Genomic DNA, 62,104 nt, shown 5'->3' with positions numbered 1-62,104 from the left:
TAAAAATGAATTTAATATCCAACAGAAAAATGCCTCTATCAAATAGCATCGTCATATCAGGTGATCATAAAATCCTGATAGGTAAGAGCTGGCCAGGTGCTGCTTGAAGGGGGAGTCAAGTCAGGTCAGTGGGTGGTCCCTGAGCCCCAGGACAGATAGCTCTCAGACTGTCAAACTAATGTGGACACAAGCATCCCGTCCACAAGCATCCCGTCCATCTCTGAATGTCGTGTTCACAAACATCTCCTACAAAGAGTGGGCCAGCTGCCTTTATACTTTTAATTAAAAGCACACATCACCTCTGCATGAAGGTCAACTTTGGAGTGAAGTTTGCAGTAAGAGAGCTGTTGTGGGCAGTCAGCATTAAAACACTGTGACCGATGTTGCCGATATCCATTTACTTTTAAGGAACAAGTGGAAAATATGTTTTGGCTCAGTGAGCTGCATATTCAGTTCTGCTTGGTTTTCTTTTAAGAGACTAATACTGTTGATTAGGAGCATATCTAACAAAGGAAGGTGCCCTGGGATGCCTTGAGGTACAAAGTGTTCCCTCAGCTCTTAACTGTTCTCACATGCACAACCTACTCCTCACATCAACAGTGTGAAAGCAACAGTCATTCTACTACAGAGGTCTCAAAATGCAATCCTCCAGGTCTGGAGTCCTACAACTTTTAGATGTCCCTTGTCCCTTGAATTACATGGTGAAACTGCCTCACTAGCATGAAGTCAAGCTCTACAGAGCTCTGCTAATGAGTTCATATTGGAGCCAGGTGTGCTGAAACAGACAGACATTTAAAAGTTGCAGGACTCTGACCCTTGAGGAATGCAGTTTGAGACCACTGTTCTAATAAAAAAACATTGATGAAGACAAAGGCCTGATTTTGGACAGAAGGACACAACAATAACACTAACCATGAAAAGACTGATCAAAGTTTACATTAATATTATACAGACGAACTGCATCAGTGTGCAGTACTGAGCCAGCACCACCGAAGTCCAAAAGTATGTTCAGAGGGTGTTTTCAAAAATGTTGTAGATACTTTCTGCATTTGGAGTGTAAAGAGAGTGTGTAACTATTTAACCAGGAATGGAACATAAAAAAGTGTTGTATCACAAAAGAGTAACCCTCATTCAAAACGATTAACGACCAACCAAAAGTCAAGTTGCAGACACAAATTAAAAAAGAAATCTAAATCCTAATTCACATTACAGAGGAGTGAACGTTTGAAACAATTCCCATTTAAAATAAAGGTTTTTAATTCACCTTTTTTAATAAAACCTGATTACATGTCTTGGGTCAACACAAGGCTATTATAAAGCTGTTTATTGGAATGATGCAAAAGAGACAATATATTGGAAATGTTTTCACTAACACACATAATATATTTTATGAACCATGTTCATCCTGCCATAACAACAGGAAGTGTATTCCTATGGATGGTTTTGTGTAGCCTTAATGCCACTAAAAAAGTATTCCTTGTTAGAAATTTGAACATTTTTAAATTATGTATCCAGGTCACAAAAAGTGTGTGCATGAACTAAAATGAAGAAAGAAAGCAGTCGGGTTTGAAAAATAATTGCTGCAAACACTTTATATTTTCTTTAGGGAACAAACAGAAAATGTCATTGTTTGAAAGTTGAAGCATTGCTCATTAAAGCCCAGCTCCTTAATACAAACCATAAACACCACTTGTAGATTGAAAATGTTTCTCAGTGTATTTCATCAAAGAAATTCCAGTGCATGGTTCAGTCAGAAATTAAATTAACAGTCTAATTTTCTTCTTTCTTCCCTGTTCTGAGAAACATCCAGAATATGCATCTGGTCTTTTCTTGTTTGTGTTCTTAAAGGTGCTAAAATCCAAAATTAATGATTTAAGAGGCGTCACACCACAACTGTTTCCATTATAGCAGTGAAGAATTCGTAATGTTTGTTCAAGGGGAAGAAGATGAAATTAGGAAAGTTGTGAACAACAATGACCACCTAACTTGGGGTGTGGGCCTAAACTTGATGTTCTGCTTTTCACAGATAGAAAGAGCCAGATTTCCCAGATGGAGACCTCTTATTACTGGATTTATTAGAAAAGCATGTGTGAACCATGTTGATAATTAGCCAATCAAATCCACACACACACATCTTCAGTTCAGATAAATGGGTTGCCTTTATTTATTACGTATAACAGGAGAATATGTTGACAGAGAGCGATTTTGTTTTTGGTGGGAAGAAAAAAATACCTCTGGAGCTTCTTCAGGTGACGTAAAACGGGCGCGGTCCTGATGCTGCGACGTGTATGGACTCCTTCCTGCCAATCACGTGTTCAGAAGAAGCTCACTTGAGGTGATTACACAGAAGGAAAATTAATGTGCTATGCTGGAGATCTTCCAGCACACCTGTGTTTTCATGGGACCTAAATGTACTCCCTGTGAGCTCATCACCGTAGACAGAACTGCTCTTTAAATATACAAAACCATTGTTTCATTAATCCAAGATAATATCATCAGCCATATCTGTGAATGGTGATGAAGGCTGAAGGATGTACAGATTAGCCCAGTGTAGATTTTGTCACCCTATTTACAAATCACTTCTCTCATGTTTTAATTGAGTTAATGGTGACTCAATTGCTTCTTTTATTCAATAAAGATTCTGAAATATTAAAACTTTCCACCATGGTATGTTGTGAAAACATACAAATTTGATAATGACTTAGCTCCTGGATACCAACATTAGAACTTGGCTTCAGCCAGAGGATGGCCAGAGCACAATTACATGTCTACATGTCTTTGGATGTTTTCTAGGAACTTTGAGTCATGACGTGAAGAAAATTCTAAAATATCATATTCTATCATATCATATTTTAGTCACTCGGACTGAAGTACAAATGCAACACAGAAACTGTTTCCATAAAGACAGAGTCTCTTTAATATTTGCACTGTCAGAACCTGGTCCACAGAAGTCCTTGTTGCTCAGTGAGCTGTACTTTTCCACAGGTTTGATAAGAAAACCTCCAAAGACGGTTTGTTGATTTCTCTAATTTAACTTGTTCTCCACCTTCAAAAGGGAGCACAATTGTTCTACATGAATGAAAACTGCATGTTTGATATGCAAACAGAATAAAAATGCGTCATTAATTTAGTTTGAAAGCTCTGAAGAGCTTCAGAGCATTCCAGTTAATCAGTAATAAAATATGAAGTGACAAGAAACCTTTTAGGCAGCTTCAGTCTGAGTAAATGTTTGGTTTTTCACCTTTATTGTTAGCCACTTTTACACATGCTGATCTGGTGACTCCACAGAAAGTGTTTTTTATACAGGTGAAAGTTCGGCAGCAAGTCAAATAAGTGTAACAATTTATTGGAGAAAAAAAATGTGGAACCAGAATTGAAAAGATAACGTACTTGAGGCAAAATTTTATAGCAGACTGAGTCACTTGAGAACTCAAACTAAGAGAGGGCAGGCAACAAAGGTGAAAGGCACCATCTCTCTTGAAACTGACGAAACCATGTAGACAGAATACTGGAAGGAGTCATTGCTAACTAGACACAAGCGGGAAAATTTAGGATGTACATAAATGTTTTAATCTAGATGGTAAAAGGGAAGTAATCAATAAATTAGTTCATCCATCCATCCTTCCATAGCCGCTCCTCCTTGCAGACTCACTGGGAGTCTGGTAAGAGAATTATTTAGTTAATTAATTAATCAATTAATTTGTAATTGATTCAAGTGTAAAACTCACCTACCCATGTTTTATTTAAAGTCAGCATCACTTACTTGACATAACATAAATTAAAAAAACAGTATTTTTTTATATTTATTAAATATTTTTCTAAGAACTATTTCATTGTACATATGCATAAATTGTGAGTAAAATAGTTTTGAAAATGCCAAATGCTCAAACCACAAGCTAGAGGTTTCCAAATGAGCAAAACCCTGATTTGTTCCAGTAGGTTATATAACAAGATCTTGGTGAAAAATGTTCTTGTTTGAGCAAAATAATTTGGCACAACTAAAGATTTGGGGGCAGGAATGCAGCCTTGTGCAAAGCTTTGGCTTTAGAAAGCATCTGGATTGATTTCTCAGCAGGAATAAGTCATTGAGGATACATTTTAGAAGAGAACGCAGATCGATTACAATATGTTTGGACAAAATACATTCTCAGTACTCAGAGCAGCTCGTCTGGAAACCACCGTCACGTCACGCTCAAACGTTATGAGATCATATTCTGTTGCCATTCAGATGTTTAATATGAACTTGAACTGAAGCTCCTGACCCATATCTGCATGATTTCATGCATTGCACATGATCGGCTGATTAGATAATTGCATGGATAAGTCGAGCTGCAGGTGTTCCTAATAAAATCTCTGGTTTGTGTGAGAAAGATTATTAACCTTCCCATAATGGTGTTGTTTAGAGGACCCCTGAGGAGTAAATATCACCTGGAGGTGATTGAGGGTTAATACCTCTATAAGTAAACACAGGTTAAAGTCGTTGCTGTTGCTGGGGCTAAGCCAGCCTGTGAGGCCTTATCTCTGCTGCGGATCGTCACCCTGACCCACTAGCTCGGCCCGACATTTCAACATGTGCTCCATCACTGTCTCTGTGTTTGCTTTCCTGAGAAGAACGGCCGACCAGAGATGATGACATGGCTTATTTGTGTCCACAGTGGTGTGGCTTGGCTGACAAGCGGAGGTACGCTGATGGATTTTGAATACTGTGAATTTTTAACCGTCCTTAAGACCCACTTTGAAGAGCTGCTGTTTAAGACTTCAATTACCGTCAGTGAATTCTCGAGGATAAATGTTTTTTATGGTTAAAATCTGCACTCAAATAGTTGGATGTAAATCAGCTGCCAGGAGGAAAGGAGCACAAAGCCATTCAGGACAGATTAAAGCAATGTTTTCCTCAGTTTTAAACTCACCGACAAGGATTTGCCTTTCCATCCAAGTCGCATTTTCTAAAAAATGCCAGTTTCTTTGCCATTTTGTTGTAATTTAGCTGGATAAAACATCATGTTGCCACAAATCAGCTTTCACATGTGTGTGCCACTCAGACATTCCAGTATGTGTTAGCAATAATGAGATCTGAAGCAAACTCTGTAAAAGAATAATGCCCTCAAAGTATGACCGTGTGTTTTGCTTTGCGTTTTTATTCATAGTTGTTCAGCTTTAATCATGTGCACCACATGGCCACAGGAAAACCCCTGAGCTGTCTAGAACACTGCACAGGTTTCCAGATAATGTGGCAACAAGAAAGATACAGATGGGGTTCAAAACGAGGAACGGGGTAAAGTGGGATAGCCAGACATACTTTCAGGCACTAACTACATATTTTGCTGCATGAGAGCTATACAACTGAGGCAGTATCTGCCTCAGCTACCAAGAGAAATCAGCTAGAAGATTTACTCTGTCTAGCAGAACCAGTTAGTTCCACCATGCCATGTGATTTCTGACTCTTCAGTAAGTATTGTTTGAGGATAAGATGATATTCAGAATGCAGCAACAAATTCAGTTCTGCCTGAGTTACAATATTCTTAAATATTCTTCTAAAGGTTCTTTATGTAAGTTGCATTGTGCTTAAAAGGCTTAGAACTGCATTTTCCCATCCATTTAAGATGGTCCTTTGACTTGATTTTTCTTGTGTTGTTCACTTGTATTGTTCACAGGAAAAAAGTTTGTCGGACTGCAAAACTGAAAATGCTTTAAAAATTTCATGGTGTTATCTGTTAGAAGATGCTCATCCAACATTATTCTTCTAAGTCCAACCAATTACTCCAAATCTAATCTTTTTTTGCATATGATGTTTAAAATCACATCAACCTACTGTTTTATAATTATACTGGTACAGTTGTTGCATTGCCATTGGATTTAAATAAATCAACTCAGCTGAGACCTAAAGATGTTAGTTAAGTTGTTATTGGTTACTTTACTCCTTGAAGTCTTTCAGTTACATGTGAAATACACTCATCGGGAAAAAATGTTTTGATTTGGTTGTAATTTGGTCCACATGCAGACCAACAATGGGTAAGAGTCTTTCTTTATTTCTTAACTGTTCTGAAATAAAATCACCTGATTTTGCTCTGGGATTCTGTAGAGATGGGTTCATTCAAACAGTTCAAGAAGCAGCTGCCATTAAGGCATGACCTCAGGAAACATGTAGATAAATGCTATCTGACCACATGTTTCCTGGCAGCAAACTACAGAATAATAAAGTTATCCGTTTCACTGAATGTTTGGTAAGAATGATCATCCATGTCTCAACGCTGAGTTTAAGACTGAAATTTGTCTCCCACAGGGGACATTGGGCTTATTTCCTGTTTATGACCAATGTTTCCACTGTTATTACTGGTTTGGTTTTGTAATTTTATAGTTTATCACACAAAATTATCACATTGTTTAGCAAGATGAAAACAGATTGGTTTCTTAGTTTCAAACATAAAGAACATATTTTTTTTTAAAAAGTATATTTTTATTTGCTAAAAAAATAAACCAACAATCTACAGGGACAGCTTTTCTCTGCGGTATTTTTCAGCAATAGTGATGTTATAAGTAACCAATAAATGGAAGCAGGAACTACTTGGTGATTTTGCTTCAGTTTAAATCCTGAAAAACCTGATGAAGGATTTGGTTTATTTACTCAGTCGATCCGGGTCAAAGGTCTTTGGAAGACCAATCACCTCAAGTGTTAATGTCGCAAGAATCATGCACAAATCTGCGCACAAGTGGACAAGAAAGCAAAGGCTCAGTGACTAATGACAGCTCTGTGGGACTATTGGAAGTTCAGTCCTGCAGCTACCACTCCCAAATGGGACTGCTGGATTTCTATGCACACACAGCAAAGCTTATCATATCCAACATATACTGACTTCAGGCCTGGTACACAGCTTTTCATATCAACAAGGTGAATAATTTCTCTCATTTACATCACAGTTACTATGAGTCAAATGATAAGAAGTAGTTCATTTTCTCTTATCAGTACATCGCTCCTTCAGCGCTCATTAAAACCATAGAATTTATTTCTTCTAAACAAGGAATAATCAAAAACTCCCAGATACATGAACAATTTTAAGAACACAATGATTTTGTTGAATTCTTATTGAGATCCAGTAAAACAAAAATCAAACAAAGAACAGAACTAAATCTGTACTGAGAAAAACTATAGAAAGTACAAACCAAGAGGAAAATGAACAACACTTAAAACAAAATGCACTGAGGAAGGAACATGGGAAATAACTAAAAATCTCAACCCAAAGGAATAGCCTAATATGGAAATGAGAATAACAAGCCAGTGAATCATGACAACCTTTGTGCCGAGGTCTCACGCTCTTGTACTTTTGATGATATGTGCCTGTTTCATACACATTTTAAATAACTTTGTCATAGATGGGATTCTGAAAAACTTGATATGGTGAGAAATTAGAGCAGTCGTTTGAAACAGGTGTGATCAAGGACACGTGATGCATCCAGGAGAGTCGGGACTAAGTTCAGGATCCACTGATGCAGGGAAAATGGCAAATATGAACAAATGATCATATATATCACAAAGTCATACTGATAATGACAACAAACCTTGAGTCAATCTATTGAACTGTTGACCAAGACCACTTTAAAGGACTTCAGAAAATGCTTGATCAAGAACATTCCAAAAGGACCTGAATATTATAGCTACTTCTTCATAAAAGGATACATATGAATAACATTTAGAACATCTAATTCTGTTTCATTTTGAGAGCAATATCTTTAGGAGCATTTAATTGTTGCTGTGGTAATTCAAATTAAATCAAATGTCCAGCTCCCATTTTTTGATAACCTTGGTCTCTGAACTTTTAAAATCAAGGATTTCATCTTTGTAATTGTTTTTGAAGTTCTAAACTTTTCATTTTGCCTAAAAGACTTTTGCTACTTCATTCATAACTTACACTAGGGTTGTTAGGGTTCAAGTTTGAAATCATTTAACTTTTCCATCGTAATTTAAGAAGGGAGCTGCACCGCTTTTATATGCACCATTCAGTTTCATTGTCATAAACTGAATGGATTGTCACAGAGCAAATCCTTATTCATAAATATTTTTGCTTTAAGTTTCAAAAGAAAAGCCCTCCATATAAATTTAATTTTTCATACTGATCACATGAAGATAAAACCAGGGAGTGTGGATTTTAATTTGTGTTTTTCAAAACTAAGCACTTATATTTACCTGAAGGTCCGCTCAAATTACCCAGAATCTGCTGGAAACAGTTTGTTGTTTTCTTGCAGGCAGCCTCTGGAGGTGTTTAATGGTCTTATGATGACCTCCTGACCAGGCTAATTGTGTGCGGCAAAGGTTTGGTCTAAGACAAACATTACCCCCTGAGGAGTTTCCAGCTTTGACAAGCACAACTGGCCACATGTGCGGTATTTATTTCAATTTTCACTTATTGTTAATTCAGCCAAGAAATTTGAACAATTTGAAAAGCAACATTCCCAAGCTCCGATTTGGCAGAGACCTTGAAAGTGTGGAAATCAGCCTCCCTGAACATGTGGGATCAGACTCGCCAGAAGAGTGTTTTTGTAACAATTTCTTCACTTAGCAACGTCTCGGACTTGGCCAGTCCCTCTTGAAGCACACTCACAGATGCAGAAAGGGAAGCTTCTCGGTCCATCATCAATCATGCTGCTCTGCAAAAAACAATTATGAGCGAGCGTGCATGGTTCAAACATGAAACAACAGTGAGAAGAACAGATGGACTGACCACTGGCCCTGTGGATGTTATCAGATCCTTTCACAAGAAACTAAAACGGAAGATGACAAGTCAGGGATCAAGAAGAACTCGTTTAAAGATCAAACACAATTACTGATAATTATTGACTTTTTTCAGATTTCTCCAGTTCCATTACCTTCCTGTGCCATTAGTAATGCAAACATTCGTCTCTGAGGAATCACCAACATTTAAGCTAAATTAAACATGCAAAAGTGAACCTCGTTTGTAGGAAAAGAAAATACATCACCAGCAGTAAAATACTGTTTTCCCAAAGTTTGAGGCATTTTAAGTGCATCAGCTAACCAGAAATCTGTTAACTCCTGCAATAATCACTACTGGATCCTTCAGAATGTCTCTTTGTGGACATGTGCAGTACTTATTGAAAATATTCAGCATTGAAGAATACAAACTATGACATTTGGTTTAGACTGTGAATAATCCAGGGTAGGCTCTGTTTTTCTTAATGGGGATAAAACTTTGCAACTAAACCTGTCGCAGCCTGTGTTGCTCAAATGGGAAAAATATCTGAAGATAAACATCAAACTTGCAACTTGAACTGCAATAAATGGAATGTCAATCAGGACACCAAAGAGAACAATGCACACTTTCATTTGCATTTCAGAAATAAATCACATCATATTGACATTCTCTTTCTTTCTTTGGAAAATACACAGCAGGAAACTTTATTAGTGACTTATCTAGTGTGGTAAGAATGAGTATTTGTCTTACAGGTGAAAAAAAGAGATTTAAAAAAAGTAATGAATAAAGGTGTGGAACTCTGACATGAGAACGTTGTCACACCCAAAGATTAATGCATTCATGTCAGTATTAACTTGTGTTCAGTGAGTAGGCTAAATGCTGTTAGCAAAAACTATATTTTCTATTTTTCTTTTTTGCAGTCAAACATTGTAACAATATTTTCAGGCACACTTTGTGCGTGTGTACAGTACAAAAAGTCAGAAATGCTAGTAAATAGACTTTGACTGCAGCTACCTTTACTTTTTCATGAAAAGCATCCATATCATATTTCAAAGTCGAAGTTGGTGAGAAAAACATTTTCAAAACTGGAATTAGGAGTACATTGTGGTGCAATATTTCAAGCTGATGGTAGTCCTAATTCAGCTGCAGTAGGTCTCCACTTGTATGAGCAAATGAAGGCTACTGTGGTCTGTGTACAGGTTCTGATGAGAAACTTACATTACATTCGCTCATCATGGGCATGAATCCTTAACTATGCTTTGGACTGACTCATTTGTACCTTTTTTAGGGTGGAATGATACAACAAACAATTGAAATGTATTTCCAACAATTGAACAAGTTTGAGTTTACTCTGGATTTTGTCTTAATGGCTCAAACAAATGCTCCTCCATAAATGTTTGGGTAAATGTCCCTTAGCAAGCTGTTTACCACACAATTTTAGCGCCCATCAGCAAACCACTAGTATAACTCTGGCTGGATATTTGAACACACTTCTTGTTGGGATTGGTAACAATTCCAATTGGTTGATTTCCTAGCAATAATCCTCAGATGAAAAGAAACTGGAAAGATGCTCAGGAACAATCAATTCACCCAGAACAAGAAACTGTTTTAAAAATATCAAAATATTAACACTTTTGCGTTCATAATTAGTGGCTTGAAAGCTCTATTGGACCAGTGGTTCTGGTCCACTTTCTTTGTATAAAAATGCTCTTTCAATTCCATGATAATGGTTTTCCTGGAAGTGCTTATATTCTCCTTAGGTCTACATCTCTAAAAGATTTGCAGGATCTGTTTTTCTTCTTTATCTTGCTGGCATGTTGTTGAAAAGTCCAGCATTGATATTTGTTCACATCTTGTGACCTATGTGTCAGCTTACCAAAGAAAAACTGAAACAATATTTGTAACTACAGAAGAAATGTCATACAGGGTACAACAGCAGTAAACCATCTGTGTCTGCTATCTTATAAAATTTTATGGAGTGAAGCTTATATGCCCTTAAAACTTCAGGACATCATCATAACCTTTCTCACCTCCATTCTGCATGCAAAATTTAAAGGAAACTTAACTCTAACCAAAATCAAAGTCTTACACTATGTGAATATTTGTCACAGTCAACACATAATTATTGTCTCACTATGTGGATAAACTTTTCAAAGACAGATATTTACAATTTATTGTACATGTACTGAACACGTCTCCATTTAAGCATCAAAATGTGAACACACAACTTACAGTCTTTCCTCTATCTGTACGTTGTAACAGGGCAATCCTTCCAATAAGGCAATGGAGAATGTCTTTTAGAATAACGTAAAATGTCTCAAAGCAGTTTTTGAATTAAAAAATGTAGTGGCTGGTCAGCTACAAAAAAAAAAAAGTGTGTATGTATAGAGCTGTACATGATATGGCACCGATAAAAGCTTAGGATGATGAGACCTCCTCCACCAAATTGAAGTATTCTCTGGCATTACTAGGAGAATAAAAAATTTGTGTTTTCAGACTTTTGTGAGTAAAAGTATCACTGCTGGCTCACACAGCTTGTTCTTCCAAAGCCACAGTCCATGTTAGCTCTTAGCTCTTGTTACCAGAGCTTACGTTCCAAATGACTGGTGTAAATTGCTGTAAATCTGTGAACTGCAAATACTTTAAGATAGTTGAATTTCACATTTTGATAAAAAAAAATAATAATAATATTAATGCAACTGGATATTACACCATGGCAGAACAGCAAATTAACTATTGGTTACATTACATCTCTATAACAGATTAAATCTGAAATGTGGGGAAGCGAGGACAGAAAAGTTACAACAAATGCCACCAAATGTTTGTATCTTCAATTTAAAGTTACTTTTACAGACACAGGTTGAAAGACAACAGTGTTCTGGAATAAATAGTGTTGGTAATGACACAAAACATGCTGCTCATATTACCTATGCAGTGTCTGATTCTAGTTTCCATAGCTACACCACCACCTAAAACAATTCCCCCGCCCCACCCAGGCTCAAACACTCTGGTACTGTCGCACATAGGAGGTGGGAGGGTGGATGATTCAGAGCGGGAATCACTTCCCATCTAAGACTGTAATAAATCACAGACTACAAACTTTCTACATATCCCGAATCAGGTTGGGGCGTGTCCAGTTTGGATTCTTCTCTACTGGCTCTGGCACTTTTTGTTGATAAGTTACAAACTGCAACCCAGACTTGCACTTCTAAATGAAACCAAGCTGTCACCTTCCCTCCTCGATTATCCAGCATGAGGGAAATTTTTTGAAGGTTCTTCCATTTGTGTCCCTCAGGAGATGCTACCAGCCTTTTAGCATCTTGAAATCCTGGCCTGTAATTCACTGTTTGACAGTTTTTACTAATTTCGTACATATGGGAAGTACAAAGAAAACAAGATGTCATTGATGTTGCCTGCCTTTCATTAGAGATCTGTTCCAGCAGCAGAAGCAAACGGTTCTGCTCTAAAGAAAACCGTCTAAATTACGAACATCCGTCAAAGTGTCATTTACGCTGTTAATGTCAGCTAATGACGGGAGCTGTGTGCTAAGAAAAGCTCTCCTTGTCTGCTCAGCTAAGACTCTGCTGAGTAATGACAAGTTATGCAGCCGTGCTCCGGTGTGTGTGCTCAACGAGCTCAACGACGAATAAAACGCTCAACAATTAGGGGGACTGATTGCAGCCGCAGACCTTGCCAAGCAGTAATTTCCATTGTTAATAACCAAAAGAAAACATTTATGTCTGATGCTGAAAATTGTTTTGCTTTTAGCTGCAGTGGCTGTCAGCCCATGTGAGGCATTTCATCATAATTAGCTGGAAAAACATCATATTTACAGAGCAGAGGTACGCACAACTGCAGTGACATATTTTTTCAATTAGGTAACGTTTTATGACCCCCTTAGAAAAATAAAAATCCTTGTAGCAAACCCAAACACATTCCACGTCAAACTGCAAACATATAGGACCGAATTCCAACTGTTGACATATTAGTGCACATACAGCCAGTCACACAGAACAGCAGAACACTGAACCTCATCGTTTCTTAATGTTTTTGAGAAACTACAGACGTTGTGGTGTTTTTGTTTAATTAGTCTTAGTCCGAATCTTTTCCATCCAAGTGCTGGTTCCCAGAGTTTCAAAGATTTACAGTTAAGCCCAAAAGTATCCATGTGTTCATTAAACCATATGTTCTTCTATGATAAGAAGTGATACCAGTAGGTTATTGTAAAATGAGGATATTCATTCAAAGATTCTCAGAAGAAAGTATGGTGCCCAGCTGGTCCATGCAAGAATGATTTTACTTAGTCATTGGAAACATGGAAACTTGCAAGCATGGAAGGATCTGCAAGGACTATTACAAACTTTGGGCTTAACTGTGAGACACATAAATACTTCAGTCATACTACGTGAAGGTGGATGAGTTTGGGAGCGTGCGATCAAGAGAAAGAGATGAGCAATTCACAAGACAGAGTACAAAGAGGATGTAGGTGAAGGCAGTGGGAAGACGGGGTATCTGACTGAAAGGCAACTGCAAGAGTGAAAATATGGGTTTCCAAGTAAGATCAGCTGTTCTATGCTAATACTAGATTACAATGATGGTATCTCACTAAATTGTAACGAGTTTCTGAAAACCTCACTGAAACCAGGTGAGTCAATTTATGTTTTAGCTGATTTTTTTTTCTTTGAAGTTGACATCATTTATGTTAAGGCCCCATCTTAAAGACTGATTCTGGTTAATCTTTAAGTTTTAGTCTTGGATTCTGGTTCATGTGCTGAGGCCAGGTGAAGGTGGCCTCATTTTACCTTTGGAAGAATAACATTGAGATATGAATAGGCTGATAGAGACGTCCTCCTATCAATAAAATAGAAGATCTTTTCTTGCAAATTCAGGTGCAGTTTCACTTTTCATGCTGAACTGTGACTTTTCCATTTTCAGATGGCTCCAAACTCAATGTAGTTAACTGAACCAATTTTAATGTGGCAGCAAATGACAGCAGTGCTAAGAGGTCAAACTTGCACGTGACGGACAAATTACACTGATCTAATCTGCCACCTTTGAACTTTGTACAAATGGTTACAGGTTCAGGATGTCAGGGCCCAGTCAAGGTCCCCCACCTGTACACAAGGACAGGATATCCTGCAGTGCAGCCATCATCACATGAGCAACATGACAGATGGTTGGCTACAAACATTACACTTGTATGTTATTTTCCATGTATTGGTATTCTTTCTTATCTTAACCTCTTCAGAAACTTAATTTGAAGCCTGATAAGTAATTTTGCAACCTGAAGTGAAATGACTTCAATAACTTGTGCAAATTGCTTGTAAAGACTTTCATCCTTCTTTTTCATCTTACTTGAATAATCTGCTTCAATGGGAAAAATACAACTTCAATGTGACCGAACAGATATAGCTTCCCACCAAAAAGCAGCTTTGTACATGATAATGACTATCAGGATGTGTTGCGAGCAACTGTTTTTTATGACGATGAATACTTGGAAATAAAGATTACTGGAGGTGTTTTTTCCATATGGAAATAAATAAACAGTAAATTTTGTAAAGGCTTTTTAATGTCATGCATTTTTCCTGATCATTACCTTTGAATATGACCTTTCTCCTTAACCCATTTATAAATAATCAGTTTATTTTTACCTATATTAAGTTCCACAATTTTAATTAACAGAAATTCAGTCTTTAATCCTCCAAACTTATTTTTTTCCCTCCTGAAATCCACACCTTCATCAAACAAAATAAATAAAAATTGTGTTAAGCGAGAGGAAAGCACGCCACTGATGTGGTTCCACTTGAAGTTGCTTTTTATCCTTCTTCTGAGTCACTCAGAACATTCCTAATGCTAAGTCTTTTTGGCCTCAATTACTAGCAGCTGCCTACTCCCTGTATCTCCCACAGGATCTGCAGCTTTCTTATTTCTATGAAATCATTCCAACAGGGTAGCTTTTAAAATATGTCATTTCACATTTTCCCTGTCGTCTGGGGGCAGATTGCACTCAGATGTTGATAATGGGTAAAAGAGGAGGGGATGTTAATATGCTGCCCCCTGCTGTTTGAGTTTAAAATTATTCAGTAGATAAAACTTGTTAAACCACACAGAACTGGTATAACGCTGTCTAGTTGTTGATGCTGACATTTTCTGATAAAGGTGATCAGCTAAAATGAGACTTTAGTGGTTTTCCTCTTAAATTCCTATTTCTTCAGAACTTGATGGTAAAGAAAGTCGAAGATTGAAGGTGTGGGTGAAGCTTTGACGTTTTACTAAAGAAGTGCACAGTACAAACATTGAGTTTGGTCTCTGAAATTCTTCAATCTTTCCACTATGATAGCCTTCAATCTGTGGTAAAGGCTGCCCTCAGCTGTTGAATTTGCACTTTCTGGATTTGCCTCATAGTCATCTGTCTCTCATCTATCTGCAAAAAGAGTGTATTTTTAGAATAACTTAAAAAAAATCAGTCAATACTTTTGTATATATATTTAATAAATATAATACATATATTATGAATAAACATCTTCCTTTTTGCCTTGACGTGGCCCTGATCAAAGCCATTTTCTGGCTCTCCACATCAACAATTGAGTTTCTTTGCATCTCTTATGGAAGACTTGGCACTAGGATACAATCTTCAAAGAAAATGTTAGATTTTGTTAGTTTGATACTAGAACCTAAACATTGTTGCAAACCAAATTAAAGCTCTTTATGTTATTTCCAGAAGTCGAGGACTCTTTCAGCAATTACTCAGTGCCATACTTCAGAAATGACCTTAAGTATACTTTCCTTGGACCTCAATCATCTCTAGCATCTGTGGAAAGCTGGGAAAATGGCTAAAATAACAGAAATAATGGAAAGACGACAAATCAGCATGGGAAATAACTGGTTTGCTTGTCGAATTTGGAAAAAAAAAAATTAAGACAGCATAATGATGGACACCTCAAGAGATTAATTTTCCATTTTAACTTTCAGAAAGTACGTATAGGTTTAATGCCAGAGGCCCCAAGGTTTTTATAAAGTATAACATGAACATTTTTGACTTAGAAATAATATTTCTTGGATACCAGCAGCGTTGACGCTTTTCAAATTGCGCCTTTTTTCCATTTAACCGTAAATGTTAATGCACTGACAATAAATTATAGCAGTGAATGAAGCTTAAACGTCAAGGCTCTCAGCAGCTTGTATGTGTATATACAGTGCAACATAGCATCTGAGGAGAGATGTTGGTTACTGAAACCTCTCCATGTAGCCTTCAGGAACAAACAGAGTTAAAACACAGCTGTGGATGTTCACCCCTTCGATGGGCCACATCTCCACGATGGAGGATGCAGCATCCGTCTGCCTGAGGGGTCCAAACCCCGCGCCGTGTCCCCGCCTCATGCCGTGCACTTTATTTACTCTCTGGTCACATGTTCCCTGCTCAGACGGAGGCTCTGGCAGAAGCAGTTGGCTTCCCTCCGCGTCCTCTCTGTCCATGTGCAGATGTTGCAGATGTTTATTTGTATTTAGAGGGCCTTTGTTTTCCTCAGTTGCATCAGTAAGCTGCTCCTTGACCGGTAGGGTCACATGCCTTCGTGCCGGTCTCTTTCCAGCAGTCAGACAGCTGAGGCTTCATATGCTCAGTCTCTGAACTCATCAGTATACAAAACATCTACTTTTTTTATACGTGTACTCTATGTCTTTCTGTAATGAAGTTGAACCATTGCATGACTTTAAATGTTTTCTAAAGTGATACTAGTTAAACAGTAAATATGGTAAAATAGACATTGCTGAATGTCTGTGTTCTTTTCTAACATGTTCTTTGACTAAGTCTTTGGTTACCATAATATAAACCAGGACTTTTTATTATAAGCTTGACAGAACAACCTTTACAGTTATTTACTATTTAACTCTCATAACTTGATCAGAATGATAATATAGCTAGAAAATGTGTGGAAGTTTCAAAATATTGTATTTGCCCCAGTGTTGTGGAAATATCTCCTTCAAACATAACTTGATGTCCCTCATGGGTTTTCTGGACAGTCAACCCCTCTGAAATAAAGTCCAACTTTGTGTAAGAAAGAAGTGTTTGTAATAAATTTAGTTGTTTTTTTTTTTGTTTTTTTTTATGAAAGTTCAGTCATATTGATTCTTGTACTAATTTTTTTCCACAAATAGGTTTTGGTGAAACTTGAGCCAGTCTGAAATAACTTCAAATCCAGAATCAGTCAATTTTGTTAATAAACAAGATATGCTAATATTGTTGTTGGGGGACATTCCTATGCATCCCTCCTTCCCAAGTTTCAGGTTGTTAGACATGACTGTACTCAGTTTAGAGTAATCAAGATTAAATTTGTCATGGCATGTGAAGTTAAATAGACTCATTGGCAGGAAGGAGATAGGCACAATCATGCAAAGTAGGAACGTTTATAAACAAATCCAGAAATTAAAAACTTATTGACTACAAACGTTGGAACTAGGGCGGAGTCCAGAAGATGACACTAGCACTCAACGGCTTAAAATCGGAACATTGATTACTGGAGGAAGAAACAGGTCAGTATGCTTACTCAAATGTTTAAAAGCTGTGTGACTATCTGGAGCTGAAACCCTGGCAGCAAAGAAACTGAATAAACAACAGAAACATGGTAAAGATAACCAAACACTGATGAGATAGTTAAGATTAAGGCTCTGAATGCGTAATGAGAGAAACATAGACTTTAAGTACTGAAGAATGTAATTACTGAGTGTGAACAGGTGTTCTGATTGGAGATGAGAGACATGTTTGGAAAAGTAAAAATTGACTACATAAGGAGATGGCTAACTCTAGTTAAAAAAATAATGTATTCAACAAAATGTCAATGTTTCCCTCCCAGCTGAACAAAACTCACAAACCAGCTGAAATCTAATATCAGCAAGGTAGCCTGTAGAATAAATGATGGAAGTGTTGCTGTGGATTTTAGAGTAATGTCTTATACCTTGGTCAATAGTGCACATATGCAAGAGATTTCAGTCTCAAGTCTGAATCTTGTCACAAAATATGCATTTGGCCTTTAAACTAAAAAAAAAAAAGTGATTTGTCACTTATATGTATTTCTTGTAATTTTGATGATTATGCCTTACAGGTAATGAAAACCCCAAATTGTGTGTCATAGAACTTTTTAATATTGTCAAAGGTTTGTAGCATAATTCAAAAAACATTGAGTGGAAGGAAAAGGTGTGGTAGATGAAGGTGCACCAGCAGCATGAATAGCCACGGCCTTGAGAAGACTGTAAAGCAAGAGCCAAGAAATTTAGAAATGTTTCCAAATATTGAAAGTATTGAGCTGTACTTGTAAATATGTTATATTTCAATGCTTCTTACAAGTAGACATGTACAAGTTCATAGTCTAATACACAGAATATGGTATTTCAACTCAGTAAGTTTGTGGTTTCTCACCGATTCCAACCAAAAAATATCCAATATGTATAACTTCATACTTATAGATTCAGAAATAAATGTTACTGTCCTCTGATTGTTTGAGGATCATCAATAATAAGGAAAACATGCTGCTACAGTCTGTAAATGCTTGAAGACATGCACCAGTTTGTCATGCCACAGTAGTTAGCCTCTCTGCACAAAGCTCAGTTGTTGTTTTTTTTTCCTGTTTTCAGGCCTGATATTGGTGCCAATAATCTTGTTAATTAAAGACCCCAAATGAGGAACTTTTACATGCAAGATATGCTTTATTTTTAGGCACTGTTCAAAATCTTCTAAGGTGGTATATCGGGCTTTTCCTTTGAAACCTCAACACTACCTACTGGTTTGGAATGGTCCTTGTGGAATTTCTACGTTCTGTTAATGCCAGAGTTGTTTTTCCTTCTGTGATTCTTCGGAAGAAAATGTCTATTTTAAAACTTTATGATATTTATTGTGATGTTTTTGCATATGCTGGTTTTCTTTAAAAAATATTTTACAAAGAAGTTGAAATTTGTACTTTTGGAGTCCAAGAAAATTGCATGGGTTCTTTAGAACGTGCATTTGAAGATGGTGATGCCACAGTAACAGTGCTTTCTCTCACTCTGCTTTCTGTTTTCAGGAGCTTAAAAACTATTTTTATGAAAACTTTATAACTCAGAAAATCTCTCAGTGACTGTAGAATGTACTAGAGACATTTTTATACCTCATCAAAGACATGTTGGACGGTGACCCAAAAGATCATAAGCATTGTATCTAACAGGGAACATACACAAATACTGAGGTCTCCCTTCCCCCATACCTCTGTGGGGCACCATGTCACTTCCTCCTGGGAGCTGGAAATCGTTGAATCTGTATAAGTTATTCCACCTGCTCCTCTGCCTCTGGTGTGAAGACGGCTGCAGCACACCGACGGGAGTCAAAAGCCTGCTTGTTGTTTCAGCTTCCTCTCATCCAAAGCATTCCCGATGGAGCAGATCCTGTGAGAGACAGGAGGTGGGAGGGGTGGACGTGTCCTGGAGTGATCCACATGACATGGAAGATATAGTTAAGAAAAAGGTTGAGAGGAAAACGTTCAGGAAAACACATACAAACTTTGAAGTCTGCGATTTCCTGGGCTATTCACAATTAAGGAAATAAAAACATACTGCAGTTAGTGTTCTAACTAAATCTTCAGAATCCTAAAATCTGTCAGTGGTGTAGTATTAGGCAACTTTAGTCAAGTAGTCAGTAAAAATCAAAGACCATGTCTCTGAAGTCTGAGCCAAATCTTTCAGCATTCCAGACCAAGCTCATACCAATGTCAGAGCAGTAATTTTGTTATTCTAGATCCCAACATTTATATATTAAGCATTTTTCCAACTTGACCAAAAAAAATGTGTGAAATAGTTTTAAAAAATAATGCAGACGATTGTATCTGTCTTTTTCTAAAATAATATAACACTAAAGGATGCTGGATCGTTGAGTCGAAGTGCTGAAGTCAGTTCTTATGGTTGCTGTCGCATGACAAAAATTGTGTCATTTTCTTTGCAGCCTCATGTCTTACTACTGGTGGATTTTTTGACCTTCAGCATCTCAACTCTCTGCACCCACCAGCTGTCTCCTATCTCCCCATTAACTCACCTGCGTAGCACTATAGTAATAACTGTGACCAGTGTAAATACTCCTTGGTTTTTCCTCATTCAGAGTCAGATCATCCCATTACTCCTACCAGCCTGGTGGGAATATTTGTGACCTCATTTTGTACAATTTTGAATTCCACTTTTTGTAAGTAAAATTGTTTGTTTTCCTTTGCCTGTCTCTCCCCCGCATGTGGGTCTTGTTCTTCACCATTTCAGGACACCCAGAGAGTGCTGCAGTGTTCAAGGAGACATTTGGAAAACAGAAAAGCAAAAGTCCTTGGAAGTGTCTATCTCCCTGCAATCATATGTATATCACTTCAGTGTGTGGAAATCTGATTGCTTTAACAAAGTCAGTATGTGATTTTGGAAAAGAAAAAGCCTTTAAAAAGAAAAAAAGAAGCATGTTGTGACCTGGAGGTCATATGCTGAAGATGATATGTTCTTGACAAATTACTTGCTCCTCTGCTGAAGCTGAGGAAAAGTCCTATTCTTGAGACTGGATATAGAAAATATTGGTTTTATCTGTTGTGTGTGTATGTGTGTATTTGTCTTTTTAAATCCCTGTTTACGTCAAGGAGTCCAGGTAAACATTCACCTCAACCTGCATTAAGGATATCAGTTGGGAACTTGCCTCCACTGTATGAAAGCATTTATATTAGAAATATATGTCTTGGTGCCTCCATCTGAAACCAAACCCGACTCAGCATGTAGTGCCTCTCATATATTAAGCCCCCTCTCTCATCTCACTGATGTTGACTCAAAGCTACTGAGTTCTCATGTTTGGACAGTCACCAACGGATCACATTAAAGCTGCAAAAGGAAATCAGTCACCCAGCAGGCTTGCATGAGCTTCATTTCGTCTTACCCCCTCTCATCTGAATGGTTTCAATAATCCACGGTGGATCTAAGGGGGGCCTTTAACAAGCCAAACTCTGAATATCTAATAGCATCCACCGCATGAAGCAGCAACAGCCTCTCAGCTAAGTGTTACACATCAGATTCTCTGAACGCTCACTCTGCAGATTGCAAATTAAATTCAGCTGCTGCGTCTTTTTTCCCCCTTTTCCTTTGGATTCTTGGATTGCTCTCTTGAAAGCAAGACCCCTCAGATCAGATGATTGTGTTCTTCTGATGATGATGTCAGCTAATGTCATGATATTCTTACAACTGCACACAGAGTGCCAATTTGGGATGCTCTAAAAGCATAAGAACACGGACATTAAAATCAGGCTGAAGTGCTTGCCTGTCGGCTCGTTTCAGTGAGCTCTGGCATTGTCTTTCTTTTTTTTTTCTTTTCCAAAAATGAAAAACAGCCTGTCGTGTGTCACTGGATTTCAGACAGGTCCATTTGCCCCCTAAAATTAATGTTTTTATAGGAAAGATGACTGAATACAGAAATTTCTAGTGTCAGATAACCATGTTGTCTTTTTGTCATGCACTTCTCAGCATTGTTGTTATCATGACAGGTTCTTGCATTCTAATTTTAGAAATATTTCAGAGGTGAAGCAAAAACATCTGGTCATGTATAGCCTATTGGCTAAGCTCAAATCTTGTGCAAGGGAAAAGCCGAATAAATAAGGTTTAATAAGATAAATTGGAAAAAAGTAGTTTTGCAGATTTACTTTTCATCATAGAAGCAACAGAAGCCTCAAGTCTGGAAACATGAAGTTCAAAATATGACATTGGATGCAGAAAAAAACAAAACTGTTTCACCAATAGTTTGAAACTTTATAACCTAACCCTGCTTTAAACCGCTCTGTAAATTTATCCTGAACATAACTGCTGCATTATTCTAGTCTTTATTATGTTGTTTGTTCACTAATGTTCGCTAACAAACCTCTAAATCTGTCAGAGAACAGTTTATTTTTTCTGAAATTTTCATTACACACAAGTGGACTCTCATAAGTTGATTTGTTTGCGGTGGATGCCATTTAGTTGATTTAGAGTAAATGAATGGCCTGCTTTTCTGAGTTTATTTGGGAAAACTTTGAAAATCAGATGTCATTTTCCATTCAATTCACAATTATGCAGTACTTTGTGTTGTTCTACCACATAAAATCTAAGTAAAATACATGAGTATTTGTAGTTGAAATGTGACCAAATGTAGAAATGTCAATGGCAATAAAATATTTTGCAAGGCACTGTAGTTTCTCTGCAGATATTTAAAGCTGTGTTTTTCTTTGCAGCATGGAGACATTTGCTGAATAATGAAAGTATATAACATTTTATATAAGAATATAACTTAAAATAATAATTAAATGGATTATTATGTCAAGCCTCTAGAACTTGATGAGAAATATTTTCAGGAACTTTTTTGGTTCATGATTCCAGCTGTTCCTGTTCTTCACTCGCTTCTCCTTATCTTGAACAAAACATTTAATTAACAAGGAGGACAGCCAAGGCCATCAGTTTCACAAGAAAATATCAGGCAACAGTTTATGTTAGCGCTCTGCTTCTCTCATAAATCTCCTACTATATTTTTGGGGTTGCTCCACACTCCATATCAGGCTGCCATTTGGTCATCCTCCACTTGTTTTTACATCAGATATGTAAGTGCAAATGCCTGGCACGGTAACATGGGAAACAAGAACACTGCGAAATGGTGCGTTCCAGTTCTTTTAGGCTGAAGGAGACCTCCATCTTAGAATCTGATATGACTTATCTGTCAGAAATTATTTAAGTGGCTCATTTTGAAGGAATTTTTCTCTATGAATGCTTTTCTGCAAAATGGACAGTCTTCTAAAGGTTTTTAGGAAATTAACTCAAAATGTCTAGATGGTGAAATCAGCAGAATCTAAACTCAGTATATGTGAAGGACCACAAAGGGTATATCAATAATTATATTCAGTTTCCTTCCTTTGAGATTTCTTCTGGTTTTGCTTTTTTCTCACACTTAAATGTTTCAGGTGAACAACTTGAGTGAAAACAAAAAGCAGTTTTCAAAACCATGCTGTGCCAGGTTAAAAAAAAATAAACAATTACCCTCTTAACCTAAAACTGCTTGTGCCACCCTTGGTGACAACAACAACTGCCTTTAAGCATTTGCAATTACTAAAACTGCCATTTACATTAAAGTAGGAGAATTTACTCCACTCTATAAAATTAATTTTAATTCATCCACCTTGTAGGTCTTCAGAGCATAAATGGCCAGTTTAAGGTCACGTTACACCATCCAAGTTGGATTTAAGTTCAGACGTTGATTAGGATTATGCAAATTCTTCACTTGATGGGATGATGTACATTTTGGATCATTGTGCTGCTGCTTTGACTTGAAGGACACAAATTGATGCTCTCATCACCTCAAAGTAATCACAATATGCTTACTATATTCCAATGAACCTAGTCACCAGATCTGAATCTAGTAAGCACCTCTGGGGTATGGAGAAAAAGGGAATGTTACAATGTTAATGTGCAGCAAAATGGCATAGTAGGATTAACAAGTCAAGTAAAGACATCAGCAGAAAACCAAAAAATTCCAATTAAAAATAAATATCTTTCTCTTTTTATCTGTTTTACAGGATCTATAAAGAAACAGGTCCACCCCATGGCTTTGTCAGGTTGTTCTTGTTATCTCTTCTGAAACCAGTGAAGAAAAACAGGAGGGCTTACTTCTATGAAACATGATCATTCTGCTCTGTGTGCATCATTTATCAATTCAAGAAAAGTTGCAAAAACACACGTTGTTGATGTTGGAATTTAAGCCAACAGTGAAATTTCAGGTTCACCATGATGTCATTGTGACGTGTTGAAAGCTGGTGAGGAGACGTTATGGTAACAATAATCTATACAGCGGCATGGCCACATACTGGTTGGATTGGTTTTCCCCAACAGGTCATGGTTTGGTTTCTAGTGACTGAGGTTTTATTGGCCCACAGCTCTGAATGAGCATCATATATCTGCTCAGGCCAATAGGGTTGTAAATCAGTAATGATGACTCACTGATTTTTTGGCTCTCCGTTGCTCCCTAGCCACTGGAATTTCAACACACTCCCATTCCCCACGACCTCGTGGTATTTTCAGCTGGAAGACCGTGGAGGACGGCGCACTGAGTGAAGCAGCTGAGTTGCAACACTTTTAAAGCTGGAAATGCCTTTTTCTTCAGCCAAAGAATGGTACTCTGCTTCATGCATACATCTTGCTATGAAAGCTATGTGCTTAAATATTTTTTGCGTCTTTCCAGTGGGACACTGCCCTAAAATCTTAATTGTTTGCGTTGTTTTAAATTTTTTAGCAACTTTTATTTAATAATAATGCATGTCTCAGTCTACAAAGTTGACTATTCTGGAGATTCTTAGTTTTTACTACAAAAAATGTTCTTTATATATATATTTTTTATTTGTTTGTTTTGTCTTTATATCCAAAATTTAAGAAATATCCACTTTAGTTAACTCATGGTTCACTCATTTGCAATGTAGAGCTGGGTTTGGTGAAGCTGAGTCACATATTTTCTCCAATTTTTATATCTTTCAGGTTCTTAAATCTTAAATAGCTAATACTTAGTAATGTACTTGTAACCTTGATATAGGTCAATCTCCTTTTTAATCTTGGGAGCAACAATAAACTGTAGAGATCCTCTTGGGCTTGGAATGTCATCGCCAGGATCGCCTCACATTTGACAGAAATTATTTGGTATGCAGAAGGGGTTAGTCGACTTAGAGATTGCAAGGTACTCATGTAAAAAAATCCCTCAGCAAAATGTTTCCATCTCTATGTTCGAGAGTTTGAATCAATGGTATAAGCTAATACACCATGTTAGGTTGTATTATTTAGATGCAGGTTTGCCAAAAGTAAGTCACCCTTCCATACTTTTTTCATTAAAAGTAGCTTTCCCAAACAATGCTGTGATTACTGTGAGCAGTCAATGGTAAAAACTGCTGGTGAATTTGATTGGATGTCGACACATATGCTCCAAAGTTTTAATCTGCCAAATCTGTCCTGCTTTTATAGAGGCATCCAGATTGATGATGATTACCAAATAAATACTTTGTGATGATAACAAAACCAGGATGAAATCAAATTTGACTCAGTCTCTAATCAGGATTTTGTCAGTGTAAAACTACAATAAATTCAGAAAATTTCACATTCAAATCAGGAATACAAATAAAAAACAAAGATACCAACAAATATGGTAAATTGAGGCTTTCCCTGTTTGATCCTGTGGCACTTCCTGCTTCTTTGTTTTCTATTTGAGTAATGATGAGGACATGTAAAACTTTTGAAAAGAAAACTGTGAGTAATTCCTTCTCACACGACTATAACCCCGACAGATGACATCAGACGTTATCTCTCCTCAGGCTAGAAAGAGCTTCAGTCTTGGTGGAGGAGCAGTTGCAACCTGGTTGCCATTTCTCTTCCACCAGATGTGGAATGTCAGAGTTTGACAGCCACAAAGTGCACTGATTACATGACACAGTTTAAAATGGAGTGAGTGAGGTCCAGAGAGAAAATGTAGGGACCTATAATTCATGGCGTGTGAGGCACTGGCTGTGCCAAAACAACCAAGCTTTGAGGGGTTATAAACAGAGCTGGTTAGAGCAGCGCCAAGGGAGTCAATACACAGTTCAGGGGAGTCAGCCAGTATTACGATATTTCATCCTTCACTGCCTCATCTAACCACAGAGTTGTGAATCATGATGAAATCTTCTTTCTAAGTGGCTGAGTAGACCTCCATGAAGCACTGTGGAGTCTGGACTTCTACAACGAGAAGCTGTTTACCTCCTTCCCCAGTCGTCTCTGTGGCCTGTAAACCTGATTAACATCAGAACCAACAGTGAGCGTGGGGGTCAGAGTGTTAATGCGGAAAATGGCTACCACACTTTGCAGTGAGCTGATCACAGGTTCCACCGGAGCAGGAGGGAGCTGCAAGCGGACCGTGGCTCTGTGCGATGCATGGAACTCAGCCGAGCACAATCAGTCATCCCTCGCCGTACAGGAACATGCCTGCTGTTAAGCTGTTTACATATCCCCAAAATGACTCTGGAGTGGGTAATAAGTGCAAATCAATGAGCAGAGAAGGAGGGATGTGGGTGAATGGAGCTGCCCCTGACGTAGCACAGGCTGACAGTACAGACTCATATGATGGATTAGCACAGCTGGCAAATTACATCCTTCTAATTGTACTTTGCGAAGTGCATTGCAATGTATCACTCCTGCTTTAATCTTAGCTAAACACAGAGCTTACAGGAGGAAAGTAAGTTCTGAAGAAATCATGAGGTTTAAAATCTCCTTAAATAACAAACATGAGAATTAGAATTACTTCCTGTTATGTCACAACTCAGTCATCATCATTAGGGTGAATGAAACTGGAATCAGTGTGGCAAACATGGTGCAACAGACAGTTAGAGAGGTCATAATGTAAACAATGTGTTTTTTAGTTATTTTGTACAAACTATCAATAGTATCACAGAATTGCCTGTTCTTTTATGTCACTTTATTTGATGAAGTTGTTCAATTTCTTGTTCACACAAATAGTGAATCACTCAATCACAAGGTGACAACTCATTGCATTTAGCCCTTTAGACATGGTGAAGATGACTTTGAAATTTTAACCAATAATCATTGTGATTTTAAACATGAGTTTGCTATCAGTACCAGGCAGGCTGGTCTGTGTATTACAGGATTAGCTAATTTTCCGGGACTTTCAAATATATAAACATCTAAAAGGTTTACAGAGACTGGCCAAAAAAAGATCCAGTTGTGTGGCCAAAAATGTCCTTTTGTTGTCCCAGGTCAGAGGAGAATGGGCAGACTGGTTTAGTTGATAGAAAGGCAATGGTAGCTCAAATTATCACTTGCTACCAGCAAGATCATGTATGTCAAATCTTGCTGAGTGTTGATTTCAGATGGAAGGGTCAGAATTTGGCATAAGCAACATGAATCCATCAATAGTTTAAATGGTTTAGAATAGTGACTATGTAACAGTGTAGATATTGGTTATTTCATCTATTACCAACAAAACTGGGTTGTTTTTATCAAAGATTTCTGTTTTCATTCTCAAAACCTTTTGGTATTTTGAAATGTATTCCGTTTGGTTGCAACGCATGACTTGAACCACTGGATTCCAGACAGTGAAACAGCAAGGAGCTAAAAGTTAAAATAATGTGACTGTAAAACCTAATTCCTGACAGTAGATTGACCTCAGAGTTTCACAGAGGAACTTTCAAAACAAAGTTTAAAAACTGTTATTCTTTTTTTCCCTCTCAGTTGATCCAGACAGACCACAATAAAGTGCAATGAATAAAGATGTGATTAACGTTAAGCTCCACTTCAGAGCAAGAGAGAAATTTACTTTTTTCCCCATGCTGATGGTTTACTCTGAGGACTTATCTTTCTCTGTCTTGTTCTGTTTAATTGAAATAAATCAAAACACATGTTGCATTCAACAAATCCAAATACTGATCTTTTTTGTTGTTGTTGCTGTAAAACCATCCATAAGATAGGGTCAACTCTGAGGTTTGTGAGGCCTCATCCTACTGGATGGTAATCACCAGCAGGGGTAGCTGAGGTCAGGCCTGTCAGTGCGTATCCCTGGAGAAACTCTGACGGCTAAAAATCTGAACTATTTTTTAACTCTTCTAAAGGGCTGGGGTCAACCTGGGAATGAGTGTAACACAGGAAACTAATCAGCTAAATGCATGTAGGTGGAGTTGGTGCTTTCTCAGAAGTGGCTGTAAGTGCCTCACATTGAGAGGTTTACCTGACATTAAAGAAGTGTGTACCTCTGATGTGGGGAAGTGAAGACAAACAGGGCTGGAAAAGTGTGTCGGGGTGTCGGAAAACCACTGGTGCCGGCAGGTGAGCTGTGCATACAAATGTCTGTATATGTTCAGCAGGAACTGGCTGCAGTGCAGATTTTAATCTCCTTACAGCTGCTGTGAGCACTTCTGAGTTCACACACAAAGACAGGAAAAAAGTATTTGCTTCAAAGAGGAATGATAATAAAAGAGCTTTCGGACATTTCGTAAAACATTTCTTTGGCTGCAGAAGGAGTTTTTTTGCTGATTTCCATGTTCCCATGGCGCTGACTGCAGACCAGATGTGGAGGAGTGTTGTTGTTTATGAATAAAACAGTGATACTGAAATATAAGCCCCTTGATATTACATGATAATCATTTGCCCATTTTCTTAAAGGCGATTCATTTTGCAATAATGAAGAATGCATAGCAGCTCTCAATAACATCACAGCAGACATAACAGCTTTGAGCAATCATCTGGGAAACTGCCTGTTTCACACGAGACGATCAGCCTGCAACTGAAAGATACTTTTGACACAGGAATTCTTCCATACCTCTCAAACTTTAGAAGTGTGGAGATGCTGAATTTTTAATAATTTTTTGAAGCACAAATAGATTATTTTTCTTATGAGAACCTGATTCACTATTTTTGTGCTAAAGGTGGTGTTGGCTTGAATTTGGGGGAGCGGGAGGCTTTGCTTAGAATTGTTGTCCGCTATGTACTTCATCCTAATATTTAATTCACAAAGCACAACTTATATATTGGCACAAACACAAACAAAACGTTCAGAAGAAGATGTCCTCACTTCTTGATATAAATATGACTTTTTGCCACAAACAAGAAGGTTCTTCACAAGAAATTATTCAAAATGTATATCTTAGTCACCAAAATGCCACTAGTTTCCAGAAGGTGGTGAATATTTGGTATCACAAACAGAACTGGACTTTGTCAATAAGGCATTTTTTCCCTTGATAGTAAATTATGAATTTATGGTTTTCTAATTCATGCTTAACAACTTATTTATATATGGGCAAACTTATCAAGCTCTTTATGGTGTCTAAATGAAGGTGAGCTGCAGTTGTAAATATACATGTAATACAATATACATGCATTACATGCATATTTCCATGTAATGAATGGAGAAGCAGTCTTATAGTGAATCAGTTCTTCCAGGTGAAAATGAAGATTGATTCACTTCTATCTTTCATGTACTACTTCAGATATCCATGAAAATGCACCCTTTTCAAACTAGAAATGAGAAATTATAAACAAATATTGGATGTATCATTATAGTTTGAGTTTGCTAACACAAGGTTTTATGTTTGGAGCATTTTTCTGATGCTCAGATATGTTTATCCAAAAGGTCAACTCAGTAAATCAGAGCAGAGCAAGTCATAAATCATAAGTCTGATGTAAATTTTATGCTTATAAATTTAGAAAAGATGCAGTCTGCTTAGTCAGAGATCTTCTATAGAAGTATCCTCCAGCTCTAATACCATTAAAATCTTTCATTTCCAGAGAGATAATAAAACAAACTGGTTGATATATTTGTTACTTCTAAACCTGACAGCTGTAATTCTTTAAGCAAGGGCATAAATTCAATGAAATAACTTTTGATAATCAAAAATACAGGAAGAAAAATACAAATGTGAGATTAAAATGTCTAATTTTAGCTTCTCTTCACAAGGTCCCTGTCATATAAAATATTTTAAAATGTTTTTTGCTTAGATATACAGTACATTTCTGAATAAATAAGCTCCATCTCAAATCGAAGAACTGATTGTTCCCCATGTTCCCAACGGAACACTTGGCTCTTAGAGTAAAAATGTACTGGTGGTTTATAGGTATCAGGCTCCTCTCCAGTGGAACCAGCTCCAAGATTTTGTCCATCGACTAGGCTTTAAACTTTTCTTTTTAGTAGCGCTTAAAGTTATAGTGGCTCAGGTTTTCTTTTGCTATTCCTATAGTTAAGCTTCTTGGAATGCTGGAGGATACGCAGGCCAACTCTGGAATTTCCTCAAATTGAATAAAAGTTTTCTTTTGTGAAGATCTGTGTTTTTCAAAGTAAGTTAAACACTGAGAAAAACTTTCACCAAGTGATATTCCTACTCAGGGATCCTTTTGTTTACTTGTGTAAGTCGTCAAACATAGTCAAATATTAGCTGCAGTGTCTCATGCTGAACTTCAACAAGGCTTTAAAGAAACATGACAACTGAGATCTTGTAGCCTATAATAACGATGGAAATATGTAATTTTGACACATTTCTGTCTCTGACACCTTGGAGACGCGTGTCGGACACCTGAAGGGGCACAGCGGGTTCAGAGTTGCTTGCAGATGGAGGTATATAGGGAGCACTGGGCTGTATATGTTCAGCTTCACCACTGAGATGGACCTGGCCCTGTTTCTTCACCTCCACATCGAGCACCGGCTTCCATTTATCAAAGCACAGTCTTGGCTCAGCCGAGTGACACGCTGGGACTGCTGCTGTCGTCCAGGCCATACATTATATCAGTTAAAGCTGTTTCTTATTAGCTGGATGATAGATAGTTCTTTAATTGTTTAGTTATTTTTTTCTCCTTGTGTGAAAACACGGATTTGAACGTGGGAATGTGAGGACTCTGCTGTTGCTGTTTGGAAAGAAAAAAAGGGGGTTTGACGGAGGGAGCGCGAGGCTTGCTGCTGATGTGCTGGAAGCTGAAGAGCATTGTTTCTGATAAATAAACATGTTAACCTGAGCGAGGAGGTGAATGAGTCACTGCTGAGGAGCTTCATGTGATGACGAAACTCAAAACATAAAGATTTATTTAAAATGTCATCTTCTGGCCTGAAATCTTCAGTTATCATTATGACGATCTGCTCATTTGTCAAGAAAAGATAATAAACAGTGCCTGCCGTCTTCTTCAACTTAATGTTAGAACAACCCAGTCTGAAAGCTCTTACATGAGTTCATCTCTTTTTTTCTTGCTGGTGGAGCTGAAAATAAAGGCAGAGTAAAACGTACCCTGGACAGATAGTTGCATCACATTTTCAAGTTGAAAATGTTAGTTGGACAGAGCTTTAACTGTCAACTGGGATAAAGACTTCTTCAAGTCACACAGAAATCTTACTTTGAAAGCACATTTAGTGCAAATTAGTTCTATTTATATAACACTGCTGTTTCAGTTTTTGGTGAAGGTTTGGTGTTTAAGATAAAATATACCTCCCTCAGGGGTGTGCCATGGTGGTTAGCGCGACCCATATTTGGAGGCCTTGAGTCCTCGATGCGGCCGTCGCGGGTTCGACTCCCGGACTCGACGATATTTGCCGCATGTCTTCCCCGTTTCCTGTCAGCCCACTGTCATATAAGGGACACTAGAGCCCACAAAAGACCCCCTGGAGGGATAAAAAAAAAATACCTCCCTCAGAACAGCAAAACTAGGACCTTGTATCATAACCAAGTGAAAACCAGCAGGACCTTATATGGAACATCCTGAAATTTAATTTGGCTGTCCTTCGGTAGTCCTACCTTTTCCAGAAGTCATTAGGGACAATAGTCAGAGGTGGACATGTTGTCAGACCAGAACCTTGTTGCTGAAAATGGTATTGATATGTTAACCTATGTTTACAGAAACTCTGTTTGGCTTTTTAAAACTTTAAAAGAGAAAAAAAACAACTGTCATTTTGGAAAGAATGTGCATTATAAGTGTATGCTTCAGCCTGATAATTTTTTATAAATTATATAAAAGAAACCCTTTGCCATTTTGCTGAATGATGGAAATCGATAAGCAAACCATGGACCAACAGTTTTAGGGTGAACAGAGTTCTGAATCAAAAGTGTGAAGCTTTCAGTGAATCAGTCAGTCTACATTCTTGCCATTAGCAGTTGCTACCTGGATTTGGGTAAACAGCAGAGTATGGATGGACAGAAAAGTAAAATTAGCCTAATCAGCCTCAAAAATGCCTCTAATAACCTCCTGTGCAGTTAATCAGAATTAATTAATATGCCACAGGGTTGCAGAATAAAGCAAATAAAGCGTAGGGGGACTGATTGAGGGATGGAATGCTTTCTCTTCAGCACCTGAAAAGGACTGCTTTGATCAGAGGTATTAGGACTGGGCTGAAATGGGATTTTATCAGATCATCTCGCATTTGTTCAGGAAATGGTAGAGAATCGGTGTAAACAGACCACTCACTGTTAATGCTGGAGACTGAACTTAAACTGAATCCTTTATTCCTGAAGTTAATCTACTTTCAAAAAGTTCCTACCAATTCCAGTCAGGTCAAAACCGCCCACTTTTCCACAATTTCTGTCACAGCAAGAACAGATGTGATGGTTGCCACTGGACTCCCTCCACCCATCAGCAAATGAACAGTCTTTGTTTGTTGCACTGATAGATGAAGATGCTATTTATTAACAACTAAGACTGAGATGGAAAATCATATTCTTATCCTATTTCTTAAGCATCACTGTGGCCTTTAAACCATTTCCCTTAATAAGATCCCCCTTTGCACTGTTGTTTTGTTTAGTTCCTCTGTGCACTCATAAATATGCTCATTTTCTCCCCATAGTTTGTCCAAGCATCCAGCAGTTATTTTTCTCCATAGGCAGCTGCGCAGCAGCTACTGGAGTGATGGGAAGCTGCAGAGCAGAGCTGCTTTCCCTCTCAGCTGCTGGAACCAGGCTAATTTGTCTGCTACAAGCTCGGCTTTTGCTCCAATGCTTTCCAGATGTTACAGATGTTATTACCACATTATTGCTGCTGGTGGAGCCCCAACTGTGAAACCAACCACGACAGGCTCGGCCTTGGTACCAGCGGTGGAAGTGGAGGGGTTTGAATCCATGTTTCTCTTGGCATGAGGCCACTGGGGTCTCTAAAGGTTTTCATTGATTTATTTAGGAAATCTGAGAATCCAGTGAGAATAATATGAGGTTTTTCAGTAGCATGTCAATGTGGTGAGTCTCTCATACTCTGTGAATATGGATCCTCAGTGCAGCATAAATGCGGGGGTTTCAACATGGTTTGTGGACAGACAGTAATCTTTAACCCAACATACTCATGTTCACATCTGTCTATGAAAATCACCACGTCTTCGACTTCCTCATCCCAGTTCATTTATAAGGAGCCAAATCATAACACAGGTCACCATAGTGCCTTTTAAGGTCTGTCAGTACAACAATCTATAATGTGAGACACTAGAGACCATCTGACCAGAGTCAGACTGATTCACACCCTTTTACAGCTTGTAAATGAAACCATACATTCATGACACATAGCGACAACTGAACAGTTTGATGATGGAATTTATGAGATCAAGTCAAAAGTTCACAAAAAACTATTGGAAGCTGCATACAGCTTTCATTTTGTATGTAGTGGGGTTTGGTTTCTATTTGAGATGGTCAAGCATAAACATTTAGCCACAAAGGAAATTAAACTATATTTAAAAATAACTATGGGGATCGGTACTAATTTCCTAACAGTTCATAACCTTTAAGAATATGCATTTTACATGAATTCCCAAAAAAACCTGCAGAAAACCTTAAGTCATTACCTTTTTGATTTTCATTTTAATTTTGTTATCCTCTTTAGTTCACTTTCCAAAGAAATCTGAATAAAAGTTTTCCACTGACCTGGAATGTTGGTGATATGATTGAATAAAAGAAAACATTCAAAATGGTTCCTGTTTTTGGAAGAATATCTCCTGGTTGTCTGTCATTGGAGAAGATTCAGGCACTACAGTCTGATTAAAGGAATCTACAACTATATTCAGAGACATTAACATATCATGAAAAATTTATTTTTTCCACTAAATGATTTCAGGCCATCTGTAACTCACAGATGTATGTCTATCTGGTCACTGTCATATTCATCAATTGTTAAAGGGACAGTATTGTATTTTCAAGGCACATTTAGTACAATTTTATAGCAAAATCGAGTAACTATATTACCTTCACTTGTTGTAAAAATGCTGTATATATCAAACATAACTTGAAGAAATCTGACTCCACAATTTGACGCCTTGAAAGTTTTCTCTGTCTCTTTAAGGAGATCCTGATCTTCCTGACACTCTGCCTTCAGCACATCATCACAACCATGTCTTTCCATTATGCCATTTACAACTGTTTTTACATAGGTACTTCATATGACAAGCTCAGAAAACTTGCAGTTCTCCCAGATTGCTCCTGCCACTAGTCTGGAGGAACTGAGTGGGGAAGGCGTTGTGGAGGGGGGTTCTGTGAGGCAGAAGCTCAGTTGGAGATGGCAGCTCTAAAGTTACTTACCAATATTATGCACCTGTGTCAGAATAAAGTGACCACCTAATGCTGATTGCTCCAATAAGTAAATAAAAATAACAAATGATAGTAGGATGAATGTTTTTATCTGACAGGTTTATATATGAAGGGAGAAATATAAGCAGGCATCTTAGTTATTGTCATTAACCTTATAAATATATTTTCCCTGCCATTTCTCCAGGACTACTTAAGATCTAAGTTTAAGTCTTAGCAGTAATTAGCAACATGTGCAGTTAGACGTCATTGCACTTTTTCAATGGTTTTGTGTCTGTACGTCTAGAAGAAATACAAATAATTTTGCATAATGATTTTAAAACGTCTGTATTAAATATCACGTCCAAGTGATTTAGATGTTATCTTCAAAAACAAACAGATTTTATTCCCGGCTTTTTAATTGGCCAACTGTCCATCATGAGAATTCTGGGTAGTGAAGTCTTTCTTCCTTGTTATTGTCACGTGATGCTAACTGTAGCAGCAGCTCTGTAAACAGGCTTTACCAGCTAACATGATGCAGGGGAAGACTGTGATAGTGACGGGAGCGAACAGCGGGATCGGGAAAGCTACAGCAGCGGCGATTGTGAAGCTCCAGGGCCGGGTGATAATGGCCTGCCGGGACCAAACCAGGGCCGAGGAGGCTGCCCAGGACATCCGCCAGGAGACCGGGGCAGACGGCAGACAGATCATGGTCAAACAGCTGGACCTGGCCTCCTTGAGGTCTGTGCGCTCCTTCTGTGAAGACATTATAAAGGTAAATAGATTGTTGATCATTAAACTGCACATCTTTATACGTTTCAGTGCAGGATAGTAGTTTAGGTTGAATTAAAAACGGAGGTCTAATTTTTAAATTAGTTGAATACATGTTTCAAATGTCCACAGTCCACAAAACATGAGTCTAAAATAAATTGCATTCAACAAGTAATGTATTCTACCCAAAGGCATTATAAAAAACTTGCATTGCTTAGTTACACACCAGATTCCCATCATGTCATATGTCATATTGCATTAATATAGCTATTTGTCTTCAGGATTTACCGAAGTTGTAAGGTAAATTTTAAAACAAATCAATTGCGGTATTTCTCAAGCCACCTGACATTCATTCTGTGGAAAATCACTGAGCTTTAGCTATTCTGCTAAAAAAAAAATTAGAATTTTTTTTTTTTTTTTTTTTTTTTGCCTAAATACAAATTACACAAGTAATAGATTTTCACCAGTAAAAGATTTTGAAATCCATGCATCTGCTTCCTTCCGCTTTGAGGCTCTACATTTGTTGAGTTCATTAGTTGTGGAAAGCATAAATGTGCTGAGTTTCTCCTTTGTGCTGTTAAACAGGAGGAACCTCAGTTACATGCTCTGATCAACAACGCTGGAGTCTACCAGTGTCCTTACACCAAAACAGAGGACGGCTTCGAGATGCAGTTTGGGGTCAACCACCTCGGTCACTTCCTGCTTACCCACCTGTTGATGGACCTCCTGAAACGCTCAGCACCCAGCCGCATTGTGGTGGTCTCCTCCAAGCTTTACAAACACGGTGACATTAACTTCGAAGACCTGGACAGTGAGCAGTTCTATGACAAGGCTTTTGCCTACAGTCGTAGCAAACTGGCAAACTTGTTGTTCACCTGCGAGTTGGCCCGCCGTCTGGAGGGCAGTGGAGTAACAGTGAATGCTCTGACTCCAGGCATCGTGAGGACTAACCTGGGACGGCATGTGCACATTCCGGTTTTAGCAAAGCCCCTTTTTAACCTGATCTCCCGGGGCTTGCTTAAAAGCCCGGAGGAAGGAGCTCAGACTTCGGTGTATTTGGCCTCCAGCCTGGATGTTGACGGTGTGCAGGGAAAGTGCTTTGCAGATTGTAAGCCTCTGGAACTTCTGGATAAGGCCACAGATCAGGAAGTGGCATCAAAACTGTGGGACATCAGTGAAGTCATGGTGGGCATAACGACTTGAGAACTGTCTGAGATGTGCACGTTTTTCTTAGCAGGGTAATAACTGAAACTGAAAGATATGCAATGCCTTGGTTATATTTCCTTAACTTTTAGTTGTGGTGTTGAAATATCAAAAGGCTTTCTATGTTTATGGAGATGTTTGTATCCATTTACATGGTGGTTTGTTTGCAGCATCTTGTTTCAGGTTCTAGAATCTATGTTTCAGTTCTTTTTAAATAAACTCCTAAGATCAAATGTTTAAAGTGTAACCTTTCTAACAGAGTTGTAGTAATGAGTGCCCTGAGTTTCACTAGAAGTTGGAGGCCTGTAGATTTTTTTTATACTTTCTCTACATTTTATGTGTAAACCTTGAAATAACATTGCTGGGATGTCCATTCCTGAGAAGACTGACAGCTTTCTTGAATGTTTTAAAATCGTTCTTTCTGTAAAAAATTTACTTTAAATGCTTTGGATATGACCTTGTAACCCTTCTCTTATCAATGAACAGCAACAGTTGCTACTCTGTTGTTATTGCTGATGTTTTTCCACACTGTTCAAATTCCTCTTTTTATAGAGATGGCCACAAAGATGATGGCTGGTCAATCGATACATTTAATCAGGAGCACCTGGCTGGTTTGTTCCCTCTTAAATCCTCTACGTAGAAGCAGCAAGGGTGGGCTGGCCCATGCTTTTTATGCAGGTGCACATAACAGAATAATTCTTATTTACTTGCTTCATTAGCAGCCTCCCTCATCTATACACACCCCTAGAGGTTTGGAGAGGTTTTGCCTGTGGAGGGTCGCATTTCAGATATCACTTTTCCCCCAGCAGGTTAGTTAGGCTTCATTCAGCCATACTGGTTGCTCTAAAAACCGGTCATTAGCTGGGAATGTTTGCTCTCCAAGTCACCCGAAAACAGCAGTTTTCTTTTTTTTTTCCAAATGGTAGCGGGACCTCCAGGATTCATGACTTTCCCACCTGTATTGTCCATTAGGACATTTTCTGGATCATTTATGGTGAGCTGGAAAACGAAGTAGAAACACAAAGGCAGCCACTTTATCAACTTCATCTCACACACAATGCTCCTGGGCCACTTTTTAAGCAGCTCCAGTCTATTTGTTTTACAAATGACTCCAATTAGTGTAATTACAGAATCTGATGTTCTTAATGGGCACTGTAATATTGATAGGACCTTGAATGCTACTTTAGATCTGAGTATTTCAGTCAGGCTCCTTATCCAACACATAATGGATAAATTAAAGGAGCGCTATGTCTGTTTGTTTCTGAGCTTCTGTTGGAAGGCTTTGCTCATTAATTCATACACTGAGTTTTATGAAAAAACTTGTTTTTTTACATTTTTGTATTTTGGCAAGCAGATCTTCAGTAATTACTTTATTTGTAATTTTACTACCCCTTCCCCCCCTTCTTGTCAGGATTCAGGTTGGAGTGAGGGTTCTTTCCAGAGACAAGCTACGTGGAGGAGTTTGACAGCCTGACGCACCTGCATCAGATCCTGGTAACCAGCGGCAGGCTTCTTAAGAAACGGTGGAACCACCAGTCTTCGCTCAATGGTTACCACTTGTTGGTCAGACTCAGCCCTAAGTTCTTGCATAGCCCATGTTAAGTATTGTCCAGTCATTTTATCCTCTTCCTCTCTGTTACCTCTCAGACCTTGATCCCGCTTCCCGGAGCCAAGCCTGGAACTTCACCGGTCAGGCGCGTCTCGCTGGTTGGCACCTCCAAGCCGTTCCAATCCGCTGCAGCCCGGGACCCCCGAACCTACCTGGACTCCCTTTTCCTCCTGACGTCCTCCAGTCTCAATTCTCGAACAATCGTTTGACTGAATTAAAGCAAACCCTCTTAAACGTAAAGTCTGTTCTTCTGTGCGCACCTGCATGTGGGCAAGGAAATTAAAATCCAACATGACACTTCTTTCTTAACATCTTTTTTTTGAAAGTTGCCATTTTTGTCTTGTGTCAAATCTGACCAAGAATTCAGTCCTATTATTATTCTATTCAATGCTAAATAACTGGAACACATAAAATAGTCCCTTCAGCATTAAGAAAAGTCTTTTCCTCAGTTAGATAAATTTAAGTATATTGGAAATAGCAGCAGATGGATCAACAGTTTGTCTGCAGTAAAGAGGGAGTTTCTCAAGTCTTTGAATGAAAGATGAAAGGAGGGGTTCTGAATTATTGTTCCAGGTCTAGTTCTTCAATGTAAATGCCAGAAATAGCTTCCTCTGGAATACAGGTGTCAAACTCCTCTCCTGTAACTTTTAGGTCATGAGCACGACTCCGGAACTTGAGTGTATGATGGTGAGGTGATTGACATTTAAATCAAGTGTGTTGGACTTGGGATACATCCTAAAGTGACTGATCACTGTCCCTCAAGGCTCTCGAGGATTTGCGTTTGCCACTTCTTCTCTGGAAGGTGGCCAAGGTCTCAGATATATTGAGGACCGCTATCTTCTGCGGGGATCACGGAGTAAAGCTGCTGATTTTCCAAGTTGAAAGCAGACTGATGAGGTGAATTGTGACTTCCAGAACTACATTCTTATATGTAAACAACAACTTATTGTGGAGCAAATCCGGATACTAATATATGGGAACATCAACTTTTATATTTTAAAATGGATAAAAATATCACAGTTGTACCTTTTTTCATTGGTTGGGAATTTGAACAATAGCCTGATTAGATATACCAGCCTTACCCAAAAGCGTCTGAGATATATCAGTACTGACATTAATAAGGCTTGTAGTCGCATGTAGTTACAACCTCATTCACCTCAAAAAAGATGTAGGGTCAAGGTGCCTTGTCAGCACTTATAGGGAATACATTACCGGGCCTGGGTTTTGACGTCATTATCAGGAGAAATACAGACAACTGTCTGCTCAGGTGTGGAAGGAGCAGCACTATCTCACTGGCATGGAGTCGCAATATGATAAAGATAAAAAACTAATTTGTCAATAATAGTCTTTTCTATGCTTTTAAGCCTGCAGTCCATTAATTGCACATTTACTTTAGAAATCGTTATGCAGAGGTCATTAATTTTAATAGAACACATAAAGTAGACTTAAGTGTATGTATTTATTGTGTAAATATGCAATATTTATGTGTGGTACTTGGTGTGGTCAGGAGGCATTAGTGGAAGATATACATCATCTTGGTTTTAATAAAACTAAAGGGATTTCAGGTGAACTTGAGGCAATAGAGTACAAGGGCTTAAGGAGCTGTTTTCTATTTTATGTTGAGAATGCGATCAAGGATAGAAATCCTGGGACATCATGCACTACGGTATTATAATCAATCGTACAAGTGTTTACTTGATTTTTAGACCTACAACTACATCCGATTATCTCTGAGCAATGCTGACCTTCTGATGTTTTCTCTGGTTGTTGGCTGCAGCCCTACCACAACATTGGTTACATTTCACTGTAAGGATTTTTCTCTGATGGTTTTCAACAAAACAATTCCATTTCACTTGGGGTACATGTCTGAGAGACCTGCTGAAGTCATGCATAAATTTAAGCACAATTGTAGTTCCCTGCTGGATACTCAGAACCCTGGTCATGCAGGAATTGAATACTGTCAGTGTTTTCTAATGTTCAAGTTCAAGTTGCATTACTGATGAATAAATTGCATTCTTGTGGAGATTTTTGATGTGATCAAATAAAGTGTGACTTTCAGTACTGTTCAAAATGTCAACTAAACTAGTTTTCTCAATTTTTAGAGATTTAAGATTTCTAAAAATTGCGATTTTAGAGATCTTAAGTATAGAAATCTTCAGACTGAATGTAGACTTACTGTACTGCTCTAAATGAAGGAATTCTGCATACAAATGAGAAAAGGTAATGAAAATTTTGGAAAAATGCCAGGGAAGATCATAGTTTTAAATCAAGATGTCAGGGTTGAGTGTCTGGAAGAAATAGGCCTCAGGCCTTGTTTGTGATTTAAGGAGTTTTATGTTTCTGCAGTCATGTCTCTTTGAAACATGTAATGCTCCCCCATACTTATTGGAGCTCTAAGCCAGAACAATTTGCAAAATAATCCAGGGAAGAAATGGTTTAAATTTCTTCATCCTTATGCTCCATGTTGCTGCTGCTGTATATTTTCATGATCTCTCATGTTTGAATCTAGACGTATTAAACCAAAAAAGATTTTTGGACCCTGGGAGTAAAATTATCTGAGTCGGCAGCCTTATTTTAAACTTTCTCCAGCTGCATTTTCACCTGACAGCCCGAGATTTACAGGAGACAGAGGAGGTTTCAATGTTTCTGTGTCCAGGCTTCCGCCAGTATGATCCCCTAAATCTCAGACTTTCACTGAATGATTTGAAGCACTAATAGGTCTTGATTCTGACACTTTCAGCAGCAGCATGCCAGGTTTTTCCTTTTTTATCAGCTTCTTTCATCTTCTTTCCTAACACCAGCTGGACCATGACCAATGCTGCAGCAAGAGGGAGGAAAACAACCTAGGTGTTTAGTTTGGCTCCTCAATTCACCAAAATGAACTTTTCAACCTTCCCTCGAAGTCTATGTTTTTTTTTAATGATGTACCTAGGTTTGTTTTCCTAGCACCTCTAAAATTAGTTTCGTAACTCCCTAACAAGTGATGTGGAAATGTGTTTTTCTTTTCTTTTTGCCTGATGCCATAATTCACTTTACAGCTGACAGCTATCAGCCAACATACATCAGTTTGACAACCAAAGTCAGATTCCATCATCTCCAAAACTAAAGAAAATGAATGTTATCCATTTTCAGGCTTGCTGTTAAAATGTGCACCAATGCATTTAGAAAATTCAAACCATATACGCTTCATGAAACTCTTTACAGATGTGTTTTGCTAGTGAATTGATTGTTTTAATTATACTTTATAAAAGGAGAAATAAAAACCTTAAAAAGTGAAAATAATTGCCTAAAGATAAGATATCCCTTTTCTATTGTAAAAATACAAAACAAAAAAAACAGCAGGAAGTTTTGAGAAAAAATTCTGATACAAAAAATCCATTGTCTATATACGAAACGGTCTGTGAAGCTTTACCATGGGTGGAGGATCTGGTAGGGAGGCAAGGTACATCCTGGATAGTTTGCCAGTCCATTCCAGGACAACATAGAGACAAACAACCATGCACACTCATACCTTAGGGGAATTTAGAAATTTCAATTAACTTAACAGTGATGTTTTTGGACTGTGGGAGGAAGCTGTGGTCCCTGGAGAAAACCCACAAATGTACAAGGAGAACAGATAAACTCTAAGACCCCAGGCTCCGATTTGAACCAATACCTTTTTGCTGCAAGACAATTGTTCTATACCCTGGATCCTTATATTATAGTTATTTTATATTTTATCTTATAAAAGAACTAGACTGACCAATGTGTTGAAACTAAACTCTGTGATTTATAAATTCCTGGGTTTTATTTTCCAATTCCAATTTATCTGGGTTTGGAACCCACAGTACAATGTTGGAAAGTGTTGATAAAACTTAGTTAAGAAGAAATGTCAAAAATGTACAAACATCCACTTATATTTGGTTAAATATCCCTTAAAAAGTTGCACCTGCACCACAGATGCTTTTATTGCCATTAGCAAGCTTTTGGATCAATTCTGATTAGATGTTTGACTTCTTTTCTTTACAAAATTGGTACAACTTATTTTAATTGGTTGGTTCCCTTAGATGACTCATCCTTTATGAGTACTCCATTTTTTTTATTTTTTTATTTTTACGAGGGTTGAGGTCAAATCTTTTCGGAAGCTATTCCAAAACCTGGAGTGTAGTTTGCTTTAACCAGTTCCAATTTTTTTGTCATGTTTAAACACCCAACTGTGACTTTTGCATAATGTATGAGGAGCATTTCTGAGTGCAATGCAATGAAATCAGTTTGCTACGAAGAACTAGACAAAGATGCCAAAGATTGTCATTGCCCAGAAAAGGTCAGCACAAAAGTGGTCTTTGGGTGGAAAAGTTAAAGGATTCGTTATTTGGTGGGTCCTGACTTAAGTAACCACTTATCAAAATTCATAAGTTGCCCGACGAGAGACCCAGGTGATACAAAAGGTAACTGCACTGAAGACACCGCTCAAATAAACAGGAAAGAGACACAAGATGAAGACAACTAAACCACATCTTTAAAGTGAGGCTGAGGCTGAGACTGATAGCAGGGCCAGCCAGGCAGTTAATAATCCTTCACTAGCAAGGACCAGGACACAATAAAAAGTTTATTGAAGAAAGGGGTCGAGTGGATGGGTCATATGGGGAGGCTTATTGATGAAGACTTGGGAAGAGGAATCTCAGTGTGGGGATGGTGTCTTCAGGAATTAGCTTTTTCCCTGCATAACTTAGGACCACTGCAGACGGAATCTTGAACAAGGAAGAGCGGATGAAGAATGAAAATATAAAGTAGGGATGAAGAGCATAAATAGGGATAAGGTTACATCCGGATGTGGATAAGGGAGGGTTGGTTTGAACGAACATAACGGAAAGTGAAAGATGGTTGAACTTAGTATGGGTAGATTGCTAAGTAATTAGAAGTGTGGTTGAGGTGTGGCTCTTTTCCCGAGCCTATGTTTAAACTACATGTGGTTCAAACCATGCTATGGCTTTCTTCTTGTACAGCATCATGTGAATTGTGGTCCCAGGTTCGTGTTGAGATGTGTCCCTGATTCACATTCCTACTCAGCTGGTCAGTTGTCAGCAAGTTCTGCAAAGGTCTTGTAGCGACCCATCCAATTAAATTGGTTTGAGGACTGGCTTTGAACAGCACTGACATAGAGAGTCAAGTTGATCATCTCATCCAAAGACTGCTCTTTTCTTTGTAGACATCTAGATCATTTTACAGCGGCACACCAAAAAAATTGCACCTTCTAATAATTTATTTCAGTTTTTAAACTTATTATAAAGGGTGGTAGTAAAACAGGATTAGGAAATTGGATCTCTAGTGTGACGGCATAAATGTAGTGAATGCCTGTCAGGAATAAGCAAAGAAATTGAAACAGATTAGTAATCCTTATGATGATAATGGAATGTGGGGATCCAACAAAAACAGAAATAATTAGAACAAAACACAAAAAAGCAACATCATAGAAGTAGTACACTCGAAATCTTCTCCAACTTGATTCCTCACCTTAAAATAAAGATAGTGTGTGTGGGTGTGTGTGTGTGTGTGCGTGTGCGTGTGCGTGTGTGTGTGTGTGTGTGTGTGTGTGTGTGTGTGGTGGAGGGGGGCGGGGGGGTATGTGTGTTCAAACAGTGAAGTAAAACTCTTTATAAATAAAGGACATGGCCTTTGGTTGCATCTGTGATCATTCATGGACCTGAATGTGTGGTCATTCACAGGGAAACGCAAGACCGATGAAACTTCTTATGAAACCTTCAAGTTTCATCTCAACCTACAGACAACAGACTGTACAAGCAGGAAGTACAGCAAACATTGCTAATCCATATTACATCCTTAAACACTATAAAGCGCTGCAGGGAGGACGCGAGTTAAAACAGATCTCCCTGGTTAATGACGGCTTCCAGCGCGCCAAGTACAGATCCCCGTCAGCCGAGCTTTGCCGAATGAAAGGTGAGCAGCAAAGAGCCTCTAAGAAGAGAGAGCTCATAAATCATCTGGAAGAGTTTAGTGTAAAGTAGCGAGAGGACTGTGCGGGGCCCGGGGAGTGCTTGTCTTGAGCCTACCGCTTGGCCGGAGGGATTTGTTTGCTTTAACCAATCCAAACAGTTAGGAGAAGAAAGAGCGGGCTTGCTCCTCACAGTCCCACCGTGGGATTGTCCTCTCTTTTCCCTCTGTTTTCTGTCAAACATGCACACATGTTCCCTCACATATATCGCCTCTGTAAGGAAGGGAGGTTGTTCTCACTAATATAAACACAATCCGTGGCTGTTGTTTATGCCATCACTTCAACTAACTGTGTGCTTTTCCTCAGTTCAGATTGAGGATACAGGATCAAGTATTTTGACAACAGGTCAGCAGAGGAATTCATCAATTGAAGGGTTGAGTTAGGGCTCAGGCTAGAACCACACTTTAGGTCATGGCGCCCGGGAAGAAACTTTCTTAATAATCCGGGCCAAGTGAGTCTGATGGAAATAAGATTTACCTTTAAAGCCCCCTCTAAGTAAATTTAAGTCAAGAATACACAGGCTTAAAACATTTAAACATCCTAACTTATCCCAGGCAAATCTCAACCTGGGGTGTTCATATATTATCCCTATGCATATATTGGTTATCTCTGGGCAGTCTGGCCTCCTCTCACAGTCCAAAAACATGACTGTTAGGAGTGACTCAGTCTAAATTGCCATTAGGAATGAGAGTGTGCAAGCATCATAGTTTGTCCTGTCAAACTATAATAGGTCCAGGTTTCCTGACTCTCGCCCAATGGCTTCTGGAGATAGATAGGTACCCAGTCCTCCATGGTCATGTAAGTATAAGTGGGCATAGATAATGCCTGGATAGAGATTCACCTGACTAGGGGCCCTTTAGAAGTTAGTCATTGTTAATATCACAGTAAACTGTATGGAGCTCCACACCCTGTGTCCCCCTTGCTTCTCTCCATTTCCTCTAACCCGCAACTGAGTTGTCTGCAGAAGATCACAGAGTCTGAAGCCATCAGAGTCAAATTATGCCTCCATACAACTTAGATGTGATGTGAAAATGATTTGTTACTTTAATAATTCAGGTAAATGTCTCCTTTTTGATGGTTTTACAGGAAATATGGGAACTTTTAGAATAAACCTGTAAGGTGAATTCATACTTTACAGCAGATTCATTAAACCTGCGTCACATTTTCTACTTTTTCCCACCGTTTTCCTGTCAATGGCACTTTTAAGCGATTTGGTAACTGATGATACTCACTGTTGCATTTATTTTCTGAATCTCAGACTTTAAGAAACTCAATAGTCAATGTTTGTGATCAATACATTTTCTTATTGACCATAACAGGTTTTCTTTACACACCTCAATATCAGTGGTACCTTCACACATCTGTATGTCAACAACAGATACTCTTGCTCTATCACCAACAACAGTCTGGATAGTATTTTTCATCCAAAGAAAGCTAAACTATTTCTCATTTTTGACTGACTCAAAGCTGTAAGGTCATGCAACACTTACACTTGCACAACAAAGTAAATGTGACAAGAACATTATTCTAATTAGTGATATTTCTGAAGCGAACTTGATTAAACTGGAACGTCTTCACAAGGAACAACTGAAAACCGAAAATTCGACCTGTTTCCATATACTTTCTAAACACTGCTGCACATGCTAAGGGAGAAGCAAAAGCACGTCCGCTGTACATCAAGAACAGCATAACTTCATCAATTTGTGGAAGCTTAGCGCCCCCTGCTGCAACAAAGACGAATGGCTGCTTTGGTGCTAGCTGAATGTTTGTACTGGGATTAATGGATTGTCATATTTGTATTGCCTTTTAACAGCCTCTCTCTTAACTGTGCAGACATTTAGAAAAAAATTACTGAGTATTTTGATTTGGAGCAAAAAAACAAAACATAAATCTTCACACTCATTTACTCCTGTTTTTTGAGGGCAAATATCTAACAGCATTCACACTTCCAAAGGCATTCACAAAATGCAGGGATCACAGACAGTAGGCCTTTACATGGAAACTGGAAGTTGGATTTGATCAACTGTTTATTAAAAGACAGTGAGCAGTGTGAAAAGTCCATACAACAGAGCACAAGGGTAGAACACCAGCAGCTGCTGCTCCTGCATTGCCAGGGTGGAGATAAAGATCTTGGAGGCTGAGAAGCTGCACCAACAAATGGCCATCAGAGCCAGGACTGTTCCCACGATGCCTCTGAGAAAACAAAAACCATGAAAGTTAAAATACAAAAGTTCAGCTTTCATCCTCAAATGCCTAAATAAATCAAGTCTAAACAAAACTACTAGACTGCCTTACTGCAAGGAGTAGAAAACAGCAAACGCAGAGAGGGCCACGATGGGTAGGAGGCAGTAGCCCAGGACACTAGCCACACAGCCATAAGATACTCCCAAGGGGCTCATCAGACTCAGCAGAGTGTACATACCAATGCAGGCAATGACACTGATCCCATATACATAACCAAAATGAACTTTACCTGCCTGTGTTGAAAATAGTTTAGACGTTAGAACTACAACTCCGTTACAAAGGTCCAAGTGGAGAGATCTTTGCATCACAAGAATCACACTCACCATCATTAAAGTGACACCCAGAGCGATGGAGAAGAGGATAGGACCTGTCAGATCTGTCTCATTCATAATGCTGCCATCTGCAGGCTTCAAAGGGTTCAGAACTGTGAGGGTCTTCTGCCACATATGATCAAAATCAATTCCCAGTTCTGGAGAAATGCACACCAATTTCAGGAAATGTTGGCCACAACACAGAAAACATAATTTTTTTATAGTTATTTAGCAATTTGTCACTAGTTCCTCACTAGTAGGTTTTATTTAGAGAATTAAGAATGTTGTTTTCAGTTGGGGTCACTCTCATCCAACTGAACCATTTTAAGGTCTATTTCTTTACAACTACATTTAAGTAAATCTGTTCAGTCAACTAGATTTGTGTTCATGTGGTCTAGATGCAAAACAATGCCTATTACCAACAAGAAGTGGAGGTTCCTCCTCTAGATACTCGGTTCCAGTGGAATGCATGGTTGGCTGGTAGATCTCTCCAGGGTACTGCTGTTCCATGTAAGGGTCCACATTGTTTGCATTTTGTGCACTGCTTGATAGTCATCATCATAAAAACATCAGTTATTACATTTAAAGTATTTTTTGAAGTCGAACAAAAGTCCAACATTGATTTAACCTCTTTGAGTGTTGCACAAAGTTTCTTTTTAAGGTTATTTTGGGCCAAGAATTCCTTTTGCCTTTTACATAATATTTAACTTGTTTAAAAGACTATACATTTTAACAATGTGAGGCCAAAATTTATAAAGCTGCTAGCTTTACGTATCAAAGAACGTGACTGAAGCATTAACCTCTGAATATCTTGGTTCTTCTGTGACTCTGGGTTAGATTAGCTCCAATAACCATTCAGATCGCCAACTGATGCACTTACTCAGAGTCGTAGTAAGCCACAGCACGACCCTGGTCATCTATGTAATATCCCGTTTGGTAGAAGTCCTGCTCAAATTGCTGGAAGTCATCCATGCTGCAAAAGGCTGAGACAAACTACAAAAGATATGCATATGAGGCATTCATTATTTTTGTTATTGTTTCCCTTTCCTCAATATGTTAACAATTCTCAGTAAACATACTGACAATTGCAAAATAGTCTCTTAAGTTCAACTCTGTCAGATCTTATTGTGGCTGCATTAAGGTTGCTAAATATCAGAAAAGGCCAAAGTCCTCAGTACACAATTGTTTTCCTCTGAAAAACTCACCCGGAGTTCTATAAACACTCAAGTCGAGCACACGTTCTCCTCTCAGCCTCTCTGCAGAGATTCAGGACAGAAAACATGAAGGCCTGTGAGGTTAGCCTATTAATAGCAGACTATATTTGGACAGTGTAATAATGGACTGACAACTGGTCAGTTTGCTCCCAGAACCATTTTGCAAAAGCTTGTTTGGAGTATTTGTAGAGTAAAATATGCATCATTTGAATATAAATCAGTAAAAAATACATTCCATATATTTGCATTCAGCAAGTCTCAATACTGGCTCCTATGGACTGCACAAAAATGACTAAGCATTCTAACTGAAAATCATACTAAATATTTTTGTTTTTATTATATGTATATATGTGTGTACTTTCTTTTACTTTTTCCACACAGTAATAATGACTTTCTTAGTGACAGTAAGCACATCTTTTTAGCTGATTTGTCATTTAGCCAATCACATTAGTAGACAAATTACCATTTATGGTGCAGCTTATTCTACTAAAAGCGACCATCCAATAGGAACGAGTTACGGGCGGGACTTTTAAAATGTACATGCACTGTTGCGTTTCATGTATTTTGGAAACGGGTATGTAGAAAGAATTATATTCAGTATCCTTCCGTCGAGTTTAGTTTTTGCTCTACAAAGACTAGTGAGAAAAGGGACTTATTTATAAACGCAAGAAAAGATTTAACATTTTTTTGATGCCAGAGTCTGAGGAAAGGGGAACATATTCGAGTTTGTGCTCCAGCGAATGCAGCTTTCCAAGCAAGTTCAGCGTAGTTGCTTTACTAACCAATCAGAATGCTAGAAGCCCATCCTATTTGACGTCGACCGTTTCAGCTGTTCCAATCAAAAGCTCAGCTTACTTTGGGCCCGAAACGCTGGTCCAATCAGAAGCTCGGCTCGTTCAACATTGGATCCGCATCAGAAAAGGAGCTGCTGCTGTCACTTCCACAGGTAGGACCGAGCAGAGTTAGCCATAACGGTTGGTGTCACGAAGTATTTTTTCAGCTGTGCAGGATTGCTCCATGTGCGAGTTTGAAGGTGTCCTGTGGGTTATATAGGCCACAGTGAAGCATTTAAAGCTACGTTTGAGCGGCTCCTAACACTTGGAAGCTAAGAGCTAGCTGGCTAACGATCAGTGGATGAATGAGCTGCGGGCGTTTCCCGTGACCTGCTGCGGGTTAGGGCTCTCCTCTGACGGCGCTAATGTTGCCATGTTAGCTGCACAAATCTGAAATCAACTGGAGTTTAGTTGGGGGATTCCTTGTTGACAGAAAACAACTGAAAACAATCAGCTAACATCGCTATTAGCTTCTTGCCTCCATGCTGGAAACTTCCTGCAGCTTTAAACAGTCACCCATAGTCCATTTATTAGGGTCTACAATCAAATAATGGACTTTTGAATAAAAAGTTAATTTTGAAATGGGTTAAAGAGATCAAAAACTAGATTGATTTGCATTTTGCAAAATTAGGGGGTGGTTTGAGATTTGTGCACAGCTTTGAGACATGCGACCTCTTGCATAAGATTGCACAACTATATCCAGTCAAGTTTTCTTGTAAGTCATTTTGTGTCTGTCAAGAAATTTACAGCCGTTCAGAGCTCCAGAATGTTCCCCTAATTCACTTAGTTTACACACTAGAAAAATTTGGAGTAGTGTGAAAAAATAGAAATTAAGAAATTAAACATAAGATGTTTCATGTATTTTTATTAATAACTCTCCATTCGATGATGCATTTCATTTGAGGTTATTTTTGTCTCAACTTCTTCCTACTTAACAATGTTTTCATTCTTGCTCCAAAAACTTAAACTGACTATATCAATCCACACAGTTTCAGGTAAAATTTTCATTCAGATTTGCCACCTTTTTCTATTAGTGACTGAATCGTCCAATAACAGAAACCTCCTCTTTATCAGCAATCCCTTTGGAACTTGTGTAGGAAAGATGCTGATTTTTCACATGGTTGATGCAACCCAATATGTTCAGACAACCTGGCTGCAAGGACTTGTTGCTGGCAACAGATTGGATGCACTTTTTCTGCTTTGCTCCTGGTTTTCCATCAAAGATCTGTAATAGGGCCACGGTGATGGAGCAGGGTAAAACACGCGACCCATATGCAGAGGCCTCAGTCCTTGATGTCGCCACAGGTTTGAGTCCTGGCCTGTTGACCTCTGCTGCACGTCTTCCACAGTTTTCTCAAACTGCTTTCCTGTCTAACCACTATCAAATAAAGACCACTAGAGCTGGAGAAAACCTAAAAAAAGATCTAATTCTGGCCTCAGTATTACAGATCATCCATCCCAGATGCCTCAATTCCCAGAAAAGTGAACACAACTCAGATACACCTCTGGCAAGTTCCCTAAAGTCATTGCTTGTCCACGTGGTTTTATCAACTGTTGATGATAACTATTTGATGACAACCGTTTTCTCAGACAGCTGCTGTGCTGTCTGAGGAAACGGATATTATGGATATTCATCTTAGGCTTACTGTCTGAATGTTCTGCACTATACAGGGTTGGATATGGTATATCAATTGCCCTGAGTTGCCCTTTTCCTTACTTCTTATAGCCTGGAATTCAATTAATTTCAGAAATACTTTACTTATCCTAAAGCGAAATTAAATATTGTAACTCTTATCATCCAAGCATCATCAAAGAGTTGTTGTGCATGGTGATGCTGTGGGCTGTAAGATCTCTGGTAGCAGTCAGTCTTGCAAAAAATCTGAAGAAGCCCTGTCTCCTCCCCATTTTTTCAGTTATACAGTAATTACTGGTTTAGCTGTCCTTACTTTTTATTCTCTCAACAGTTTTTCTTGAACATGGTCTTGGATTTAAACAGACCTGTTAATGTGTTGTTCTGCTGTGTGGCAGCGTCGTGTCCGGTTGTTCAGTTGTACATCCAGCACCATGGGAAAGAAGAGTCGGGTGAAGACTCAGAAGTCAGGCTCTGGAGCCAACACTGTGGTTTCCCCGAAGGAGATGATGAACCTCATCTCCGAACTGCTGCAGAGTATGTTCACTCTTTGACCTTTCCCTCCTTTGCTCCTTAACAAACTGTTTAATCATAACCTGCAGAAACTTGTTTTCCCAGAATGCAGTAGTGCAGCACCCTCTGCTGGTAAAGAGTGGGAGGAGTACATCCAGATCAGAGGTTTGGTGGAGAAGATCAGAAAGAAACAGAAGGGTCAGACTGGACACAACATCTCCTAAACACATTTATTTCTAGGTGATAAAATGTGACCGGTTTTCTGTTTTTGTGTGTTCAGGTTTGTCAATGGTGTTTGATGGCAACAGGGAGGACTACTTCCCTGATCTGATGTGCTGGGCTCAGGAGAACGGGGCATCCTGTGACGGCTTCACAGTGACCAATTTTGGTACTGAAGGGTACGGCCTGCGAGCCACCAGAGACATTAAGGTGTGAATTAAAAGACAATTTGTCAGCTAAATGTTTAACCAGTAAAATAAAGGCAGAAGTTCCCCCTTTTACTCATTCCAGTGTGTTTGTGTGTGTTTACAGGCAGAAGAGCTGTTCCTCTGGATTCCAAGGAAGATGTTGATGACTGTGGAATCAGCCCAAAACTCTCTGCTTGGTAAGAGTTAGAAGTACACTGGAGTAAACCTGCCACAATTTGCAATTCATCAATTAATCACGTGATTAATGAGCTTGATCTTCTTTACACACATCAGGGCTCATTTATGAAATGCAGTTACATTTTTATTTAGGGGGTCAGAGTACTGACTACAAAATGCAGTAAAACATCTTTGAGGAAATTATTTTCAATGTGCAGTGCACAGCTGGGATAAAACATTACTGTACTTGAAGCCTGAGGGAATCTGCTCTTTTGTTTCCTTTTTTGCAAATAGGAAATATTCTGCATTTATCTCTTTCAATATAAACACTGCAAACATTCAAAAATGTCCATTGTAGCTGAGCTCAACAATTGTTTGTTCATGTTTTAAAAAATAAAATACCTGATCCTTTTAGCATTTCCTAAATGTTTATCCCAGGCTGTTGATCTTATTGTTGACCTTACTGTGTGTCTCAGGTCCTCTGTACGGTCAGGACCGGATCATGCAGGCCATGGGCAACGTGACGCTGGCCCTGCACCTGCTGTGCGAGCGTGCCAGCCCCTCTTCGTTCTGGCTGCCGTACATCCGCAGTCTGCCTCAGGAGTACGACACGCCGCTGTACTACCAGCAGGATGATGTTCAGCTGCTGCTGGGAACGCAGGCGGTGCAGGATGTCCTGAGCCAGTACAAGAACACTGCACGGCAGTACGCCTACTTCTACAAACTAGTTCAGGTACCCAGACAGCTTTGCTTCATCTACACACAGCTGAAGATTTATTTTGCTTTTGTAGTTTTGAACTGGTTGTTTTAAATTTGGCTGTACGAAATGCATTCAGTTGATTTATCAGAAAACAAACGATATCATCCTGGAAGAAGGAAAACCATGAGTCATTTGTTAGACATTCAGTAAACAACTGCTGAATTAAACAAAGAGATTCTGAATGACTTTTGGAAATTTAGTTGGACAAAAAAAAAAAAAAAATCATTATTTTTTTCATGTAGTTTGTGTTCAAATAAAACTGGTCAATAATGTTGGACATGAAGAAAGAGATGGGCTGGTGTGAAGACTGAGACCAAGAATTTGGTCTCAAATCCCTTTGGTCTGAGGATGACATTTATTTTGTTCCTATAATACTCAACAGCCAGGAGGGGGAACCATAGGGCCTATTTAGAGCCACACACTTCATATCTATGTTTGACTGATCTGTCAGGGTTGAAGATAAATTATGTTGGGATATTTCTAATTTGTGTCTAAACCCCTCAAAATCGTCTTCTTTAACATCCTGAAACTAAGCTCATTTTATTCTTTCATGCAGCCTTAAGACACATATGCAGTGAATTTCTGATGAAATATCAGTTCACAGGCCCTGATAACAGATAGTGGAATATTAATAGGAAATTATGCTGTTGTTTTTTTATTAATCTAAATTGGCTTTGATCAGAACTCTCCACAGCTTCTCTCTTTGAAGTCGTCCACTTTGTCTTGTCGCAACAGAGTTTCTGGCTTTTTCTGTCTGCTGAAAACTTAAACTTAAATGGCAACTATAAGATCTGTTTTTGAATACATTGTCCCTGATTTCAGGTATAGTATTTTCTTCCTGGTCTTTGTCTTCAGAATTTCTTTTCTTTTTTTTTTCAGGAAAGTTTGCTACTTCTATAATTTCTCTTTCCACCAGAGGGCACTATTATGTTCTGAACTAGTCTTGACGTTTACCTATAAAGAATCCACAATGATTTGTGTTCAAGCCACCACCTTTATGAAACCACCTTCTCTAATCTCAACTCTGATGACAAAGTGATTAGAGTTGTACTCAGTTCAATAAAATTATTTCCAAAGAAGAAAAAATATTGATTTACAGAGTTATTCAGCTCCTTTCATCTGCACTTAGTTGCTGCATGTTTGGCTGCCCATTCATCCTCAAGTCTTTTTGAGGAGACTTGAGGAGCAGTACATCTGAACATACTTTCATCACATGTTCTTTGCCAGACATCCTGAGCTCAGTCAAAATGGATGGGGACTGTTGAAGGATAGTAATTTTCAGATCACTTTAGAGAAATTCAGTTTAAGTTGAGGCTCTTCCTCAGGCTTGAAAAAAACACCCCCAAAGCATAATGTTGCTACCACCATGCTTCTCTGTCAGGGATGTAATTAGCAGAGGATGAGTGTTGTGTGGTTTTCTACATGCATTTGGAATTGCTAATCATTTTAACCTTGGCTTCAGACTTAGAAAGTTTCCACTCTCACACAAGATGTATGAATTTGGTTCCACTTTGCTCTCAAGAGTTTTTTTTTTTTAAGGAAAACATTTACATATACAATATTATCACAAAAGAAGAAGACTAGGTTGAATTAGTGCAAATATGCATAGTGTTTATTGCAAGCTGAGTATCTGGGCACTTTGACTGTTAAGCTCATGGGGGAAAAAAAACATTTATGTTACAGCTTGGTTTTGAAAATAGTATTCTGTGTAATGACCTGAAGACAAAGGTCCAGGATGTGTGGGGTCTGCAGAGATTTTTGGCTGGCCATTTCCTAATCCTAGACTTGTACAGAGATGGTCCTGTCCTGTTTTATGGCTGAGCCAAACCACACAGTGCTGGACGAACACAGGACAGACTGAATGATGGTCTTGTAGAAAATTTCCAGCTGCTCACTTTTGACTTTGTTTGAGTATTTAGATGTGCAAAGCCCCGTGTTTCTGCAGTTAGTGGGATATTAGCGATGGTTGTTCTGTCTGTGCACATTAACATGCGTCAGTCTGTTCAGCCAGTCATTCACAGATCCAAAACGGTGGGCACATACAGAGACAGAGCCAGGAGAAGGTGGGGTGGGGGAGCAAAAGAACGAGGTACATTCAGGTCAGTTCAATTCAAAGCCAAAGTGACAAGCTAATTTTCCAGCCCGGTCATCTGAGGAGGAGGAGGAAGAAGGGGGTGAGAAAGAAGGAGCTGGGGACCAAATGGGGAGGGCAGAAACTGGAGACTGTGTGTAAAAGTGTGTGTGATGCTCCATGTTTATGTCAACAGTAAAGTGTAGAAATATGCATATTTGTGTGTGTGTGTCTTTGTGCTGCTGGTGGTATCAAAGAGCATCAGAGCAATTACAGGAGACCTTGACTAATTCAAACAAATAAGATATTCTCAGTTATCTGACAAAGGTTTTCACTAAATATGTCAGAGAATACGTATTTAGAGAATCTCCAGTTTGACTTTAATTCAAATCCAGAATTTCTCTTACATTTACTGTCAATGATCCTTAAAGAGAGATCAAAAGCGACTTGCATATGTCTCCCCAGCCAGTGCAGAATATCACTAAACTGTTCTGGAATTGTAGAGGAATTTAAGGCAGCAACACTAAGATATACAGCCGTCATTCTCAAATCCCCTAGTTTATATCTGGAGTTCTAAAAGGTTCCACTTTTGGCCCCATTTTATTTTCTTTGCATGGTTCTTTAGCTTCTACCTCATGGATATATGATATATATCACTTCCACTGCTCTTCTACTGGACCATCCAGCATGCAGTCCTGACCTCTTTGCTGAAGAGAATTTTGGAAAATAAACCCCTCATGGCTCGATATCCTGGATGTCAGGAAGACTTAGATGTTGGGAGAACATGAAAGTTACAGCGTTAAGAAAACACCTTACTGGATGCTTTTCTCTTTCATCCTGATATTTATAAAAATCTGAACCATTTAGTAGCAGAATCTACATTTTCATTTTCTGCATCAAACTAGGACAGTGTAAGTGTGTCTGTTGGTCGATGGTGCCTGTGGCTTTAAACGGAGAAACCAGTGACATTGGTGGACACACACACTCTTCCAAAAACACACATACACACATATTCATGCCCAAATTGATGAGGCAGATTTATGACGGCTGCTGGCCACAACAAATTAAGTTGACAGTGATGTATGTGGGGGGTCGAGTGTCACGCTGCACCAACAGACCACACACACACTTTCACACACACACCAGTGGTGGCCCCCTACTCCCAGTTCTTCTTGTTAGGCTTCCCTGTCAGGCAGCCCCCCTCCAGCATGCCTGCATAATGAAATTCCTTGGACTGATTTGTGTTTTTTTTTTTTTTTTCCCTGTTCTTCATCCCCAGACTCATCCTGCCGCCAGCAAGCTGCCCCTGAAGGACAGTTTCACATTTGATGACTACAGGTCAGTGTGTGTTGTTAATGTAAACTGGAACAAAACCACTTTTTAGATTCCTCAGTGATCACTTCCTACTGTAAATGGGCAACATTTAATTCTTCCACATCTGTGTTGTGTACCGCAGGTGGGCGGTGTCGTCGGTGATGACACGCCAGAACCAGATCCCCACTGAGGACGGAAGCCGGGTCACCCTGGCACTTATCCCCCTGTGGGACATGTGTAACCACACAAATGGACTGGTATTTAATAACTTATATTATTTTAACTGCAAAAAAAATGTTACAAATCCTTTTAATAGCACTGCAAAAAAACACAAAATCCTACTATTTTTTTTGTCTAGTTCTTGGTCTTGATCTTAATCTTAATCTCATTTTAGTCTGTCAATTGCCACAAGTTAATATTTTCCCCAGTTGTTTATAGGATTGAATGTCTGGACAGACAAACGGATGCATGGTGGATGAATAGATTTTCAACATGAGGAAGACTTGGACCAGTGAATAGATCAATGTATTTGTAGATGGATCAATTTAGCCAATTCACAAAGCAAATCTAATCAAGTTGTTATATTTAGAAATGCGGATTGGATCCAACTCTTGCATTTCTTTGCACATGTAAAGTTTTGAATCAACCTTAAAACTAAAATACATTTGTATTTTATACTTAAGGAAACAACTGGCTGTAATAAGTCAAACACTGAACTCAATAGAAGGCTTGGGCTTAGATAATTCTTATTCACATCAACACATCCTAATATTAGCTCCATGAATTAAATCCAGCCGGAGGTTATTACTACTAGTTCAGAGATACTGCCATTCTCATAACAGTACAAATACATTAGAGGAATGGGTAATTTGTGTGTCAATTGAATTTAGTAGATGCTGAATGGACTGGATTGATAAGTGGAAGTTGTTGTTTTCTTCTAGATCACTACAGGCTACAACCTGGAGGATGATCGCTGTGAATGCGTGGCTCTGCAAGACTACAAGGAGAACGAACAGGTGAGGAGACTCATGCCAGCCTTGGGTTTCTGTCCTGGTAATTAATCTAGAACAATGCACCATAATGACGAGGCTAAAGATTGAAGAAAATGACATTTTTCCCATAAATTTCCCAGAATTTATTCTCTTTAATTATCAATGCAATTCAAGGATCCTTTAGGTTGGGATGAAAATGGCTGATGGATGACGCTGAAGCTGAATCTTCTCTTCTTGTAGATTTATATCTTCTATGGCACGCGGTCCAATGCGGAGTTCGTCATCCACAACGGCTTCTTCTTCCAAGACAATGCCCATGACAGAGTGAAGATCAAACTGGGTGTCAGCAAGAGTGAACGTCTGTACGCCATGAAAGCCGAAGTCCTAGCTCGAGCCGGCATACCGGCGTAAGTTCTCCCCTTCTAGACCTGGAAAACCTGTAATATGGGTCACAGAGGGCTTCAGGCTCCCCGCTAGCTTCTTGTTAAACGATTGATATTTCTTCCAATTAGACCCCACTTTGCCATAACTGAAGCACATAACTTAAATGTTGCAGCAGATCCACTTTATTTCTCTCCTCCCACCCCAACGAGTGAAAAATTAGTCATCCGCCCCGATACTTTCATCACTGAGAAGCTTAATCATTTTATCATTAGCTCCATAATTTTATGCAGCATTCTCTACTCTGCATTTTTAATCAGAAGCCTTTAATCTCTTATTGATGACGCTCTGAATCTGAACAGTAGAAATTAAGTGAAACAATTCCCCTTGTTGCACCAGCACTTTATTAAGCTGGTAGATTTGCTCGCAGATCATTTTTAAATTCAGCGTTGAGTAGCTGCTATCATCAGACTCCTCTTTCAACAAATCCTCCCTTGTAGGATATTGTGGGAAGAAAAATAAGGTGCTCTGTTGAGCTAAAGGACGGAGCTGAGGGATCATTTAAAAGAAATAATGGGAATTGGCCAGGATCTGTTTGGTCTGCGTATAATTATTTAAGCTGCTGTTCATGTTGGTTTCATATTGGTTACAGATTTACACACATTGTTGGGAAACTTTAAACTGTACTTGAAGAAATACGTGTTTTTGCATTAGCACTTAGAACCTGGTCCCTCCCCACTCCCTGGAACTCAAAGAGGTGTGTTTCCATCTGGGCTGGGCAGACAGGGTTTGAAGTCAGCCGTTGATTGGTTAATTTGCTGCAGGGCGGGTACAGAGACGAACATGAGCAAGACCCCGAGATACTTGAACTCCTGGTCCCCGACCCAGAGACAGCACTCTACCCTTTTCCAACTCATGTCAAGACCATTGTCTCGGACTTGGAGATGGAAGCAACCCTGGATTTTAAAATTATTTCACCCACTGTTGCTTTTCTGCGTTCTCAGAGCAATCTGTCCACTAGATTCTCAGAGCAGCCGCTCCAGCTAACCATGCTAGCCGCTTCTTCCCCTCTTAAGGCTCACTTTGAACTTCATTCACTTATCTTTACCCTGTCTAGATGTTTTAAAGCTTTGAGCTGGCATGTCATTTTCTGCCATGTGAGGGGGTTGTTCTATTAAACTGATATGCCTAATAAAGTGGCCACTCGGTAATGTTTTTAGACATACCAAAGTAACCAACATGTTTCAAGTATTAGAGGACGCAATAAGTTTGATCCACCTTAATCCTTCAGGATTATTGCTGATAGACCTTTTGAGCTGCAGGCAGTTGAAGGAGAGGACGACTCCGGACGTTGTGCTCATAATCAATGGTGTAAAGTGAAATCTTTATCCTTTAGGGCCCTGGTGCTGTTTTGTGCTCATCCCAGGCTTATGTTTTTGACTGATGTCGTTTTATTTTCAGCTCCTGTGTCTTTGCGCTACACTGTAACGAGCCCCCCATATCAGCTCAGCTCCTGGCCTTCCTGAGAGTCTTCTGTATGACAGAAGGTAAGAAAAACAGACACACGCACAAACACGTTGTGAAATAACAGCTGCAGGCCATCACCCGTCTAACAGACAGCCTCAAATCTGCTCGCAACCAATAAAACGTGCCTCATATTCCGCTGCTTCCCCGAGATCGTCTCCGAGCGACCGTTTCCTCTTCGAGAGACAGAGACGGGGCTGAAGAACAGTCACAGGGGACGAGCAGCGCCAGTCCGTTCCCGGGTTGGTTAATTGATCAAGGCAGGCCACCAGATGTGTGGCAGGAGCAATCCACTGTGGGGTTTGCAATATTCCTCGGCATGTATGCAGAAAGGCAGTGATGTCATAAATCCCCTGTCGCACAAGGCCACAGTCGCCTCCTTCATCGCAGGACTCATACTCAAGACCCTGAATGATATATTATTCACATTTCTGCTCCATGTTAATTAAAATAAAAAAAACGTATGCGTTTGGAGCTGTCTGTGAGAGAGTATCATCCTCTGCATGAATATAAGCGTGCCACCACATCTTAACAGATGTGACAAAGAAGTGTGTTCGCACAACTGGGACACTGCTGTTTTCCTCTTTCATCTTCCACCAGCAGTTACCCAGCATTCAGGTCCAGAGGAATGGACCCAGTGTGACAGATTTAAACCGGGATTATTCTCTGGGATTAGGAAGGAGGCAGTTTGCAAGATAGTTTTATTGTAGCTGCAGTTTAACTGGTTCTGCTGCCCTTTGAGTTAGACTGGGTTGGGTTGTTTTCTTGAATTAACAGGAAGTTGTGTCTTTTCTCCTATTTCCAGAGGAACTAAGGGACTACCTGCTTGGAGACGGAGCTATAAACAAGATCTTCACCCTGGGAAACAGTGAGTTCCCTGTCAGCTGGGAGAATGAGATCAAACTGTGGACTTTCCTGGAGAACAGAGCTGCTCTCCTGTTGAAAACCTACAAGTCCACGTCAGAGGTCAGTCAGCATGAGCTATTCATCAGTATGAAGATTTTAGATCCATAATTAATGATGCATACAGATTGGGTGATATGTAGGCCAAAAGCTAAGTTCTGAGACTTAAGAAGTTTTAAGGATGAAAGAGAGCAGATATAGTTAGTCAGTACAGAAGCCCAGACAATAGCTTTGTGTAAGAGAGAGATGGGGTTAAACACTGAAAGACAGGGCCAAGTACATTTCTTTGGAAGAACAATGTTAAGTTGTTAGCAGCAGGAGCTCAGCCGATGCTCTGGGAAGATGTCACATCTAAACAGGCCAGACCAGGTCAATGACATAAACTTTAAAGTTGAAATAACAGCAAATAATGCAAAATTGGGGAGAAGGATGCAGCAGAGCAAGGAGAAGCGCTCAGTCTGTCCTCCAGAAGCCTAAACAGCTGTCAGCATAACTAGAGACAGCTCACCATGGAGATGGTGTCTGCAGTCATAGTTTTCCAAATAGTGTTTTGCAGAGAGGCAAAAAATTTCATTATGTAACCTTCAATAGAAAGTATCCGCATCTCTTACATACAACAAATTCAAATGTCTCACAAGTAAAGCTAATTACGCCTTTGCATATTGTGGTTTTTTTCTCTGTGTGACCTGAGAGCCAAGTTGAAAATTAACTTAGAACATTCTGTCACCACCTGCTGCGTTTGGCCTTAAGCTCGCTCGCCTGCAGCTCTTTAAAACTTTGCAGTAGAGCGTACTGCCTGCAGGTTCTAAAGAAGTCTTAAAGAAGATAAAACTTCACTTAATTTATATGGAAACAAACCAAAACTAAATTCTACTTCAGCCTTAGCCAGGAACTCCCAAGTGTTGGAACAAATGGTGAGTTTATCCAGTCAGGTTAACTTGTTGATTTACCCATGAAGTTCAAAAACCTCACCTGGAGAAGGTACTTTTGATCATTCAGATCAGTTTTCATGAGTTGAATATGTGAAATTGAATTGATAATTGAGTTAATCCTGTTCCTGTCCGGTATTCCAGGATGACCGGTCTTTTTTGGAGAAACCAGATCTCTCTCTCCACTCCTGTTTGGCAGTCCAGCTCCGCCTGGCCGAGAAGGAGATCCTGGAGAAAGTGTCAGCTAGTGGTCGGGACAAACGACTCCACTTCCAGAAGAAACTGGAGGAAGGCGCTCCGTTGCCACACTTTGAGGAGAGCGACATCGCTCTGTTGGAAAACAGTGACACGGATGCAAAGCTTCCCATTATCCTGCGCAAGTTGGAGGAGGTGGAGGAAGGAGATGGGCTCCAGGTGGAGGAGCCCCTGCTGAATGGGGAGAAAGTTAGCTTTGGAACGGAGAAGATTCAGCAGGTCAGCAGAGATGTTGCTTCAGAGCGGATGGGTCAGACACAAGCACCTGAACTGAGTGCCAATCGAACTGAAGACATCCCCAAAGAGAACAGTGAATAACTCGGCCCCCTCACTGCTACAGCTCATTCTATTTATTTATTTTGAGTCTCTAAATGGATAAGAAATGTAGAAGCTGTCAAAAAAAAAACTGTATGTTCATCCAGCGTGACTTCCTGCTGAACTCTCTCAGCCTTGTTTCAGGAGAGGTTCGGATGAAAATCCACTTTGGTTTCAGTCTGAAACATTAAGAAAGTCATGAGAAGACTGTCAGAAGTGAAAAAAACAAGGTGGCTTGTTATCTTATGTGGATGTTATTTTTACAGAACAAGAACCTCTCCTGTTTAGCGATTTAGCTGCTTCATCATAGCGGTTTGGCTCTGTGTGTATGTGGTTTTTATTTTCAGTTGACAATCATTGCCTGGTTGTTTATGAGCAACCACCATCACTGCCCTTTCTAGTTTTGGTTTAACCAACTCATTTGTTGACAGTTGTTTCGGACTGAAATGGAAGATATACTTCATGGGACTTCTGTTTTAAAACTTTTTGAATGTATCAAGTGTAAATTTGCAGTGGTGATCCAATAGGAATGATCACTGTATTTTCTTTTTCATAAAGCCATAAACAGCACTGAGGATTCAGTGAGAAACAGAAATGTGTTCTGTTGTTTTCCCTGTTGGAAGTTTGCTTTTTCTCATTTCAGCATGATGATTTAAAAAACACAAAGAAACACTGTTCTGTTTATATTATGCTTTGTGTTCATTGTTAAAGTGAACAAAATAATCCTCTGTGTGAAGACCTGATAGGCCACAATGATAATCTGAGGAAAAAGGTAGAGAGACTGAGATGGTTTACCATGTCCTTACAATTGTGTGAATTTATACACAGCTGGGTCTGTTCGACACATTACAATATTAAAGAGCATAAATGCCAAAGATACTGTATACTTGTGGTAAATAGTGTTTTTTATTTATTTTGGTTTTTTTTTTATCTAACCTCAAATGTACAAAAACGGCAAATTACATGCTGCATTTTTTTTTTCCACAAAGATTAAGCCAAATTGAAAAATAAAATATCTGGGTGCCTCAATCCTGGTAAGTAACAATAAGCACAACTGTAAAATAGATGCTAACAATGATGAGAGAAAATCAATTTGTCCACTTGAATTTTCTACAAATTGTTTTCTTATTGGTAATTTCGACATTTTCATGGTCAAAATCACTGAATTGACACATGGCCTGTTGAAATACTCGAAAGATCGGGGTGAGGCAGTGCAGTGCTTTGCCTCACCTTAAGGGGCGCGGTGTCACACAGGCAATGAAGCAGGCACTTGGCGCATGCCCATTGCTGTGTCTTTATATCGTCAATGTACTTGTTTAATTACACATTTTCTACGTATGTTCGCGTTCCACGGTCTGCTTTATATATTTAATAAATGCGTGTAACATATTTAGTCTTTCTGATCGGCTATAATTGCGGTCACCATGCGCATGGTGAGGCAGAAAGTACCGTGCCTCACTGACAGGGGGCAGTGCTGAGCCCCATAGAGACAAAATGAGCAACAGGTGTTCTACGCATTGAAAAAATTGCAAACGGTTGGGGGGGACTGAATGTTTCAGAGCCATTCTGAAAGATTTTTTTTTTTAATGACAGGAAACTTGAAACAAAAACGTTTTTTTTTTGTTTTTGTTTTGAACAGGATGACGAGAGATATTCGTGGAGAAGGTGCATGGACGTCGTATAAAATAAAGGTAGGATACACGACTTTCAATTTTAATCTGGAAAGAGGTCACCCAAAGAAAACATTCATATGATTCTTTTTAAAAAGCGTGACCTTGTTAAATATTCTTTTATATTTCTTGGTATTTGGTATTATATCGTTAAGCTTTCTGTGAGGGTTATCATGTTTTATGACTTCAGCACTTCAACGATAAATCAACAATCTGTTTTCATGCAATTTTAAAACTTATTTAGACGACTGTGAAATTACGTGTAACTTAATTTCAGCGGATGATGCTATTGGTTATTTTATCAAATCCCAAAAGACGTGTAGAATTCCAAAAGAGCGAGATCCAGT

General features: G+C 38.9%; 3 protein-coding genes across 11 annotated transcripts; 2 read left to right on the top strand and 1 right to left on the bottom strand.

Moving 5' to 3' along the window:
* Positions 1 to 34,198: 34,198 nt before the first annotated feature.
* LOC102233312 (retinol dehydrogenase 14-like) lies at positions 34,199 to 37,619 on the top strand. 7 transcript variants are annotated; one of them, XR_002754436.1, is made up of 4 exons: positions 34,199 to 34,514; positions 35,096 to 35,695; positions 37,132 to 37,276; positions 37,361 to 37,619. XR_002754436.1 is itself a non-coding variant. In XM_023352293.1 (4 exons), exons 1-3 carry the CDS (start codon positions 34,272 to 34,274, stop codon positions 37,177 to 37,179), a joined length of 891 nt encoding a protein of 296 aa, XP_023208061.1. In that variant the 5' UTR covers positions 34,199 to 34,271; the 3' UTR covers positions 37,180 to 37,207; positions 37,361 to 37,619. The 7 variants fall into 7 exon arrangements, 2 of the variants coding, with proteins under 2 accessions (XP_023208061.1, XP_005797790.2); XR_002754435.1 differs by having other exon boundaries at positions 37,125 to 37,262; XR_002754434.1 differs by having other exon boundaries at positions 37,125 to 37,276.
* A 7,709-nt stretch (positions 37,620 to 45,328) lies between these two features.
* Positions 45,329 to 47,246, bottom strand: LOC102233571 (protein YIPF7-like). 3 transcript variants are annotated; one of them, XM_023353149.1, is made up of 6 exons: positions 47,075 to 47,246; positions 46,750 to 46,862; positions 46,289 to 46,413; positions 45,882 to 46,027; positions 45,610 to 45,791; positions 45,329 to 45,507 (listed from the first exon to the last, which is right to left on the bottom strand). In XM_023353149.1, exons 2-6 carry the CDS (start codon positions 46,839 to 46,841, stop codon positions 45,345 to 45,347), a joined length of 708 nt encoding a protein of 235 aa, XP_023208917.1. In that variant the 5' UTR covers positions 46,842 to 46,862; positions 47,075 to 47,246; the 3' UTR covers positions 45,329 to 45,344. The 3 variants fall into 3 exon arrangements, with proteins under 3 accessions (XP_023208917.1, XP_005797791.1, XP_023208918.1); XM_005797734.2 differs by having other exon boundaries at positions 46,289 to 46,410; XM_023353150.1 differs by lacking the exons at positions 46,750 to 46,862; positions 47,075 to 47,246 and adding an exon at positions 46,670 to 46,736 and having other exon boundaries at positions 46,289 to 46,410.
* Positions 47,247 to 47,934: 688 nt separating this feature from the next.
* Positions 47,935 to 60,971, top strand: setd3 (SET domain containing 3). The gene is made up of 13 exons (XM_005797735.2): positions 47,935 to 48,029; positions 49,945 to 50,083; positions 50,165 to 50,257; positions 50,340 to 50,488; positions 50,591 to 50,663; positions 51,120 to 51,376; positions 54,754 to 54,812; positions 54,931 to 55,045; positions 55,730 to 55,804; positions 56,021 to 56,187; positions 57,623 to 57,708; positions 58,491 to 58,651; positions 59,662 to 60,971. Exons 2-13 carry the CDS (start codon positions 49,981 to 49,983, stop codon positions 60,088 to 60,090), a joined length of 1,767 nt encoding a protein of 588 aa, XP_005797792.1. The 5' UTR covers positions 47,935 to 48,029; positions 49,945 to 49,980; the 3' UTR covers positions 60,091 to 60,971.
* Positions 60,972 to 62,104: the final 1,133 nt, after the last annotated feature.

The sequence above is a fragment of the Xiphophorus maculatus genome, chromosome 19 (genome assembly GCF_002775205.1).
Source record: "Xiphophorus maculatus strain JP 163 A chromosome 19, X_maculatus-5.0-male, whole genome shotgun sequence".
NCBI classification, from domain to species: Eukaryota; Metazoa; Chordata; class Actinopteri; order Cyprinodontiformes; family Poeciliidae; genus Xiphophorus; species Xiphophorus maculatus.
Note: the sequence above shows the minus strand (reverse complement) of the source record. Positions and strands in the feature narration are given on the sequence as shown.

What these genes read in the sequence shown, in the direction of transcription:
- LOC102233571 (XM_023353149.1), bottom strand. Translation starts at nt 46,841, where the DNA reads ATGGATGACTTCCAGCAATTTGAGCAGGACTTCTACCAAACGGGATAT. An exon ending in TGGGTGTCACTTTAATGATG is followed by an intron (nt 45,792 to 45,881) that starts GTGAGTGTGATT and finishes TTTTCAACACAG; the next exon opens with GCAGGTAAAGTTCATTTTGG. An exon ending in GCTGTTTTCTACTCCTTGCA is followed by an intron (nt 45,508 to 45,609) that starts GTAAGGCAGTCT and finishes TTGTTTTCTCAG; the next exon opens with AGGCATCGTGGGAACAGTCC.
- LOC102233312 (XM_005797733.2), top strand. Translation starts at nt 34,272, where the DNA reads ATGATGCAGGGGAAGACTGTGATAGTGACGGGAGCGAACAGCGGGATC. An exon ending in TCTGTGAAGACATTATAAAG is followed by an intron (nt 34,515 to 35,095) that starts GTAAATAGATTG and finishes GCTGTTAAACAG; the next exon opens with GAGGAACCTCAGTTACATGC. An exon ending in GGGACATCAGTGAAGTCATG is followed by an intron (nt 35,696 to 37,124) that starts GTGGGCATAACG and finishes CCTTCTTGTCAG; the next exon opens with GATTCAGGTTGGAGTGAGGG.
- setd3 (XM_005797735.2), top strand. Translation starts at nt 49,981, where the DNA reads ATGGGAAAGAAGAGTCGGGTGAAGACTCAGAAGTCAGGCTCTGGAGCC. An exon ending in GATCAGAAAGAAACAGAAGG is followed by an intron (nt 50,258 to 50,339) that starts GTCAGACTGGAC and finishes TTGTGTGTTCAG; the next exon opens with GTTTGTCAATGGTGTTTGAT. An exon ending in GAGCCACCAGAGACATTAAG is followed by an intron (nt 50,489 to 50,590) that starts GTGTGAATTAAA and finishes GTGTGTTTACAG; the next exon opens with GCAGAAGAGCTGTTCCTCTG.